The 72,089-nt window shown below is 34.5% G+C and overlaps 3 protein-coding genes across 6 annotated transcripts; 1 reads left to right on the top strand and 2 right to left on the bottom strand.

Annotated features, from left to right (window-relative positions):
* Positions 1-23,844: 23,844 nt before the first annotated feature.
* On the bottom strand, positions 23,845-37,792 carry LOC107918230 (mannosyl-oligosaccharide glucosidase GCS1). Of its 4 annotated transcripts, none has more exons than XM_016847769.2 (22): positions 37,313-37,792; positions 37,077-37,150; positions 36,659-36,910; positions 35,920-36,088; positions 35,316-35,402; positions 35,132-35,200; positions 34,840-35,016; positions 34,071-34,178; positions 33,235-33,356; positions 32,977-33,084; positions 32,831-32,904; positions 31,879-32,004; positions 31,291-31,358; positions 30,622-30,771; positions 30,486-30,536; positions 30,168-30,224; positions 29,526-29,675; positions 29,270-29,361; positions 29,047-29,156; positions 28,808-28,871; positions 28,527-28,682; positions 23,845-28,042 (listed from the first exon to the last, which is right to left on the bottom strand). In XM_016847769.2, exons 1-21 carry the CDS (start codon positions 37,613-37,615, stop codon positions 28,538-28,540), a joined length of 2,556 nt encoding a protein of 851 aa, XP_016703258.1. In that variant the 5' UTR covers positions 37,616-37,792; the 3' UTR covers positions 23,845-28,042; positions 28,527-28,537. The 4 variants fall into 4 exon arrangements, with proteins under 4 accessions (XP_016703258.1, XP_016703257.1, XP_040965049.1 ...); XM_016847768.2 differs by lacking the exon at positions 23,845-28,042 and adding an exon at positions 28,066-28,331; XM_041109115.1 differs by lacking the exon at positions 23,845-28,042 and adding an exon at positions 28,299-28,343.
* On the top strand, positions 24,643-26,309 carry LOC107918232 (F-box/kelch-repeat protein At1g67480). Its single transcript, XM_016847770.2, has 2 exons — positions 24,643-25,429; positions 25,517-26,309. The coding sequence occupies exons 1-2, from the start codon at positions 24,909-24,911 to the stop codon at positions 26,142-26,144; spliced, it is 1,149 nt and encodes a 382-aa protein (XP_016703259.1). The 5' UTR covers positions 24,643-24,908; the 3' UTR covers positions 26,145-26,309.
* A 9,374-nt stretch (positions 37,793-47,166) lies between the features above and the next one.
* On the bottom strand, positions 47,167-49,267 carry LOC107916890 (uncharacterized protein At3g27210). The gene is made up of 3 exons (XM_016846260.2): positions 48,776-49,267; positions 47,888-47,965; positions 47,167-47,682 (listed from the first exon to the last, which is right to left on the bottom strand). Exons 1-3 carry the CDS (start codon positions 48,948-48,950, stop codon positions 47,366-47,368), a joined length of 570 nt encoding a protein of 189 aa, XP_016701749.1. The 5' UTR covers positions 48,951-49,267; the 3' UTR covers positions 47,167-47,365.
* Positions 49,268-72,089: the final 22,822 nt, after the last annotated feature.

Genomic DNA, 72,089 nt, shown 5'->3' with positions numbered 1-72,089 from the left:
GCTTCGTGTTCTGGAAAGGGTTGACGGGGCAAGTACGGGCAATGGAGTTTGGGGATCTATTTTTAAACGACTTCGGGCTAACGGAGCGGAGATCTTTAGGGGCGTGTCTGGTATAGCCCCGAATGTGGCGGAATATTAGTTAGAGGCTACAGAATGGATTATGGACAACTTAGACTGCTCTGAGGAGATTGTGAGTGGGGTATCTATACTAAGTCCTTTGGGTCACTCGGTTAGGGTAGACAAACTGTATAGGGATGTACCCTTAGAAACTCAAGGTAGGATTTTCCCTGGAGATCTGATGGAGTTACCGTTCGGAGAGTTTGATCTCATTTTGGGAATAGACTGGCTTGTTAAGCATAAGGCGACCCTGGATTGTGCTGCTAAACGAATGGTGTTAAGGACCACAAAGGATGATGAGGTTATGGTGATAGGTGAGCGAAGGGATTATTTGTCCAATGTGGTGTCGGCATTAAGAGCCGAGAAATGGATTCGGAAAGGTTGTGAGGCCTATTTGGCATTTGTAAGTCAGTCGGAAGGGGAGGGATTGTCAGTGGATAAGGTTAGGACTGTAAAGGAGTTCCAAGATGTTTTTTCGGAGGAGCTTCCAGGATTGCCTCCGAACCGAGAAGTGGAGTTTGGAATCGACTTATTGCCTGGAACGGCACCAGTGTCTATCGCACCGTATAGAATGGCACCAAAGGAGTTGGTGGAGCTAAAGGCACAAATTCAAGAGTTGTTGGATAGGGGCTTCATTAGGCCAAGCGTGTCTCCATGGGGAGCACCGGTGCTATTCGTGAAGAAGAAGGATGGTACGATGCGGATGTGCATTGATTATCGCCAACAATTAAGAATAAGTATCCACTGCCAATGATTGACGATCTGTTTGACCAGTTTAGAGGGGCTTCTGTATTTTCTAAGATCGACCTCCGATCTGGATATCATCAGTTAAGGGTCAAGGAGGCGGATATCCATAAGATGGCATTCAGGACTCGGTATGGTCATTACGAGTTTTTGGTTATGCCATTTGGACTGAAGAATGCTCCTGCGGTATTTATGGATCTGATGAATCGGGTGTTCCAACCATTCTTGGATCGATTCGTAGTCGTCTTCATTGATGATATCCTGGTATATTCTGAAACTGGAGCGAAACATGATGAGCATCTCCATATAGTGCTGCAAGTGTTAAGGGAGAAGGAACTCTTTGCGAAATTCAGCAAGTGTGAATTTTGGTTGAGGGAGGTAACCTTCTTAGGACATGTGGTCTCTGCCGAAGGGATTAAGGTGGACCCTCGAAAGATTGAAGCAATTTTGGAGTGGAAGCCACCTAGGACGGTGTCGAAAATTCAAAGTTTCCTAGGGTTGGTAGGATACTACAGAAGGTTTGTGGAAGGTTTTTCTGTTATGGCAGCACCCCTGACAAAACTCATAAGGAAAGGAGAACCGTTTGTATGAACTGAGAAGTAGCAGGGAGCTTTTGAGAAGTTGAAGAAAGTTCTGATTGAAGCACCTGTGTTAATTCAGCCGGAGTCTGGGAAGGATTTTACTGTGTACAGTGACGCATCACACGTGGGTTTGGGCTACGTGTTAATGCAGGAGGGTAAGGTGGTTGCATATGCATCACGACAGCTTAAACCTCACGAAAGGAACTATCCTACTCATGATTTGGAGTTGGCGACAGTGATATTTGCAGTAAAGATTTGGAGACATTACTTGTACGGGGAGAGGTGTATTATATACACAGACCACAAGAGTCTTAAGTATTTGTTGACTCAGAAGGAGCTGAACCTTAGGCAAAGGAGATGGATTGAGTTGCTTAAGGATTATGACTGTTCAATCGAGTATCACCCAGGCAAGGCTAATGTGGTAGTCGATGCTTTAAGTCGTAGAACCGTATCTGATCTGAGAGCAATGTTTACTCGTTTGAGTCTGTATGATGATGGCAGTTTGTTGGCTGAATTGCAAGTAAGGCCAACCTGGGTGGACCAGATTAAGGAAAAGTAGTTGGAAGATGAGTCTTTGGTTGCTCGCTTTCAACAAGTTAAGGAATGGGAACTTCTGAGTTCGGTTTAAATGGTGATGGAGTTCTGTGTTTCCGAGGAAGAATTTGTGTTCCGAGGGACTCTGATTTAAGGCAGACAATATTGAAGGAAGTTCATGGGGGACTATGTGCCATGCATCCTGAAGGGAATAAGTTGTATCACGACTTGCGAGAATTGTACTGATGGCCTGGACTTAAGCGAGAAGTAACAGAGTTTGTAGAAAAATGTCTGACATGCCAACAAGTGAAAGCTGAGCATCAATTACCTTCTGGACTGTTACAGCCGGTGAAGATACCACTTTGGAAGTGGGAGAGGGTAACCATGGACTTTGTGAGTGGGTTGCCTTTGACACCATCAAAGAAAGACTCGGTGTGGGTGATTGTGGATAGGTTGACCAAATCAACCCATTTCATACCTGTACGTACTGACTTTTCGCTTCAAAAGTTAGCCAAGTTGTATGTGGCGGAGATTGTACGACTTCATGGAGTCCCAGTTTCGATTGTCTCTGACCGGGATCCCAGATTTACATTTCGGTTTTGGCAAAAGTTGCATGAGGCGTTGGGGACGCGATTGAACTTTAGTACGGCTTTCTATCCCCAAACTGATGGTCAGTCAGAGAGGGTTATTCAGATTCTGGAGGACATGTTGAGGGGATGCGTAATTGACTTTCGAGGTAGTTGGGAGGATTACTTGCCGTTGGCAAAATTTGCTTACAATAACAGTTACCAGGCGAGTATTCAAATGGCACCGTATGAAGCACTGTATGGACGAAGGTGTTGTACACCTAGTTGATGGACTGAACTAGGAGAGCGACAAATTCTTGGACCAGAATTGGTAGCTGATACTGAGGATAAGGTCAGAATAATTAGGGACCGGTTAACAGAAGCATCTGATAGGCAAAAGTCGTATGCAGATGTGAAGCGTAAGGAGATTGAGTACTCAGTAGGTGATATGGTCTTCTTAAAGGTTTCTCCTTGGAAGAAGATATTAAGGTTCGGTAAGAAGGGCAAGTTGAGTCCGCGGTTCATTGGGCCTTATCGGGTTTTGAAGCGAGTAGGCCCAGTGGCTTATCAGTTATAATTGCCTCTAGAGTTAGACAAGATTCACGATGTTTTTCACGTCTCCATGTTAAGGCGTTATCGTTCTGACCCTGCTCATGTCCTGCTAGTTGCAGAAATTGAAGTTCAGACTGATTTGACCTTTGAGGAGGAGCCTGTGCAAATATTGGCTCGAGATGTTAAGGTTCTCAAAAGGAAATCTGTCCCGTTAGTGAAAGTGCTTTGGCGTAATCATGGAAGGGAAGAAGCTACTTGGGAATCAGAAGAGACTATGCGTCAACAATACCCTCAACTATTTGGATCAGGTAAATTTCGAGGCCGAAATTTCTTTAAGGGGGTAGAGTTGTAATGCCCCAATTTTCAGGAATTCTGTGAATGTTGGCAAAATTTCATGCTTTGATTTTGTCATTTGTGAGTGAAATTATGAAATAGGACCTATATGAAAATGTTTAAAAATGTTATAGGCTAATTTGTAGTGGCCAAATAAATAGTAGTGCAAAATAGGAGGATTTGCATGTCAAACCTCCCATTTTACAAGAAGTGGCCGGCCATCATGTTATTGAAGACAATATGTGCACTTGATATCCATAATTTATGGTACAAATTGATAAAAAATTGATAACGGGTTAGGTAAATGTTCCATGATGGGCATGATAAGCATTATGGGCATTTTTTTTTATTGACATTATGGCATAGGTATGGCACAAATAATATAGGTTATTTTGTGTCATAAAATGTTGGGTAATAAAATAACAAAAGGATGAAAAGAACAAAGTTTTGTCCATCTTTGTTCATCATAGCCAAAAGTTAGAGAAGAGAAAGGAGAGGAGAAAGCTCTTGAGTATTCGGTCACTAGGAGGAGGAAAACTGAAGGTAAGTTCTTGGTACCTTGCTTCTATTTTGAGGTTCATGAGTTCTTCTTGATTCTACCTTAACTCTTGAAGCATATTTTGGTTTTTAGTTGTGTTGTGAGTATTTAGTCATGAATTAAAATGAAGGAAATGGTTGTTGTTTCATGTTCTTTTGATGAAAAATGGAAGATAGGTGAAGTTGAGCCAAACAAATAAGCATGCATGTGCCTTAGATGCTAAAGGGAAAAATCGGCTAACATGTTGTACTTTAAAATGATGAAATGGAGATTATACTTAAGTAAAATCATAGATATGTGATGATTGATTGGTGATATACATGTTTAAATAACATGCATGCAAGGTATGTGTGAAAGAGTGATTTGGTAATAAATCTGCTTGGGACAGCAGCAGTAATGTGACTTTGGAAAATCACCATAAATTGTGGGAGATGAATTAGAAGCTAAATAAATTATGTAATTAAAGCTTATTGAGTCTAGTTTCAAATGAAATAAACAAGAACATATTTTGAATTCTGTACAATGAGAAATTTGATTCGTAATGAAGAGTGGTCAGATTAGTCAAACAGTAAAACATGGGAAACTTTGAGAAACATATGGTATTGATTGGCTAAACCAAAAATTCTGAAAATTTTATGGATAGAAGATATATGAGTCTATTTTCATGGAAAATTAACGGCACTTGATTTGGAGTTTCTTAGCTCTAGTTATAAATGATTTAGTGACTATTGCTCAGGAAGACAGCTTGCAGTGAAATTATGATTATGTGGTAAACACTGACAAAAATTTGTTAATGAGTTGCTTATTGATTTCTTATAAGCTTACTCTGATCTGTAGGTGCGGTTGGCCGAATGTTGTGAGGGGTTAATACGTATTTCGTATTTGAATAGTTAGATTAACGTGTTAGTAATCCAATTGTAGGCGGTTCTTGTGTGGATCTCGTCAGCATATCGTCGCAAACAGGTGTGTAACTAACACCCTCTTATAGACTAGATCGGCACAAGCCGAAAAGCCGATATTTTGAGATCTTGCGAGTGTGTGAATGCTCATGAGATTAATAGTTTGATGTATATGGTAAATTAAAGTGATAAGACTGCAGAGTGCGCGATTCCGTGCATTTCGATATTTTTAGGCTTAATGGGCCAAAAACGGGATAATGGGCCAACGGGCCCAAGTTGGTAAGAAAACGCAGTAAGTGTTTCTGATCGTACGTAAATGACTATGTTATGTATGAAAACTTTAAGAATAGTGAAATTACTTGAATACCCCTATGTATGCAAAATTACCGTTATACCCCTAGGGTTATTTTTTTCTGAAAAGCATGATGTTCTGTTTCTGTATACGTATGCCATGACATATTATTTCTGTTGCATGGGGACATGGGTTATATTATGGAGGAAGCGTCCTGGTGGCTATGCCACAAATATCTGATCTGGTGGCTCTGTCACATATATCTGTTCTGGTGGCTCTGCCACGATGATCTGTATCTGGTGACTCTGTCACATTATCTGTTCTGGCAGCCATGCTGCAAATTCTGTGGTGTGTAGCGGTTGGGTGGGTCGAGTTGTCTCCTTACACGGTGTAAGGTTGGTACGGGGGTGTATACGGTTGGATATGGTTGGGTTTCTGCATAAACATGTAATATCTGTTCTGTTCTATTATGTGCCTATGGGCTTTATTCTGAATTATGTTCTGGGCTAAGGCCAACTTATTCTATTTCTGTGGTTTGAGCTAATATAGGCTATGGTTGGGTTAATTTACACACTAATTTTCCCCAAACTCACCCCTTTTATTTTCATCCACGCAGGTAATCCCCAACCATAGTGGGCTTGGAGCTGTGAGGGAATTCGGAGTGGCCACCCGTTCTGAAAGTTTGATTTTCTTCTAGTGAACTGGACATCCTTTTATTTACGTTTGAAGTTTTGGGTTTTTAAATGTAATAAGGCCGCTTAATTATTTTTGATGGTTTTAATATGTATTACTAATATAGGTATTACTTATTTTAACTGTTGAAATTGGATAGCTTTAGGGTGCGTTTTCAAAAACAACAATTGATTTCAAAATAACACGACAACAAGCAAAGCTTCCGCAATGAAAGTATTTTCCAAAATTAATCACTTTTCCTAAAAATGACTTAATCAAATCGGTTTCCTAGAAATATCCATGACGTTAAGGTGTGGCAATGGCGGTATGCATGTCTAGGATTGAATCCGAAGGGAGCTTGATACTTAAGCAGTCCGATGGACTCACCACCTCTTTTCCGGTTTCCTACCTGGTGCACAGCTTCCATTCACTTTAACCTATAATGAAATTATCTTTTAAAACACTAAGTAAGTTTTTCTGGATCAACAATATAAAATGTTTTGAACGCTTCGATGTGGCATGTCGGATCCGGTCACAACGTCTGGGCCGGGTTTGGGGTGTTACAGTGATGGTGGTTGATGTTCTGGGGACCTCCCAATGTAGTGTGTAGCGATGGTGTAGGATAAATCTTGTTTAAAACCGAAATTGTATGGCATCTTTGATATTATGTGCATATATGTCTAAAAGTTATATTATGTGATTTATGTGCATATGAATGGATAGATATATATAAATGTGAGTATATCCTATATGGTTATAGTGGGAAATTCTGAAAAATTGATTATTTTGAAGTCTATGATTGTGAGTTCTAATGCTTAAGTAATAATTACATTGAAAAATCATACTTTGACATGAATTGATATCTATGATAATTATGTGCAATGCTACTTAATGTATCCTAACAATTGTTTGTGTTGGTTTTATTGTAAATGAACTCACACTAAGCGTCATAGCTCAACCCCCTTTAATTTCCATTTTTCAGATAACCCTCAAGGTTAGGACACTGGCATGACATCCAAAGAGACTCGGCTTAGTTTTATTTTTCTTAAATATTTTAAGTTTCATTATTATCCTTTATTTCCTTAAAAAGATTGTATTAGTTATTTATGAACCATGGCAGGGGACCTAGGATTTAGTTTTGAATTTTTATTTTGCATGACATTAATTTATAAATTTAAATTAGGTTATTAGGTAATTACTATATGATAAACCCGATTTTACTAAGAAGATAAGTAATGATCATATTTTTTGCTGCTAGGTAATAAATAAAACTTAAGGCATGATAAATCAAGTTCTTAACTAAGTTTTCTAAACAAAATAAAAAAAATGTTTTAAAAATGACCGTTTTCAAAAACTCTTATAGCTTACTGGGCTGCTTTGGTGGCTAATGTAATTTTTTGAACTCGGATCTAATGTCTAGATCGGGTTGGGGAGGTTACACTTGCACTAAAAGATTTTTGTTAAGAAAATTTATTGAGTTGATAAATAAAAGTGAGCTTAATTTTGCATTAATTTTGTTAATTACATCAATTGACTTTTAATTTTTCTAAAAAAATTATGCTAATGTGATATACTATGCATATAAAACAAAATTATTTTCTTGAAAGATCAAGTAGCATTCATTAATTTCAATTATTCATACAAATTAAAATTATATATTGGATACATAATTATTATTTGAAGTTTTTCCCCTAAAGTTTTAATTTACACTTTAAAATTTAGTCTCGTTCATACAAATTTGGAAAAAAGGTTCACACAAGACTTGCATGAAGAGAGCTTAAACAGTGTTTTTAGTTTTCCTGTCTTATACATATGTGTTGAGGTAGACACAATCTTCATCTTTGAGTCCAACATCATTGTGAAATTAATAGAGATATGATGTTTGTGGATGGATTTTATGGAAGGTTGTTGCTCTACAATTCCTTGTCCATCAAATTGATTCAATATATAAGCTCTAAAAGCATTCAAACATGTGCAAGAATCAATTTTGTTATAACGGACCTTATCTACCCACTTGACCCTTTGAGATGTGTTTGCACAATTATTTTTCTTTCATGAATTGGGAGATTTAAAGGAAACAATGCTCCCCCAAGTGAGCACCTAAATTAGGGCCTCACTTTGCATGATCCCTATTAGAAGGTCTACCATGTCTTGGGTGGTAAAATATGTCTTAGGTTGAATCATGAAGTGGGTGGGGCATGCTTGTGTTGGAAAATTTTGGTTTGAAAACGATATTCAAATAACAGTAGAAAATTAAAATTTTGAAAATTGAGTCGATTTGTGATATTTATAGTAATATTTTTTCCCCGAAAAATACTTGTGCTTTGAGCAAGACGAATCCTAGACGTTCTCGACTTTAATCTGAACAACCGTCCCCGTTATTTTCGTACCACGAATTGCTTTGAGTGTGGGCTCGAAGAATCACAAATCAAACACAGAACTAGAAACGATTTATTACTTTCATTAGGAAAGTAATTCTCTCAATAAAAATTGACATAATTGTTATTCCCCAAAAATATAATTTATACTTAGAAAATAAATCCTTTCTACTTTCTAGCAGAATAACAATATTTCAAAGTTATGTAAAACTTATGAAAAACTTGTATTAATAACTCTACTAGTGTCATCTATTTATAAGTAAAGATAAGAAAATTCTGGTTGAATTAGTAAAATAAAAATAATATTTATTTAATAGAAAAACTAGTCTTTTAGTTGAACTAGAAGAAGGGGGGCGGCACACCCTAGTTAAATGCAGTAGGTTGTCACCCCTCATGTGTAATATGAGGGAATTTTGGGTCTCTCCTATATTGGGTCTAATTATATGTGCGTTTTAGACTTTGAACCCAACACTTTATCATTTAATCCAACCCAATATATGTTTTTCTATTTCTCGAAATAAACATTATTTATTAATTAATTCAATTAGATAAATTAATTTTTTCAATTAAATAATTTTCTTACCGTAATTCTAATTTTATTAACTCATGACAACTTTAGCATAAAAGAATCTATGATAAAACATATTTAATTTATATATTCAACGGATTCACAATGACTAATTAATTTAGTTTCATTTTCAAACTTCAATTATTTAATTAAATAATAATTTGAAAAACTTAAATTAATCAAGTCATTTCTATACTCAGTGAGAAAAAACATTCATTTGCGAAAGTGATCCATTTCTCTAATTTTATCATTTTTGTTCATTTGATTCTACATGCAATTTATTTATGATTTTAACAAGATAGTGGAGGGACCGATTGGACATATGTAATTAAGGCTTAAATAACTTACAATTAAGTTCTAGCTTTTTGCCTATTAATTATAAACTTATTTAGTCACAAAGTCATTCCATTATAATAGTATGGTTGAGCTCTCTTTAATTACATATCATTACGAAAGCTACTCAATCAGTGCTCGTCCAATGACCTTGTCATAAGTTTGTTACCTTCATAAGATATCCTTAATCTCTTTGAGATAAATCCATTCTCCCAAGATGGTCCTATTTTATCTCGTGGTAACAATTACACCTTCTTTCATGAAAAGTCAATTACTATCAAATAGTAATTAAGCCATTTAGCACAAAGAAAAACGACTCGTAGTCACGTTTACTTTTCATCTATCATGTAATGCTAATGAGAGGATATCATTTATCCATTAATTGGGCTATGAATTTCACTATTGTGAATAATGCTACATATTATAGAAGTTGCATACCCAACGCAGTGACTTTTGGTTCTTTATCTATCTGAACTCAAGCTTTTACTTACATCAAAGTATATGAGTCACGCATACGTAGCCTAAATGTAATACCCCTTACCTGGCCCGATCGTTAGGTCGTAACAGGATGTCACATTTATTGCTAGAGCAACTACAATCAATTATACAATAAAATGATTATTCAAGCATACAAACATGTCATAAACACATTTACAAAATGACACATAATTAGATTCCATCCTTAATCAAGTTTACAAAAGCTCATTTTTTGACTTGAGCACAAAATAGGGCCAAATTGTAAAGATTATAAAATTGAGTTAACGTCGTGACGTGAAGGAGTTCTTCGTAGTGACATGACATACTTACTTGGTCTCGTTGTGACGACGAGTTTTCTCATTACGCCGTGACCTAAAGTCTAGAGCTCGTCGCGATGACCATCATCCAACGTCAAGACGTGGACTCTGTTTTGGTACAAATTAGGCCATTTAATACCTATTTCATGTTTACCTATCAAACCTTAAGTTTGGTGCAATATTGTATAATAAACCTGCATAAAATCTAAACAACTACATGCCAAAACTTTGTTTTTATTCATTTCCAATATTCATTCCAATATAACTTCTAATTGACACCAAAAACATACCAATCCAATTTGTTCAGTTTCAATTCTATTCAATCATTCTTTTTTCCATTTAATACCATGATTTTACCTATACCATTTCATTCTCAAACATACCATTTCAAAGCCATTCACAATGTCACAGCAAGTCACCAAAACATAAATATACATGTTGGCATTAACCTTTCTAAATATCAATCAGTAGATAAGGTTCAACCATATCAATTTCTAAGTAAACAAAAGCATAATGTAACACACCTTACCCGACTTGATGATTGGATCCAAGTATGATATACTACAACTTAAACTTAAAAGTTTTTAACAAAGGCATTTGAAACTCCTTTAAATTCATGATATTGGCATAGTACTTGATATAACAATGAAAAAACATTCAAAATCATTATACACCAATAATGTACACTTTAAGATAAAACATTTAGTGAAAGTCTTATGAAACATAATAATGTATTTCCCTTTCAATGTACACCGTTGGCAGTTAAAAACTATGTTTAAACAATTTGGCATACACACCTAAAATATAATATCATAACCATCTCTTGAATCAAATCACTTATACATAATACTGAAGAAATATTTCAAATATCAGAGCATAGTAAAATTGTAAGTCTTTACATAAGATTGTTACAAAACATTTCTATACGCCATTTTGCCCATAATATGCATGATACAAAACTTAGCAAAAGCCTCATAATCAATAATGATCTAGCGTAGTCCCTTAACAGATTCCTTCCTTCAATCAGCACTCCTAAGAAAAAATAGATAACAGAGTAAGTTCTAACGAACTTAGTGAGTTCCAAAGACAGAGAAAGCACATATAAATAATCCACCATAATAACCAAGGAACTACCAAACCTGTCAGCAGAATTTGAATAGTAAGATCATAATACGTCAAATGGCATAGACTACATATAGATGAACTTGAGATATAAACTTATTACGATGTAAGGGTTGTCACTATACGCTAACTTCAACATAACATGTACACAACCCATCTTCATGTCAGCCATGTACCCAGAATCAAATGCATATCATAGAATCGTATTCATCATCATATACTCCATTAACTCCTCACATCATTTATGTTTAGCCAAGTATGTTTTATTGTGATCTGCCAATCCGATTTGCAATATAGTTACCTTACTGGAGGCATCACAAACATAATCTCTTCCTTTATCATACATTTCTCATATCATACATTACATAAAACATATTGTGGTACTGGCTTGAGCATGAAGGATTTACTAACTTCACAACACAGACAAACTAGTCTCAACTAATAATACTGGATTTTCACCACCAACACAGACACCATTCATCTGACATTGATAGGGATTATTTACCTCATACAGTTTATACAAAAAAGGAATTTACAACACATAGAAGTAAAAAGAAACTCACTTGAAACTCTACTACAGTGATCTACACAACATGTCATTTGCCTTTATTGTTGGGACCCTCATTAACTTCTTGAGCTAAAAGAAAGATAATTATTCTTATCATGTCATTAAACTAATAGAACTTAACATGCATGCAATAATAATAATCAAACAATTTAGAATCAAGAAGTTTCCTTCCTCACAAACAACTCTAAGGTCTATGCATGCAATACTATAAACACAAAACTTCTTCCATAATAACGTAAGGGTTTATAAGGAATTACCAATAGGCTGGTACAAGATTAGATGTTAACTAAATACTGCAGACCCTCTCGGAGATGCTTTCTATGCTTAAGTTTTTAGAAACTTATAGAGAAAATCAAGAAAGAAGAATATGTAAAAGTGATTCGTAAAGGCCACCGATATCCTTATATGCTTAAACAATGGAGACAATAATTAGTGGAAAAATTAAATAATTCCACTAACATCTTTGATTCCCATGATTAAGTGCACTTTAAAAATTTTTGGTATTTTCATCTACAGAACTCCAATTTGGTTCTAACTAAGTCTCAACTAAATCCTAATTTGATTAACTTAATCATCATACTTAAATATAAAACAAGTTTAAATAAACTGTGAACTTAACGAGTTCACCCAATACATCTAAAGTGGGCAGATACTTAATAGAAGAGCCCACCAAGCTCTAGAGCTCGCCAAAACTAGGAGTTCACCAAATGGCGAATCTTAAAAAGTTCTCTACTGAGCTAAAATAATTACTTAACTTACTCAATTCTACCCTTAACTTTGCCAACTATACGTCAAATAGTAATCTAATATGGAGTCTTCACCGAGCAAGCTATTACACATAACACTTATATATATGCCACAAAACCAAGCTTCAAAATAATTAATAGACTACTGAATCGATATCAAGATAGTGTGAGCTTTTCGACGATCTGCTTGACACGTTTCATAAGTAGGTAATTTATAAGGAAAGGGAAAAACAATGAGTTAAGCATATCAAATGCTTAGTAAGTTCATAGGCATTAAACAACAACTTACCTCAATTTACAATTTAATACGATAAACTACTAGCTTCCCAATTTTTCTTAACATGGCAACCACATATCAACAAAGTGAGTTCAACATTTATCATATAATATAGTAATTCAAACAGATAACATTTCAATTCACTTATTCAATCAACATTTAATCAATTCACTATCATATTCATATCATTCCACCTATTTATCAACAATACATTCAATTTCAATTAAATTTTAATCACTATTTCATTTCATTTTTCAAATTCTGAGTCAAATTCATTGATTTGTCGCATTTTCACATCAGCCCTCTGGGCTTGTATAATAAGCTCGCATGAACTTTCACATGCTACCGATATTTGTATATTTCAATATGTATTTGTATCATAAAATTATAATATCAACTCAATTTGAATATAATTTATCCAATTTACATTTTATATTCCTATTAATCTAACTCAGACTCGAATAGATACACGAATCAAACCAAAACACCAATTTGACACCTAGTGCCTCAGTGTACAATGCTGAAGTAAATACTTTGTGCCCCATGTTCATTGGTATAACCGAAGTAAAAGTTGTGCCCAACACTCATCTACATGTAGTCAAACTAACCTGTACTCTATCTATCCTATGACTTGCCAACGATATCTGACTCTAGCCAAATAGTTAATAAAGAAACCAATTGTTCGATTCATTATATACTTCAAATTATAACTTATCTGTAACAACCCTTTTCAGTGGTGTTGGAAATAGTGGTTTCGGGACCACGATTTCTTTGAGCAAGTTAGTAAATATTATTTCTTTAATATTTACATGTATTTATTAAATTCATATTAAAATTTGGTTAAGAAATTTTAACGTTTAATTAGTTAATTAAGTAAAAATACTAAATCACAAAAGCTGCAAAAGTTAGTTTCTAGTAGATATATGTGTTAAATGGTTATGGAAAAGTAGATAGGTGGATTCAAATGGTAAATACACCATTTTGAATTTTAATGGACAGTTTTGATGTTAGGAAGCATGAAATTTAATTAAGTTTCTAAAGGGTAAAAATGTAAATTGATAAATTAATAAGATATTAAACAAAACAAAGCTTAGAATAATCATCATCTTCCTCATTTGTATAACACCAAAACCGAAACACCATTGTAGGCATTAGGAAGATTTCAGCCATTGTAAAATTCACATGCATGATATGTTTCTTTCACCGTTTTTCTTGATTTTTATGTTTTTAAGCTTAATTCTCAAAATTTTTAAATGTTTTAAATTGTACCATTGATGAAATTTAAGAGATTTTGAATTTAGTTGATAGATTATTAAGGTTGGTAGCTAAAAATGAGTATTTTGTTAAGTGATTTTTGGTCATTTTAATGTTTAGGGATTAAACTGTTTAAATAGTAAAATTTAAATAAAATATTATGAAATAATGAGAAATATAGGTTGTAATGGACCCTAGGAAAAATCAGCTAGCATAGTTTTTCTTTAAAGGTGATTAATTTGTAAGTTTTAGGTTAGGGACTAGTTTGCATAAAGGTTAAAAAATTAGGGGATAAATTTATAATTTCATATTAAAATGTGCTATAAGCTTGAATTAATTATTTTACATGCTTTAATTGGATTAATTGAATAAAAAAATTTATCTAGATCAATAAACAACTCAAACAGACACAAACCACAGAAAGACCAAAGTAGCGGAGTAATCATCAGTTTGTGTTAGGAATCGTTTTTGGTATAGGTAAGTTTGTATAATGATTAAATTAGTTATTTTCTATTTTGGATTAAATGTAAATGAATATTTATGCTATTTATAATTTAGGTGGATAATTGTATGATAATTTGATATTATGGATCTATTTGTGAAGCTAGTCAAATTAAAGTTTATGTATGAGAAATGTGTATTTCATGAAAGTTTATTGAATGGTATAATGGAATGAAATGAAAGAGTTTGGATGTATAATAAATCCCATTTTTAACCTTTTGAATATTTAAGATACCAATGACATGTCATTAGGGATTATACAGTTTCAGATGTTGGTATTGATGTCTTATTAATGGTTGAGGTCTTCAATTTATTGCAGATTCTCAGCAGTATCGTGTAGCTCAACATCCCGACCCACAGCTTATGTGAGTAGCCCTATTTCACAACTCGTGTGAACATTACAGATATGGCTACAATTAAAGTTATAGGCACACTGTGTGTGAGCATGATTCCCATTTATCCGACGTTTCATTTGGTTCAACGGGTATTAAAGGTTTAAACTAAGTGAACATGATTTCATGGTAATTATATGATAGATGGAAAAAATGGAAATTATTTGTGTAAAAGCTTTGGGTTGTATAAATGTTACATTTGAAAAGTGTTGAATGGCTTATAAGTAGATATGTTTCAAATATGTGTTCCCTAAAATGGTTGAATTGAAAGCCTATGTACAAGTTCACTAACTTTTGAGTTTGGTGATTGGAAATAGAAATCAATTAAATATATGAGCATGATTATGGAACTTTTCATGAATTATATGAATTGAGTTAAATGGGTAAGTTTACGTTTGAGTTTTATATTAACTTACTAAGAACTAGTTGTAACATCCCAAAATAGTCAGAATAGTAGTTTCGGGACCACAAATTCGACATCAAAATATATATTTTATGATTATTACGAGGCTTGAAATATGAGAATATGCATGTGTTAAAATTTTATAAAGGAATTCTTTGAGTAAGTGCCCAATTGGAAAATTAGGGACTAAATTGAATAAATTGCAAAACTTGGATTCTAAAAGCAATTTGCATGAAATTGCTTTAGAATATAAAATAGAAGGCTGGGGAGAAATTTTCCCAATTTCTAAGTTTTTGGACAAAAATGAGCTTACATTGATGAAATTTCAAAGAAAAGGCTTATGGGCATTTTGGTCATTTGGCATATTAATGAAATAAAATGAGAAAAAGAAGGCAAAAATCAGTCATTCTTCTTCCTCGTCCAGCCGAAATTCCTAAGCCACCATAGCTAGGGTTTCTAAGCTTTTCAAGCTCATTAGTAAGTGCTCCCAAACCCCATTTTTAATATTCTTTGTAATTTTGAGATCCCGGTAGCTTACTCTCTCCATTTCTACCCATATTTCATGCTAGGATTCATGTTTAAAAATTTACCCATGCATGATTTACTTTTATTTTGATGTTTTATGGAGGAATATGAAAGTTTAAGGTGTGTTAAACAACTTTTCCTAGGTGATTTCCATGAAAAACCCCTAAAGGGATCTATTTGCAAAAGTTGTAAAATGTGTGGTGGAAATGTGAAAATAAAGGAAAATGTGGGCTATCATAAGAGGGAAAAGTGTTCGGCTAGGCTTGAGTAAGGTAGAAATTGCATGCGTTTCATTATACGAGCCTAGGGACTAAATCGTAAAAATGTGAAAGGTTAGGGGCAAAATGGTCATTTGGACCGGGGTGGAATTTAGACTTGAAATGTATAATGTGGAGTGTTAATGATCTATTTTTATTGTTATAGACCCCGAGGAACAAATTTCGAAGGTCAATCGAGGAAAACGAAAGGTTTCGGAATAACCGAAACACGACACCGAAACGAATACCAGGTAAGTTTGGATAACTTAAAGTAAACACTCAATGTGCCTAATTATATGACTTATGAATGCATTATGATTGCATTTATTAATAACATGAAATTCTATGAAATGCATATTTAAGTATGAATTGTGATAAATGTCTCGGTCGAGGTTAAAAAGGGAATTCGATGGATAAACCATGATTGACATGTGTAATGAGGTCCTGCAGGTGTTGCAGAAAGGATTTAGCCCCTGACGGGTAATCTATTGATCTAATTTGTAAAAGGATCTAGCCCGGACAGGTGTTCATTTGAATGGTCGAGCCCCCCGAAGAATATGTGTGCATTATGGATTTAGCCCGGACGGGTAATCCGATTAGGATCTGAATTTAGCCTGGAATGGTAATTCAGATCTGAGCTCAATAACAGTGTTTGTCGTTATAAGGGATTTAGCCTAGACTAGTAATCCTTCCATAAGATTGGGGGTTTCAACGGAATGCATATCTGAAATGATTATTGTACGAATTAACGGTAAATGGATATTCCATCGAGATTTCCTAGAAACTCAACGAGATTAATGTGACATATGTATACAAATGAGATGTTGAATGATGAGCTCATCTAAGATAACTTTCATGGTGCATTATTATGTATCTAACTCATTGATTGAGTGTAAGTGATAGGGAAGCCAACCTATGCTCATTGAATTTATTACCCAATTTCATTGCATGCTAAATACTTGGTAAGTTTACTTTTCGGTTATTCAAGCTTACTAAGCATGAAAATGCTTACCCCTCTCTTTTCGTTGTCTCTCACAGAGCTCAAGGACTCGTAAAGATTGGAAGACGGTTGGAGAGTCAGCATACTATCAGATAGACTAGTTTTGGTATAAAGACATTTCTAAATTGTTCAATGGCATGTATAGGTCTTTTGAGTATTTTTTTTATATGTGTCATTTGATTTTCCAAATGAAGGCTTGTAAAGATAAATCTATCTTTTTGTTTATGGCCATAGAGATTGGCTTACTTTGAAGTAAGCTACGATCTACAAAATTGCCATGCAAGTTTATAATCATGTGCGATGGTTAAATTCCAATTAGCCATGAGTCATAAGAACGAGCCAATCTTGAATGTATTAAAGTGGTATGACAACACATAAAAACAAGATGGGAAATAACCTAGCATGCACAAAACCAATGATATGAGGTTTCCATGCAATGAGTTTTTGCAAAGATTATTTATGAGAGCATAATTATGTTTTACTTTGTTTTTAATATTCATTAAGTATAAGTGTGAGTTTTTGCAAAAATCATTTATGAGAACATAATTATGTTTTACTTTGTTTTTAATATTCATTAAGTATAAGTGTTAAAAAGGGGTGACCATAGGCTTGGAAAATAGCCTAATAGGGTCTACACTGTTGAGTACACGGGCGTGTTCCTAGGCCGTGTGTGACACACGGGCCACATTCGTGGGCGTGTGGCATGGTCGTGTGTCCCCTGCATCTAAAATGGTAAGTCTGTTAAATGAACACGGGCTAGACACATGGGCGTGTGTCTTAGCCATGTGAATTTAATAGAATGCTCAAGTCTTGGACACGGGCGTGTCCCAAGTCACACGGGCGTGTGACACTTCAAGTTAAAAGAAATTTTCCAAGGTGTCTAAAGTTTATCAAACATTCTCGATTTTATCCCGTACCGCCTCTAGGCATGTTTTAGGTCTCGAAGGCCTGTTTAAGGGAAATGATATACATATTTGAAAATTTTTAAATTAGAGCGCAACTTAGTGACTTGATTTAATATGTTTATGAACATGAAATCCCAGTAACACCTCGAGCCCTATCCCAGTGTCGGATACGGGTGAAGGGTGTTACACTAGTAGCTTATTTAGTTGTTTTTTCTTTTCTACAGATCATTGGAAACCTCGATCAATTGAAATCTCTGTAACACCCCTAACCCGTCTCTATCGCTGGATTAGGAGCATTACCAAATAATCAAAAACATTTAACATCATAATATTTAAATACATTAAACAAATCATAAATCCAAACAAACATAAGCATTCTATTCCTAAATCGGGCCCTCAAGCCACTAAAAATAGCTTTTAGGCAATATGGGACTAATTTGAAACAAAACAGAAAGATTAGGAAATGTTTGTAAAAATTGGATACAGGGGTCACATGGTCGTGTGACATCACCCCAGGTCCTGTAACATTAGAACAAGGGACACATGATCGTGTCCTAACCCATGTCCTCACCGGTGTAACTCACTGAGTAGGGTCACACGACCATGTCACACGCCTGTGTGTCAGACCGTGTAACTCTCTAAGTAGCCCCACACACCCGTGTGCCATGCCGTGTGTTAGGCAGTGTAACTCACTAACTTGAACCCTAAGAAATCCTCAGATGATAGACGACCGTGTCACACGCCCGTGTCCCAAGCTGTGTGAACAAAATTTACCTAAAACCAAACTATTTCATACATAAATCATGCATAACCATTCAACCTATTTAAGCACACAATCAAGGGTTTCAAACACCATTTAAACATGCATAAACATGCCATTTCAAACATCCTAAATCACCTAACCAATATGCCATTCAAAGACACCACAATTATACCATACATTACATTCCAAAACTAGTCAACAATTCATTATTTCAAGTATTATAACTTAATTCAATTACTTACCAAAACATATCATAAATGAACATTACATGACCATAAAAGACCAAATCCAAACCATCATTTATATACCAAAAGAGCTATATATACAAGTATTTAAGGATGGCCAAAATGACCTAACTTTAAACAAGCATTAAAAGTTCATCAAGTTCAAACTTAAAATTTCACAACTATGAACATACCAATTCACCATTTTCACATTCACAAAACATCATAATACTAAAGACTTCTCCTAGTACATGCCACTTTAACCAACTCACAACAAGTACAAAATGACTACCAAGGTATAGATGATAGTGTGTGAGCTTTCAAGCCAATCCAATCGATGCCACAATTCCAAGAGTCCTACAAAATCAAATTAAATGAATAAGCACGAAGAAGCTTAGTAAGTTCGATAAGTCAACTCATTTACTACAAATTTCTTAATTTCCAAGGGACGTTAACATTCATTTACACTAGAAATAAGCTTGAATAACATCGGCACTAAGCCTGGTAGGCACTAAGCCTGAAAAACACCAGTACTAAGCCTGCTAGGCACTAAGCCTAAATAACACCAGCACTAAACCTGCTAGGCACTAAGCCTGAATAATAGTACGGTTCAACATTTAAATATCAATACATAATAGAATTTAAAGATTAAATCACTAACAAGGAATTGAATTCAACTATACATAAACATAAAACAAACTTACAGGAGTAGTTTGCAGTAATCGCAAAAGCACATGAACTACTCCAAAATCTTTTCTTTTCCCCGATTGTCAACACGCTTTTAATCTAAAACAATAGTTTCATTCAATTAAGTACTTCTAAACTTTATTTAATCCATAATTCATTTTTATGAAAAATTACAAAATTACTCCTAAAATTATAATTTTTCACAATTTAGTCATTAAGCTCATAACTTTAAATTTAACTATTTCAACAAAAATCCAATTTAACCAATGTTACAAAGAACCTTGAAATAATCCATATTTACTATCATTTCACAATAAAACCTATAGATTTACACCTTTAACAATTTAATCCCTAATTCCACAATTCATCAAAAATCACTTAACAAAACTTATTTATTTTTCAACAAGGATTCATAATCTATCAACTAACATAAAAAATCATTCAAAAACATTCATGGAAAGTCCCTCAACCTTTAATAATTTTGCAAATTAATCCCCGGGCTAGCTATATTAAGCTAAAACAGACTCAAAAACATAAAAATCATTAAAAATGGGACACAAAATCATGCCATGCAAGGTAGAAGAAGAAACTGAATGCTTCCCCTTTTCAAAAATGGTGATTTCAGCCAATAAAAGAGAAATGGGGAAAATGATAGATTTTTCATAGTTTAATTTAGTTTCATTTATCAATTTACCATTTTACCCTTAATGATAATCAAAATTTTCACTAAAACCTTATCCATAACTATCCACTAACTCATTAAATGGTCTATTTACCATTCAAGTCCTTTATTTTAAGATTTTCCATTAGACCTTTTAGCAAATAGAACTCAACTTTCACACTTTTTACGATTTAATCCTTTTTACTTAATTAATCATGCAAACATCAAAATTTATTAATGAAATTTGAATACGACCTTAATATAATCTCGTAAACATTAAATAAATATTAAAATAATAATTTACTCATCGTAATTGTGGTTCCAAAATCACTGTTTCTGACATAACGAAAAACGGGCTGTTACAATCTCGTCGAAGCATAATTACACTATCCATCCATCATTTTGGTAGTTTTTGGTTACTTTGGTTAATGGTTATAAATGGCATGTAATTGGGCTTGAATGTTATCTTGGCTACTTGGTTTTTTTTGAGTTCGTGCTAAGCTTATTTGTGTGTTAATATCCTTAGTTGATGGTTTGTAAATGAAGGTGTAAATATGTAGTGTTAGACACTTATACATACCCTTTTGAAAGTCGGTAATTTATGGTTGAATGGTATGCTTTTGAAATGGTTATTTGGTATGTTTGATATATGCTTAATGAGTGAACTTGAAATGTTGAATTGAATCAAATTTGATGTGTGAATTTTGGTGCCTATTGATGGCATAGTGGTTAGACATAGGATGGATGATTCTTGGCATATTTTTGGTGTCCTTGAATGTGTTTTAATCATGTGAAAGTATCTTGAAATGGTTTGGCTTGGTGTGTAAGAAATGGTGTTTGAAATAGCTTGCATTAGGGGTTCTTTAGGGAGCACACGGGCTGTCACGCAGCCATGTGTCCATTAAATTTTGTATAGGATGAAACACACGGTCACAGAGAGTTACACGACCCGGCGACACGGTCATGTGTCCTTATTTCGAATAGGCACACGGGTGGACACACGAGTTGGATACGACCATGTGTTCCATACTTCAAATTGTACACGGTTGGCCACACGACCATGTTTTCAAGCCACATGGCTTGGCCACACAATCGTGTGACTCCTGTTTTCAAAATTTTACAATTTTTTAAAATTTTTTTGATTTGTTTCAAACTGGTCCTCGAATATTCTCAAACTATTTTTAGGGCCCCTAGGCTCGATTTAAGACCCTTAAGTGTATTTTTTACTATAAATAAAATGTTAAGTGAATGTTAGAATTTAAATGGAATAAATGTTTCGAATTGTAATGTGTCATTAGGGGTGTTACATCATCATTTTCGATTCATTGCCCAATTCATCAATTAATATATAACATAAAATAAGTCAACACAATTCAAAGCCACTTTTGCAATTTCATTGAGTTACACTATTTTTAGTTCAATTCAATTCAATCATTTATCTCAATAATCAATCAATTTCACTCCAATATAAATCGATCAATCATTATCAACTATTAATTCCTCAAATTTCTTAAATTACAATTCATCATATTCAATTTATCATTTCTTTACGATTTAGTACATATATCACCTATATCACCTTTTGTACCAAATTGCAAATAATTTAAATTACTATCAAACATATAAAAATACATAATTCAAGTATATAATAAATCAAATAAAATCATACCATATAAACTTACCTAGTCAAAACAGCAAACAACCAAATCTTCAAGGACTAATCAACAATTTTGCCTTTTTTTCTCGATTATCCCTGGTTTGGTTCAATTTTCGATGTATACAATAATTTAGTTGAATTTATAAATTCCAACCCTCTTATTTCATCCTATTATAAGCATATATCGGCTCAATTTCACTATATGAATGCCCCCTAAAGTTTTTCATTATTCAATTTAGTCTCTAAAATCAAAATTGCAATATCTCTCAAATTTGAGCTTTGATTTCGAAATCGATCTCAATTACATCTTTTTAAGACCCTCTACTGTCCATAATTACAAAGATTTCATAACGGTTATGAAATATTTATACTTTAGCCATTATGTTTTTTTCACTTTACAAATTTATCTGCTTTTTCATAACAGTTATGAAATATTTATACTTTAGCTGTTCAGAAATATGGGCGAACTCATTGTCATTGGTGAGTTGAAGTTTGAGTGGGATGGACATGTAGCACAGTTCCATTAAAGGCATGTAACATGTTTTTTTTAACTAACATAAACTTTACATGTTAATTCAGTTTATGGCTTCCTAACATATTAATTTTGTTTATTTATACTGTATTTTTAATATGAGTATTATCTTAAAATAGAGAATATCTATTTTTCTATATAAATAATAGTTACGAATTAAGAAAAAGAGAAAGGAAAATTCTTACTAAAGTGGGATCCACCAAGAAGGAAAATTAAAACCACAAAGAAATTGCATAGAAGAATCACAAACTCCCATTAATGGGAACCTAAAAATCTCCAATTACTGACCAAACTGTTAAAAGTAGAATACTTTAAGGAGAAATACAATAATGATTTCATGTTTTTCTTTCTATTACTTTTCTATATATATATATATATTTATCCAATTCTTTCGTCCTTGATATTTTTATTATGTTAATCAACAATTATTTTATCAGTTTAAATACAAATTATGTTTGTTATTTATCTAAAGCTCAAACCAGTTGGATTTTTTTTATTCTTGAATAAATATATGTAACCTTTATATATATATATATATCATCCTGAAAAATATTTTAATATACTCATCCACCATTTAAAAATAACACGTAATAATTTAATAATAAAATCAACAACAAAAGTAAAACCAATATAAAAAAAATTATGCAGTAAAACTAAACCAAATTATTATTATTTTTTAGTTTTTCAAAAATAAGAGCACTACACAAAAATAAACTCTCAAATACAAACCTTTGATGAAACCAAATGGATATGTTTGGTCAAATTCTATTATTAGACCCTATATTTTGTGTAAATTATAAATTTAATATTTATATTTTAATTTTTAAATTAAAAATATATATTAATATTTAGTATATTAAAAGTGTATTTTTTTAATTTTAAAAAATTAGAGTGAAAATATAAAAAAGTAAAGCCAAATCATTCTCCTATATTAGACTTGACTTCTTTTTTTTCTTTTTACCAGGAAAAGAATTATTTGTCTGATGTCACGAAATAAACGGAGGCTTAAAATGAAAGAAATAAATGAATAAATAATGATGATGATAATAATGATAATGAGATGATTAGTGAGTGGTGGAACCCTCTCGCCCTTTTCTGCCTTGCTTTTTCTATGCTTATAAATTCTTTCCCTTATTCATGGCTGCTTTGCCTCAAAACACTCTCATCCCCTTTTACGCCTTTCTTTTCAACACCAACCCTTTTTCATTCTCCTCTTTTCCAGGATCTTCAAAGGTAAATCCCCCTTTCCTCACACCTCTATATACATTGCCTCCTTTCTCCTTTCTTTTAAAATTTATGTTCATTTAGGTTTTTTTTTTCCTTTAAAAATTTTAAACCAAAAAAAAAAATATTTCTTACCAGGTTAGAGAACCTGTTGAGACGTGAACTTGGGGATCTTTTTAGTGTTTATCTTCAGATCTAACGTGTTTCAATAGTATTATTGCCAGACTGTTAGGATTTTGGATAAGAACATTCGGCTGTCTTCCTACCCCCCCCCCAACTTTACTTTCCAGGAATCTGGGTTTTCTGGTTGTTGATAGATGATTTGTTGGTCTGCTGCCTTTTACTTTAATCCTTTTGATTCTATGATATCATACATTTCATCTTAAGAACTCATCTGTTAATTTTAGTTGTAGTTATTTTAATTTAAGTTAGGGTGGTTGGGTAGGTCAAGTCAAGATCTGGGTTTTACAAGTTCAGAGATATATAATAAGCCCCTTGAGTTGTTCGCCCCTTTTGTGTATCTACCACCGCAAATAAATTAATACCTTCTTTTTGCAACATGTTAGAGTTTTAGGTTTAGAATAATAGAAAGGAACACTTACTTCACCACTACCACCACCACCACCATTATTATTATTATTTTGTATTTCTGTTTGGCTTTGGGTGTTTCCCAGCAGTACATAAGTCACTGCTGCCGGCCTGGAGAATCATGATCAAAACAAGTTGTCTATTTGAAGACAGAATCGCTGTTATATGAACTGGATATGTATTGGTTGAATTGACCTTTCTTCATTTTAATTTATATATTCAGGTGATTACTGGTTTCATCATAATGGAAGTTATTGGGGGCTAAAACTTCTGAATTTTATGGCCTTAAAAGGTATTGATTTGACAATGACCGTAGAGATAAGCTATTGTTTCTTTGGTTTCCTGTCGGTAAGCTATTGTTTCTTTGGTTTCCTGTCTTCATACTAATTGGTTATGGTTTTACAATCTTGCATTTAGTTATTTGGGCAATGTGTGGGCAACGGAACGGATACAGAGGTGTGGGAAAAGCTTTGCAGAGTTCAACAGGAAAGAGGGCTTTTGGCATGGAATATGAATCAGATTGGACTAAGAATAGAGTTTCATCGGCATTTACAGCTCAAGTCATCCGTTCTGCTACATCACTTATGCCTTGGAGTTGTAAAATCCCTATAGGTGATGGATTTCATGAGTTTCTTTAATTAGTTGACTAGCATTTATAAATATTGACGCATTCTTTTGGGAAAATATATTTGTACCGCATACGAGAACCATCTAGAAAAAAATGCCTGGTTTTGTGAGAGAAAAGAAGAGAATCACAGAACCCAATATGTGTCTCAGCTCCCCGCTTATGCCAGATCATTCAAAAGGCAATCACCGTTCACCCTCTCAGGCTACTGATGAAATAGAAAGCCCGTTGCTTCCAGGGCTACCGGATGATGTGGCCAAGTATTGCCTTGCTCTAGTTCCTCGTTCTAGCTTCCCTTCCATGGGTGGTGTATGTAAGAGGTGGAGATCATTCATTCAAAGCAAAGAATTCTTAATGGAACGAAAGATAGCTGGAATGCTTGAAGAGTGGCTTTATGTTCTAACTATGGATTCTGAAGGAAAGGAAAGCCACTGGGAGGTTTTGGATTGTTTGGGCCAGAAACATAGGCTTCTTCCACCAATGCCTGGTCCAGAAAAAGTTGGATTTGGGACAACTGTCCTCAATGGAAAGCTTCTTGTACTTGCTGGCTATTCAGTCATCAACGGAACTGCTTCTGCCTCTGCAGACGTTTATCAATATGATTCTTGCCTCAACTGGTTTGTTTTCCATTTTCACTTTTTATATGACGCTTAATATTTTGTCTTGGACTTCTTATTGGTTTTAACACATCATCATAATTGCAGCTGGAGCAAACTAGCAAACTTAAATGTTGCTCGCTATGATTTTGCTTGTGCGGAGGTAAATGGTGTGGTTTACGTCGTTGGAGGCTATGCGGTTGAAGGCGAGAGCCTCTCCACTGCAGAGGTGTATGACCCTGACACAGATAAGTGGACACTCATTGAAAGTCTACGTCGACCTCGCTGGGGTTGTTTTGCCTGTGGATTGAACGGAAAGCTTTATGTCTTAGGTGGTAGGTCAAGCTTCACTATTGGAAACTCGAGGTTTGTTGATGTGTACAACCCTGAGAAGCAGACTTGGTGTGAGATGAAAAATGGGTGTGTGATGGTCACTGCCCATGCTGTGCTGGAGAAGCAGCTTTTCTGCATGGAGTGGAAGAACCAGCGGAAGCTGGCAATATTCAACCCAGATGACAATAGCTGGAAGATGGTTTCGGTGCCATTGACAGGGAGCACAAGTATAGGGTTCCGTTTTGGGATATTGGATGGAAAACTGCTACTATTGTCAGTGGAAGGGGACCCTGGTTACCACACACTTTTGTATGATCCAAATGCAGCCCCGGGTTCAGAATGGCAAACTTCTGAAATAAAGCTTTCTGGTCTGTGCCTATGCAGTGTGACTATTAAAGCTTGAAAGAAGCATGCCCTGATAATTTAAGGATCTTCAGTGACGAATGACCTATGTATTCTCATTTAAGTTAAATTTGATTGTGTTAAGCTGATTTGGACTGGGAACATGTCAGAACCCAAAACCTATGTTGTTGAGGTTGAACTTGTTAATTGGATTTCTGTTTTATCATTTCTTTTTTCAAAATATCCTGGGTGATAATGCTTTATATCTTTCGTCTTGTTTTTTTGGTGGTTGGGAAGTGGCACAAAACTAAAGCTGGCTGGCTTGTTTACATGGATTAGCGATATAAGCAGGATTGAATATGCAAATATAGAGCAGAGAGGAAGGGTGGGAAATGAGTTTAATATCAGGGATGTGGGGAGGAGATAATAATGGCTCAAGAAACAGATGTAGAGTGGCTGATGCACGCAATTGAAGGCAGCATCAATCAGCAGGATCAAGTTTTAGCCAATAAATTCCATATTGTCCTTGATCAAGGCTTCTTCAGAGCTCCTTACTTCGTTCATTCATTGATCATTGGTCTTCGAGGCCAATGATATTGCCCTTTTCAGGTCCTTGCTTAATAAGTTACCAAACCCTCAACTCATATTTCTCAATTCTCACTTCCGCCTATAAGCTGGGTTACCCCCAGCCTACAAAGCCTCAGTGTAAAAAAGGATGGGCCCACCCCTCACCATCTATTTTCTTTTAGAAACATACTTCATGTCCCAAGTTCAAATCATGTCTTAACTTAATCTTACCTGCGAATTATCTCCAAAGCTATTTTGATTTAACTTTTCAATTTATTTATCTAATTATACCTTCTAATGCTTCATCTGTTTATAATTTATACAAATACTGCTTGTAACTAAAACTAAGAGTTGTTTTGCCATAACCCCGCGCTTATTTTGCAAGAAAAAGTTTGGCAAACAATAATTGACTAATGAAAATCTATTTTTATTTTAAAAACACAAGTTTTTTTGAAAATTATTGAAATAAAACAAAAGGTATATATCTTAATTTAAGGATCAAGAATAGAGACATCCCTTTCTTGATCAATACATTTAAAGCTAAAAAGGATCAACACTTTTAAATGTAATATAATTTTTTTTTATATCAATTCACAAAATAACAAAAAGATTTTGCACAACCATTCAAACAATAAAGAAATTACTTCTTTTGTAAAGTAATTTAGTTTTTAGAAAATCATTTTTTGTATAACAATCAGACCTTAATTCCATCTTAAAACTTTGAAAAAAAAATTTCAAAAAATTTCATCTTAAAACAGGAATACTATAAGTTGTTTGAAAAAAAAGTAACGCAAAATATGTTAAATTATACATGAAAAAGGAAAAATAAAATAAAATATGATCTAAATCCAAGTAAATTTAGTACTTAATTCATCAATTTTTATTTAAAAGAATTTAATCTCTCTAATTTTAATTTAAAAAACATAAATTTAATTGACACCGTCAAAAATTTTCTATTAAATTAGATTCATTACAATGTTTTTTTTTCCAAATAAATATTATTTTAATTTTAAAATGTATCGCCAGTAAATTTTATAGAAATTTTTTAAGATAATGCTAACAATTAGAATTAAATTTTAAAATTTAAAAAGTATAAAGATTAAATTCTTAAAATAAAAATACATTTTAGAAATTAAATCTTTCTAATAACATGGTAACTTAGCAATATTCAAAGGAAATTTGAAAAACAGAAATAACCTATAAACCTTTTAATATTTTCTGTGGCAATTTAATAATTCCAATGAACATTGTTACCTTTTTCATCATGCGCATAGATATTTAAATTAATAAATTCTTGTGCATACGAATACGACTGAGACCGCAAGGACTCAAGCTTCAGTCTCTACAGTAAGGTGCAGGGGCTAAATCAGGGGGTTCGGAAGCGCCCAACCCCTAAAATGATAAAAAATTCATTTAAGTATTTGAAATTTTTAAAATTTTAAATTAATAAAAATAAAATTACACTTTAACCCCTTAAAAATGATAGAATTTTAATTTAATTCTTTAAAAATTATAAAGATAAACAACTATTAAAATAGTAAAATTGTATTTTTACTATCGTAAAAATTACAATTTAATTTCGACCTAAAAAATTTTTTTAACTTCCCCCTTGGAAAGGAGCACGCATGGTAAGAATTAGCCCAAGCTGACCAAGCTCGATCCGTTAGACATTTCCATAGAGCTAAAAATGCAACTGCGTTATACGTATATATTTGAAGAACTCGTATAAAAGTTGGATTCAGTAATTTTCTAAGAAACTAAACTGAACTAAAGACAAGAAAACGCATATCTAAAACTAAAATAAAACTATTTTTTTGTGTTTTAGTTGGGCTCCCATAAGTATTCATATTCTCTTACCTAAGATAAGAAAACTTACATCAAAATCTGCTATATTTCATTGTATGCTTCTGCCATGATTAATAGCACAAGCGATGTCCAACCAGTAAATACGCGTGCACCTTTTCCCTTACCCTGCTTTTGATCATATTGTTCCCACAAGAACCCTGTCTGGTGATAGTTTTGAACTACGTTTCTGCCACATACCAAACAAAATTTGAATTGAACTTCAGAAACGGCCAAGGATAGTAAATAGACCTAACCTATAATGTTTAACCTAACCTATAATGTTTAACCTAACCTATAATGTTTACTGTGTACCTTATCAAATTGTCTCTCAACTCCTCATAAATGGCTCTAGCTTTGTCTCTGTACGGTCCATTTTCTGTACACAATTGCTCAGTAGATCAGCAGGAACAGAGACATTGAAGCTAAAATGAAAACTATCAGCTTTCTTCCCCCATTTTTTCCTTATTTTATTTTATTTTAATTTTCCTGTTTTTAATTTTGTGGTAGTAATGGGAAGAAAAGGGAAGAAAGGTAAGGCAAAAACTGTTTACCTAACGAGTAATGCCGGAGTGAAGAAAGAATCATGTAGTTCATATTCATCCAAATTGGACCTCTCCAATAAGGTGCGTCATGCTCTGTGTTGCGTTTCATGTACATGGAGCTAGGGCATGCAAGCACATGTTTAATAATATATTCAGATTGATTAAAGAAAATTAAAGGAGCAAACCTAGCATTATACCTAACAGAAAAAACTAGTATATTGTTCAGGATTACCTAGTTTTGGCAAGCGAACGAAGTCCATAATTAGTCCACAAGATGCTCCGGTTTGAAATGAGATCTAACTGCTTTTCCAGAATCCACGATTCCTGTGCAGAAAAGTATAAAATCAGAATTCTATCCAGAAAAGAAAGAGAAACATGACAAATCTAAATGATGGATGAAAAGTTAAAAAATAAAAGCTTCCAACCGTTTAAAAGACAACACGGTAAAAGCATCTGTTAACTGATAACATATTAATTTGGAAACTTACAGATGGAATAATTCTCGTCATAAATGGGAAAAGGCTGACATAACCAACATGAGGAACCAATTTCAGCTCTGGCCCTTCCAATACTTCCCGCACAAGCTCTCGGTTCACATAATTATTGCCTATCATATTTTCTTTCCAACTTAAACGGACCTGTCATACATATCAGCAGAGAGCTTTAAAAAAAGGTAACTCAAGTCCACAACCTGAGATCTTAAGCAAATGGCACGACAACCTATTTAACAGAAGAAAATCCAGCTTCATATTACAATGTAGTGGTATTTTAACATGTTGAATGTAAAAGCCTGACACACTCCATTAAAAAGAATGAACAGCACAAGAATGTCAATGCCCAAAAGAGTATTGTTTGCTTAAAGTTTTGAATGTGCATTAAGTGAACCTTGTCCAAAACACCAACTAAAGAGCAGCACAAGGGACAGAAACTCTCTCTCTCTCTATATATACATACATACATATATATATATCACTGACAACAGTTGAAAAAGCATGTGCAATTAATCTATGTCTCATTAGCATATAGTGCAGTATAAAATGGACAACATGTAGCACTTATGATTCATTCATGAATAATATTACCAGATTAGTATACTTTATCTAAAAAATAGCAAGATGCAGGCAGCATACCTTTTCCGTATGATTCCCGAAGTCAAAATAAGCTCCTGAGGCATGGTCAAAGTGCATCTGGTAAAACATCAAGACAAATGAGACATGAAAAGGCTGAATTCTAAGAACAGTTAGTAGGACAATCTCATGTAAATTGAAAAAACATTGTAACACTTTCAAATGAGTATAACTAGTTAGAGGGTTTGGAGAGGTTTAAAGGGGTAGCTTAGGAAATGAATTAAAGGGGTAGCTTAGGAAATGAACATAGTATATTATAATTTTAAAGAATCAGAAAGTAATAAGAAAGCAATTTGAACAACATCATGATGAAAGACAAACCTGATTCAGAGTATCGAAGTCCGAAAGCAGATTGGATGTAGAAGAATAGTCCTGCACCAATTCATTTTCAAGATCTATTGTTAATAGTTAAGTGATACATTTGAGGATCTAGTTTTCTCATTGCTGCATTTCTAACCTTTTCAGGTTTGTTTTCCTTCCAAATCAATTCTGCAACGGAATTCATGCAATCTGCTGCAAGAAGCATCCAACATCTAAGATCCAAGTGACGCTCATCTTCAGTTGGGTGTGATGCACGAGGATAATCATCCAGTCCAGAGGAAAGTGTCTGGAAATAGCCGAAACCACTCCATTTACTACAGATGTCTTCCAAAACAAGCTTTATTCCTTTCTTTTTGAAAAATCCAACTTATATGATATTAAATGAAAAGATAAATTATCTGTTCTAACCAAAGCTCCACAAAGAAAAGCTTAATTAAGTCGACTTGTTTCAAAAACCAGGATATAAAAAGCCTTTTAGGCCTTAGACAAGGTCAGAATCCAACGGCACCTAAAAGGCTAAAACATGAAAACAGTAGCCCGAAATTCCAATTTTTTTGGTAAACAGTTCACTTTTGCAAACCAAGTTTCTCACGCTTATGGTCAGCAATATATCCTGACAAAATTATACTGCTTTGACCTCAGGCCCAAGCTCAATGAGAAAAATAAGTATTTTTCAAGAAGCACAGCTACCGTGGCATTTTCAGTATAAACATATATATCATTTACTATTGAAAAGCTTGAAAAGAAAGCAGAAGTTATGTTTTCATAGGACTATCAATCTCTTAGAAGTGCTGAAACATAGAACCTTCGGGTTTAGTTCACGAATTGTCAAATTGTCTCTCCCATGCCAGTAATAGCTACCAACATCCTTCCCTGATGTCATAACATTAAAGCAGAATTGAAGAGGGAATGTTAGAAACAGCCAAAACCATTATTTCAAGTTCTAAACAATTCAAAATGCCTTCTCCAAGTATCCCTGCTGAAGGTTTCAGAAAATTAGAAAAGAATGATAACTATCTAGTAATAATTTCTATAAAATATCAGTTCAGAAAATGTGCTTCCAAAAAGTTGAGCGTATATCTGAAACAAATGCAAGAATTATAGTTGCTTATATCTGTTTGATTTTGAGCTACATGCTCAATAGCATTGCTCAAAAGGCCACCATATTGTCATTTACCCTGAACTTGTTGCTTTAGGAAAGTTGTGACCAGAAACAGGACACAACATACAAGGGAGCAATCCGTGAGTATGTGTTAGAATCTATGAAAGTTTCATCTGGCTCTACCTGCTTTACATTATGTCATAATGCCATTGCAGAAGAAAATAAGTAAATTGATATGACATCAATTCTTTCTGTGAACACCCTCCTAAAGATAAACTATTAGTAACATACCTAACTGGGTAGTATTGAACCACTGGAACCATGCTTCAAGCCGAACAAAAGCCTGTTGTAGGAAGGAAATGATGTCATTGCTTTCAGAGGCTGTAAACTTGTTCTTCTTTATACCATTAACAAGATCTGGAAGAGACAAGTTCATATTTCACATCATGTGTATAGAATCTTAATCCAGGAAAAACAATGAAATCAGATAAAAGAAAAGAAAATATCTGGCAATCATAATTGTATAAAAAAGAAAGACTCCTGAAAAATAAGAAACACAAGCAACATAATAGTCTAATTTCATGTCCATCAGTTTACTTGCTTTTTCTAGTTGCCTGCACATTTATTGATCATAAGGGACTATAACATTTCTGCTTGTTTGGCAGGATATCTCCAACACTTCAGACATACATTCTTCATAATCAAATTGTTTATATTCACGTTCATCTGCAAGCACTTTATCCAAATGATTTCCAGTTGTGGAGCTTAATCTAAATTAATAACCTCACCCAAGCATGATAGTCAAATTCGCAAAGAAAATCATACACTAGTAGACTGGCTTTTTAATCCACAGATCTAATCCAATCTTTTATCATATTCATGAGTGAAGTGTGCAGTCTTTCTACCAGGAATATTTAACAGTCAAAATAGTTCCTCTATCAGAAAATAATCAGTTGAATTTAGATGAAAACGTCTCCCATTTACTTAAGAACAATCATTTATAGTCATTGAACCAGTTCTGGTACATTACCCTCCAGCTATACACTGGGCTGAACAGCATAACATTACAAGAGAACCTAGGACCAAATACTACTACATTAATGAATTAGTCAAATCAGTAGCATCATTGCAGCAACCCTTTCCATGATACTGAAATAATCTCTTCCCTTTCATACAAGTTGTTTGACTTAAAATCACCCTCCCAACAGCATTAGAACGCAAATTAAATTTGAAAACAACATACCTCGTAAAACCAAAAATAGTGTTGGTGGATTTCCATTACTTGAATGCTGTAGAACAAATTCTGCAGGAACCTTACTGCTTAAATCATAGAAAAAATAGAGTTTATCACCAGATATAACTTGGAACTTTGAATTTACTGCAAGTTACCTTAGTGCTTCAGCACCCAAAATTTGCTCACGAGGAATCCAGCCATCAATATTTATTAGATCTAACCAGTGTCCTACAATATCCAAGCTTATATGAAGATCCCAACGCCTGCTCAACATTTGTGGACATATGTGCAGGCACATGCCCCAAGTATGATAAGCATGATACATCCTAACCAACTATAGATTGTGTGGCACACTGAAGAAATGAACTTACAACTATCAAGAAATTTATCTCTTAGACAAATGCACAACTAACCAGATTAGTAGCTGATGAAAACCTTCATCCCAGAGAAATCCCCTTGGAAAGAATGGCCGACTTGGAACAGCAGTGTATAGCTCAGCTGGCCAATATAGAAGAAAATCATCATGACTTTTAACCTGCAAGAGGTGTTAGCGCACTGTCAGACAGAGAAGTCTGTTTATGATGAGTACAAGTTCTAGTAAATTTTTCTTTTTCTTAATAGAGTTAGAATAAAGGAATAGAAGGCGGGAAACAACATACAAATAGACTCTTACAAGCAAACAACATGGACCATGTTAACAAGCAGCAAGAATCTAGATTCCGATCGCTAAATTTTCATGGTCTAGGTTATTCCTTTATCTAGGACAATAAATCTGCTATAGTTACTCAAATAAGAACAGGGGATATTCTAAAGGAAGATTAGCCAAATGATATATGTCCATATAGGACTGAATTTAAATTTATTGTTAAAGGACATAACAGAGAAAGACATTATATGAGTGCTGCTGCTTCAGGAAGCGTTCAGAAAAAGAAACTGCTGCCAAAAGGTTGTACTTGGAGCCAAGCAAACATACATTTTCTGAGCTCTCAGAATCCCTACTCTCAGATGCTTATTGGAACAGCTGGCTCTTACAAAATTATTAAAGAACTGAAAAGTCAACTGAATAATATCCAATAATCTAAAATATATTCTTAGGGCATGAATTAGAGAGTTAGGGACAAAGCAAAACGTGAATCATGCCAAAATGAAATATAATGGTTGGAGTGATTGGCAAAAAGTAATATGTACCTAGAAAAAACCTTAGATTAATTTAACAAAAGAACAACAAAACAAATTGCAAGTCACTCACATTAGAATTTTTGGGAATCGAGATTTTTGATTGGCCATAAAAGTAGCCAATGCCACCCAACATATTTGCAATAGCAGCCTTGCCCACATGAATGGAATTAGAATCAAGCTGCAAGTGCAATGCTACAGCATCAGAGTTCCTAGTAGAGTAAATTTAACACCACAACGTAGACAAAACAGAAAAAAGGAGGAAAAGAAAATAAGTCCTAATGGCTACTAATATCATCTTAAATGCCAAGGAAAGAGTATCTCATCAAGCAGTTTTGAACCCTTAATAGCCATCATGACACCATGCAAAATCAACTTGTCTTCAAAAAGAGAGGATATAATAGTTTGCTTAGTTGAGTTCCAAAATGATTGCCAAAGAAAGCTATCAACTACTTAGACTTTCCTTCCCAAGTAAACCAACAAGCTTATGTATAAGGCAAAACAATTGTCGTTTCTAGAAAGCATAAATGATTGAGACCGGAAAATTGAGTCTCCTTATTCAACAACATACATAAAAAACAATTTAGTACATGATTTAGTAACTTAGATTGAAAGCAACTTTGATCAAGGCCAAAGATTCTAAACAACTTCATTCATAACCCAATACATGGGGAAAGAACAACTATATTTCTTCCCATAAATTATCAAAAGTGATTAGAAGGGATACTGAACTGGCAGCAAGAAAAATTAGAAAAGAACATGATGCAGAGCTAAGAATAAGAATAAAATGTGAAGAACCAAAGCACACGCGGAAGAATAAATTACTTCACAAAAATGTATACCTTGTCAGCAAGCTGAAAGCAACTCTCAAATTTAACATCAAATTCTCTTTGTTTCTTGTTTAGTTGATTGGTCAATGAGACACCGGCAAGATTGCTTATGCGTTCTTCTACTCTTGAATTCTCACCAGCTCCAGATACAAAAACGATATCTGCTTCCAGTGGAATCCTCCCAGAAATCTGCATCAAAATTGAAAACCAAGGAGGAGGTAGGCAAGAAAGGCGAACCAAAGTTAACTTCAAGAATGCAAATATTTCAAGAGTAGTATTATCCATTGTGTGTACATAAAATTACCTGAAAAACTAAAATGTTAGAAGAACTCTGGTAGATATCAGGTAGCTGAAGCCGATTAAATCTTATTAACTGTTAAAAGGCAAAAGAAACAAGAGTAAAGAGAAGTTATAAGGGGGAAAAGAAAAACTCATCTAAGTCTCTAACAACTGAAAAAATATATGATGCATATGAAAATCCAACAAACTTGGGATGCAAGGTTTTCTTGGACAAGATCAGACAAATTGTGGATATGAGGTGTCCTTAAACCAGAATAATGAACTTCCAGATCAGCCTACAAATTAAGAACAAAAAAAGTTAGCTCCAAATTAGTATCAATTACCAAATAAAACTATAGAAAAACAAAAACACATTTAAGTCCTGTTATTTTATTGAACAAAATCCAAATATTGAACCCTTAAAAGCAATTAGTGAGAGGTTTAGGCCGAAATTTGCAAGAAATAGTATGGGAGCATATAAGCTATTTGATGCTAAGATTTAGCAAGAGGTTAGCCTAGTTGACTATTATAATTTAGATACTTTCCTGTTTGAATCTAGGATGCTCAAATTGTAACATAACTAAGAAGTGCACATGTGATTCTGTAAATATTAGTGGCAAATTTCAGTCTCTTTCCTAAATGCTAACCAGCAATAAATAGATAAATGAACCTTATTTGAGTTACTTTGGTAGTGTGAATGGCAAGTAGGCCAAGAGAGCTTTCTACTATATGAACTAATTTTCCTCATCAGTATCAAATTTTCATTCAAATATAAGTATTGTAATTTCTAATTCTCATTCAATTTCCCTTTACCTTCGATTTTAGATGTAGCTGCCACTCTCCAATGCCTGTTCGTAACCCTGATGCCAGGAGAGAATTCTCGTGAATGTCTAAGGTATCTCCACCTAAACTTAGAGCATTTCCATCTTCCTCAGCCAAATAGAAAAAAAGGTGCACATTTTTCTGCATCTCGTCATTCCACCTAGAGGAGTAAAATGGAACATGATAAACTTGATTCCATAGGGAAATTGAATAGTGAGCCAAGTACACACTCAGAATTGAACATTCTGCTCCACATGCAAGTAAATGCATTCTATAGATATTTTCAGACACACCTTGTTATTCTAGCTTGAAAATAAACATGCAATTATGAGTGTATGCAGGAATGTAGAGAGCAAGCAATATTTCTAATAGCTATAGTTCATCAGGCTTTCCATTCACACTACTGCATTATGAATTTAAAAATCATTCCCCAAGGGGCAGGCTAGCTATATAGGAAAATATAATACCTCAATACATTAATTGACTCAAAGAATTCTACACCTAAAATTGAAACATGCATGGCACTAAAAATGTTAAGCCACAGACAGTCATAAAATTGAAATATGCATTAATTGTACATTTACAAATGTATTCTTCAGTTATTCAATCTTTTTTCTCGGACGGTCATAAAATCAACTTCAATATTTTCCTCTGACCTATCTTCAAGAAAGCACCAGGTTAAACATATCCAATCAACAACACAAGTAAAATAACAGATCAAGCAACATACCCTTGATTTTGTACGTTAATTCGAACTGCCCAGTCTCCTCCATAGCCACTGTCATCCTCCTTATATTTCAAGAAACTTGTTGCTAAAGTCATATCCTGGTCAACCAGAACTTGATGTCCAAAATCCCGTCCATTATGACTTGTCCAACCATATGTGCTCAGATCATCGGAATCTTGGCAAATGTGACGAATAAAATACCTCCCATCCTTTACACCGAGCCACATTAATCCAGCAACTAGTGACAGAGGAGTCCTGCCAGATACAGTTTGCTAATTAACAACCTCCAATTACAATGACTTTTTAGCCAAAAAGGAATTACCATGCAATTATTCACATGAACTTTATCTCCTCTGTTCAAAATTATAAACCTAAAGGGAAAAACATATCAAGCTCTACGAATGTAAAAATATGATATTACCTTGCACGAATCCCAAAATAAACATGAGGACGATAAGTTCCCCAGTATAAGCTCTCCTTATGCTCGCCTTGAAACTGTCACAAATCGAGTGCTCCATTACCAAATACGTACATATACGTATAAAAAAATCTATACTCCAATATACTTACATTTATATTCGCGATTTAAAAACTTGTCTTAAAAAAACAATTGAAGGAAAAAAGTGAGAAAGGGATAGAAATTCACATTTGGAGTACCTGAGGTAAGTCCATGATTCTGGGAGCTGGAAATGGAGTGACGACTCTAGGTCTACGAGCTTCTTCAGCTGTGCTAATGAGATGATGGACTAAAAAGAATATAATTAAGGCGGCGATTATGCCGAAACCTAAAATGATTTTAAGATCAGCGTTGAGGATTCGAAGTGCGGTGCCGTGATCTTTGGTTTTAACTCTGCGGAGTTTGGAGATTGGTTTAGCTTTATTGAAAGCATCATCGTCTTCGTTGACATCGGTGGAGGGTTTGGTTCTGCTTCGGGCGCTCCGTCGACCACCTCCGGTCATTCTCAGATTAGGGTCGGAGAGTTTTTGAGATTAGGGAAATAGGCGTTTCTTGCACTGATAGATGGAGGAATGGAGCAACGCAGCCAAAAATGGCGGGCAGCTTAGGATTCGGCCCAGCCCATCACGGCTCCCGTCGCCTGTGACGACTAACGAGTAATGATTCCGTATCATAGATTACATGTTGGCACGTCACACGATCCAATTAAATACGATTTTATTTTTTGAGTAAATTATCCCGGTTTCCCCTCAACTTTGGTTGAAATTGCGTTTTTGTTACTGAATTTTCAAAACTTTTAAAATTGCTACTAACATTTCGAGTTTGAACAAAACGATCATCCAACCGTTATCATCTATTAGTGGGTAACTGTTGTCTTCTGTGGCACGTTAGTTTTTCATATAGGTTCCACGTGAATTGCCACATAAATTTAGGGAAATAAAAAATAATATTTTTAATAAAAAGAAGTTAAATATTTATTTTGGAAAAAGAAAAGGAATAGTTTTCTATATAAACCCTAAGCTAATTTGTGTTATACTCGGCTATTTTTTTTTTTTACATTCACCAACCATGAAGAGAAGAAGATAAGAGGAAGAATAAATGAATCTTAAAATTATTTATGGATTTGATTTAAGTGTAATTGTATACATAAATTTTAATTTGGTGTAATTATATACGTGAAACTTTAATTGTGGTTTAAATGTATACTTAAAACTTTAATTTTGATTTAATCATACATACTTAAAGAAATAAATACATCAATTTATTTTTATATTAGATAAATATAATCATTTATGTATGTAATAGATAAATATAAAATGATGTTATATCAATAGTTGTGTTAATAATTTACAAGAATTGGATCAAATTAAAATTTTATGTATAAAATTACACAAAATCAAAATTCATGTATACTATTGCATATTAAATTATAATTCATACATAGTTTTGGTATTTATCCCAATAAAAAAAGAAAGAATGGAGTAGCCTACTTTGAATCCAATGCGCTATTATGGAAACCTAGCAAAATTAACAACTCCCCAATAAAATGACAACTCATGTAGGAATTTTTTTGTTGTATGAACTATGGTAATGGAAACTAAATTTGTTGTTGTTTTTTTTCTTAGTATGATCCACCATTGACAGTTCATTCAAGAATTGTTTTATTAGGGATGTTGAAAAAAGTGAAAACAATGGAGAAGGAATGAGACAATCATATGGTTAATAGTTGTGATTATTTGTATTATAATGTGGACTATGAAATGAAGAAAATAATTATTGTTGAATTATGATTAGGGTTAAATGTAGGGTTTTCTATTGTTCAAGTATGAAAATGGGGTTGAAATTTAGAGAGTTTTTTTTTATTGAAGGGAAAATGTTAAAAGCTTTAGTTGAGTGTAACACCCATAAAATTCTTATGTTATAAAAGTAGCATAAAGTAAAAATCGTGCATAATGGATTCCTCGATAAAATGAAATAAGAAATATAATTGACAAAAGATAAGGTTGAAGGATGCCAAAGAAAGTTTAATTAATAAGTATGTAACACCTCACGCCCGACCCATTTGTCGGATCCGAGTATGGTACGTCACAAATGGACCGGGTTCACCTATTCATAATTATGCTAACTTAATTGCTATAAAACAGCTTAAGAATAAAAGTTTCTAATAATGAAATTAAAAACAATAATTCTTACAACTAAGGCCTTGAGCCATTTAGTGTTGGGTCCCTCAAAGTTGGTTTCAAATCCATCTATCTGGGTACAAAGAAACTCTTAACAATTAACTACTGTTTGCTATCTAAAATCCAAAATTGGAGGATGTTATCTGGCTATTACATAATTGATTCTAAGATGAAGCCTCTAATGGTACCCTCTTCCTATGTGCATGACTCTAATTGCCTGCGATCATCGATCTCATCTCTATCTGGCTTGGCCTCTCCTAGAAGTCCTCGATCATCCTTCCAAGTCCTACGAATATTAGATAAAATCTTGTAAGTTCAATTGAATTTAGTGAGTTCCTTCACTAGGTTGCACATAAATAAATCCTATTACACAAGGGTAAACAATGTAAGATAAATTTAAACTTAAATTAACTCCCAAGTAGCTCTAGGTGGATGTTTTTTATCAGGGTGGTAGACTCCACTAGTTCCTTTGAGCTACTCAGCTCACTATAATACTTTCCTCTGGTCAAACTCTCCACTCGATTGTACACCAGATACCTCGCATTTCAGCTAAACCTATCCATACTTCTCGTTTTTCCTTCCTTTCATACACCCCACATATAAGGTGTTTGATGGCCTTTATGGTAACTATCTTGAATTCCCTCCTAAAGATCCTTAGGTCATCCCTTTCCTTGGCGCACTTCCTTTCGTCGAATTTAGATATCACAGTTCATGCTCAGTACCGAAATCAGACAGTCAGAATACTCATTTAGGGGTCTAAGTAACGCTTACCGAACCTATAGTAGGTCTACAATCGACTTAGGCGACTCGTGAAACCTTACAAATCATTTTAGAAAAATGGGCTCACACGGCCATGTGGCCTGCCCACACCCCACACAGCCCAATTTGCCCAGAATCCCACACGTCCGCGTGGTTCACTCATATGGCCCACACGGCCCAGTTAGTCGAGCCCGTGTGTCGCATACGGCCTTACCTAACCACCACACGTTCGTGTCCTTCGTGCACGGTCTGGCCTCGTTATTGACACGGGCGACCACACGCCCGTGTGGCGTCGACAGAACCATTTTTTGGCTTTCATCGTTTCTCATTTTCTGTGTTTTCAAGTACACATCTAAAACCAATTCATTGAAGAAACACACACCCGAGACTTCTGTAGCCTAAAACCACAGTTTCCATTACCGATTTAGCAGATTAACAACTGAACTCAAAAATGATAACTTAACAGAAACGTGACTTACCACCCACGAAAACCTACACTACCACCGCTAAAACAACCGGAGCGAAACTTACTGCCAAAGTCTTCTCTTACACCATCAATTGCAAAAAAATTAGGTTCATGCTCAATTGATGGTGTAAGAGAAGACTTTGGCATAGAAAGACAAGAGAAGGATAGAAAGACAAGAGAAGGGAAAATAGGGAAAAATGCAATTGAAATTTTGGCAGGATGCTGGGGAGTACAAAACGTCAGAAAAGAAAGAAATTTTCAAGAAAAAGAAAAAGAAAATTAAAATAAAAGCTTGATGTGCAGATAACCCCTAAATCCCTTAGATTACTCCTCTATCCCACAAAACACTCCCACTACCCCTCAATCTCCCAAAACTGCCCATTACTTCCACCATCATCAGAATTTCAACTCCACTCAAACACTCCCAATCAACCGAGGTAAAAATAAATTCCCTTGCTTACACGGTAATTTGAACTCTAGACCTCCCACACTCCATCACACACCTTAACCAGCAGACCAGCAAGCACATTCTGATATGAAATTACAAATAATTTAATATAAGCCTGCTGACTAGAAGTTAAGGCTTATTTCAAGAAAAAAGCCAAATTTTGCCAAAAACAAGGCTTGAACTTGGGACCTCACACACACACCCAGAACACTTAACCACTGAAGCAGACATAGATTTGTGTCACTCAAGCACTAAAACACATTTTCAAAACTTGAGGCGTTGCAACTTCTATCCTCAGTGACCATCTAGAATTCCCCATATTTGTCTTGATCCAGTCTAAGAGACTACTAGAGAAGAATTGAGATTGGCAATTTCCTGGTACAAGATACCTTCAGACATCCCTAGCTATTGAGCAATCTCTAAGGACATGTATGATATCTTCAATTTTGTAATGACATGATGGGCAAGACATGCTTTGGCCTACACCTCGTCGAACACATTCAAGATTATTAAATAAACATTGCTTATAAACAAGCCATAGGATGATGCGAACACGATGCGATCCTTGATATTTTCAAATAGCTTTTCACTTTGTATCTTTCACATTTCATCTGTTTTCTTTTATCATTTGATAGGCACTCTTAACCAAAAAGTCTCCATTTGATGTGCGTACCCAAAATATGTTGTCGATGGAAGCTAGAAGATTTTAAGGTGAGATGTTTGCAATATTTTTAACAACTTCTTCACACAACCGTTCTCTAAGTGTCTCCAGATTCCATATACCTTCTTTTGTTACCATATTTCTCACTAAACAATCTGGTCTTGGATTCTCCATTGAGAACATATGTTTTTTTAGTAGTCCTATTCTTGGAATCCAAGGGCCTTCCTAACAGCTGACCAAAGTTCCTTTATCAATAAACCAACATACGTTCTCTTTTTAATAAAGGCCACACTTTCGCAATTCATCTCCAAATAACTGAGCAATTCCCTTTCAGGAGTTACTTTCATTCCATATTTTGACCGCAATACATGAACCCATAAGGCACTCTTTTTGGAAACTAGGTTAAATCCTAATTTTAATAGGAAAGAAGCGGTTTGATCCTCCAAATGTAGGAGGCCCAAGCCTCCACAAGTACAATGTTGACATATAGAGCCTCAATCAACTAATGTCATTTTTTGTTTCCCTGTATTGGACCCCTAGATGAATTGCCTTGCCAGCCTTTCAATCTCGTCACAAACCCCTTTTGACATTTTCATGGACTGCATAAAATAGTTCGGGATAGAGATAAGAAATGACTGTGCCAGGGTGAATCTGCCTGCCATAGAGAGTTGTTTTGCATCCCAATTACATAACTTTTCTCTAACCTTTTCAACCACAAATCGTAAGGTAGAATTGGTAATTCTTTTGTGAAATAGTGGGACTACTAAATATGAACCCAAATATATTTCTTGATTTCTGTTTCTAAAGCATTTCTTCATGAATAAGTACCTCTTCAAGCTCCCCCCTCGTTTTCATTTCTCTCTTATAAAGCGATTTTGAGTTTGACCTTTCCATCTCTTGTTGAGTCCTAACAAGAGATTGTAATAATTTTCGCTTGTGCACATCAATATTCCATTCTTTGAGACCAACAGTGAGATTTTTTAATGTATCTTACATGTCCCAACTGTACCTCCATAAATCATTAATAGTGCTTAAGAAACTTTAATGTTGAGTTCATCCGGCCAAAAACCAAAAAGGGCGCCCTCCTTGAAGATTAAGTTCTAGGAAAATATTGAGAAGTAGAGGTCGATGGTCTGGTTTAATTCTAACAAGGTGTGTTACTAAGCACTTTGGGAAGGTTTGGATCCAAGCAATATTACCCAACGCTCGATCCAGTCTTTCCAAGATCCCTCCTTTTTGTCATGTAAATGATGGCCCTCAAAACCCAAAATCATGTTGGTTGTTTGACTCAACAAATTCATCAAAGTGAGGACATTGTCTCCCAACACCGCCTCTTCCTTTTTTATTGTTCTAAAAAAGAATAACATTAAAATCACCAATTGCCATCTAAGGGACAATGGTAGTAAGTATGGTCCTTTTTACTGTTTCCCATAGCACTCTTCTTCTTGCTCTATTTAAACTGCAATACATAAAAGCAATTAGAATGACCTACTTGGGAATCCCAAAAGAAACTTGAGTTAGGAAAAATTGAAAGTGATTTTGGATAATTTCAAGGTTGACTAAATTCTTCCATCTAATCCAGATTACCCCTAGAAATCCCATTGCTTCTACTTGGTGGGAGTATTGAAACCCAAGTTTCACAATTATTTCGTTAGCTTTACTTCCACTGACTCTTGGCTCCAACAAGCTTACAATCTCATGCTTGTGTTACAGGTTATATTCTTTGAAAATTCGAGAAAACTTTACATTTGCACATCCTTAACAGTTCCAAGTAAATACAGATAATTTAGAATTCATTATTAATGGAAAATAAAATAAAGATAAAATAAAAACTTCTCTCAATTACCCTCATACATCTTGCGGGCCTTATGGACTCTTACCCACTTCTTTGGAAACCTCATTTGCTAACCCTTGTTGAAATTGAGTCTGAAAGAGCTCAAATATGTGATTAATTGAATCAACTAATGGGACTTGGGGAAAAGGCCTTAGAAAGGGCTACCCTTTTCCTTATTTATTTATTTTCTTGCCTTTTCGGTTACCCCCAAGTTTTCCCCCACCAACACGCAGGGAAGCATTTTTTATTCTGTGTCATTTCGTCCCTAATTTTCCATTTGCGAAAACCCCATATTTCCTGGGTGTATGTTCTCTTTAAACACCACCATGAAATGCTTCTTCGAGTCCAATATTCCTTCCGTCGGGAGCACCGACTCTTCCTACATGCCCTCTAAATCTGAACGGTGGCTATGGTGGACAAGAGAACCTAAGGCAGTCTCCGCGGAACCCTCTTTACCTGAACCATCTCCCTATTGCTCCCCAACAAAATCCATACTCATCGCGCGATCTTCAATATTCCAGCCCCTCTGCTCATCAATTCCAAGTTCCATCGGTCCGGGTGAACATTGTGGCCCTCTAAGATTTCCACTGTCATCTGCTAGGTTCAAGTCCTCCTCCTCGTAAACCCTAGGTGTTGTCTTGTTTGGGCCTTTCAATGCCCAGCTAGCCCTCTCTACTCTGGATCCACCACACCCTTCCGTCTTTTCTTTGTTAGGACCATTTCCCTCAATAGGCTGACTTGGCCTAATCCTCTTGTTGTCGGCCTTGCTGCAGTGGTCCCATGCTAAATCTGGCCTTTATGTGGTATAACCACTTCCTTTCCTTTGTCCAGAATCAAAGGACCAGTTCCTTTTTGACCTGCTTCCTTTTCCAGCCCAAATCTAGCAGTTACCCTGTTTCGGCCTATTCCATTATGAGACAGGCTGACCCCAGCAGTAGGATGCTGATGCAGGCCCATTTGTGACATAGCTCCTTCTTTACCTGCGCCCAAGAGCGAAGGGCCTGGGCGTCTTTGGCCCACATCAGCCTTGAAGTCAACCCTTTGTTCTGGAGTGTTTCTTTCTTCACCTAGGGTTTCCAAGGCCTGATATCATGAACTGCTCACCGTCCCACCCTGAACTTTACCGTCGTTATCCTTTCTAGTCTTTGTCGCGCGTCTTCCTTTCCTTTCAACTAACATCCAAGGACCCAAATTTCCATATTTTTTTAATGAATCATATGTATTCGAAGCCGCACCTTGCATCTATTCTCCTTCCCTCAAAGGGCTTCCCTCTGATTCTTTCTGCCAATTGCACCTTAGGGCAAATTTCTTTCATATGCCCATAATGGCAGCACGAAAAGCAAACGGTGGGCAGGTACTCGTATTCTATCTTCTGAAGTACTCCATTAACTAACACCTAAGAAATCAGTGCCCTATCAAGGTTCACATACACCACCATTCTGGCGAATCTTCCCCTGACCCCAGTGTCGGTGTTAAAATCTAGTTTCGCGACTTTCCCTATCAACCCTCCGATTTCCCATATGATTTTTTGATTATACATGTGTCCTAGCAACCCAGGAAGCTGAATCCGCGCCGTGACCATGCTCGGGTAAGGTTGAGCAGGGTTGAAATTCATGGTTCATGGCTGAAGTGTTAGGTACTGCCCGCAGACAATCCAGGGGCCTTGACACAAGGCCTTCTCGAAGTCCTCCGAATTCTTGAATTTAGCCAAAAATAACCATTCTCAACGTCCATTAGGCGAAACGATTGAGACGGTTTCCAAAGAGAATAAACTTTGTTCTGGAGCGCGGAATACCCAATATTTCTCCCTAGGAGCTTAATTACCACTGTGTGTGCCATGCCCTTGATAAGGATCTGAATCACACGCTTAGAGAAATTGATCGACGGATTTCCCTCTATCATAGATCGTACAACGTCATCCTCCGAAAGCTCGAAATCTCCTCCCTCATGAAGATCATCCAATGTTGCTGTTTGCCTATTAGCTCGAATACCAGTTCCCACGAATCGATCCTTCCAAGAAAGAGGCTTTTCTGTAGTCAGTGTCGATTCCATAACAACATTCGACTCTTCCTCCGTCTCTCTTAAGCGTACTTTTTTTGTGAATCGATTTGCAACTTCTCTCCACCATCACTACATTCATGCTCCGTGGAATCCATCCACCGTTTGAAGTTCTCCAAATATTTTCAATCTGTTGCCGATAGAGAGAATTTCCTCCGCTCTAAGATTTCAATGATGTGTATCATTGTTTTAATTCTATCGGTACTCTAACAAGATATATAAAATATAATCTTTTTATAAAATAAATAACTATAAATAATTTTAAATTTATTAACCATATGTGTACAGTTTTTTTTAATGTATGAATAAATCCAATTATTTAAACATTTTAGGCTGATACACTTTTTAGGCTACACATGTAATAAAATAACTGGTACACTTTTGCAATTGAATATATTCATACATTAAAAAAATTTATACCTGCAATTAATAATATTAAAATTATTTATATTTATTTTATAAATATTTTTATTTTTTATACATCCTAAAAGGTAATAATAGAATTAAAATATTGATACACATATAATTTTTTTAAAGAAAATTAATTTTTAATATTTTTTAAACTTTATATAATTTAGAAAAAATTGTGTTGAATGAATTTGAACATATGTTTGTCTTGATTCAAAGTGACTCTGGACAACCATTTGTCCAGAATTATTCTGGACTTAACTTTTAAATGATTTTTTTAATTATTTTTTTTTGAAATTTATTTAGTATTTTTTATAAATTTTAATATTGTTTTAAAAATTTATAAAAATAAAAAATTATATATTTTTAATTAAAAAAACCTAAGCTTTGAAACAAATTAACCTGAACAACCATTAACCATATGTCCAGGTCATTCCAGTAAAAAAATGAAATTTTTTAAAAAAAGTTTTGAATATGTCAGCACCGTTAACGGCCACGTTAGTGCTGTAACGGCCAACGTTAGTCACAGGGCCTATTTGGCCAATTTTGTTAGTTCAAGAGCTCAATTGGGTGCAAAAAGGTCGCAAGGGCTTAATTGATTTTTCAAAAAAGTTTGAGGGCTTTTTAAACCATTAAGCCTAAAATAAAAATGTATAAATAACATAAAAAATGTTTGATTGGTAATTTTAAGATTTTAATAACTTAGTTGGCATGGGCTCAAATCTCACTTTATGCGTAATTTTATTGGATTTTTTAAAATAAAAAGATTAACATACCATCAAATAATATAATTCATTTTAATTACAAAAGGATATTAACATACCATCAAATAATATAATTCATTTTAATTACGAAAGGATATTTCTATAATTTTTCTAACTAAGTTGGTGCTCGATTGACTAGTAATACCAACCCAATTAGGTGCTTAAATAATAGTATATATAAGTATTTTTAATAAATATAATTTTAATATAAATATATATATTCTTACTTATAATTTAATAAAAATAAATTTAATTTAAATTTACATATAGTTTAATAATTTATTATATAATTTAATTTAATGTCCTTAATAATCATCTATAAATGTTAGGTGCAATGGTAAAACACATTGCAATATTGTATCCTGAGGCATTGGTTCAATTCTTAAAATGATATTGTTGGGAGAAGAAAAAGAAATACAAACAATCGAAGTATATATATATATATATATCCCTATCAATGCCCCCACGGGTAAATATTAGTTCAACTTTTCACTTTTCATTATAGAATTCATTTACACCCGAGTTTGGGTAACAAAAGCATAGGATTGTGGTGGTTGTAAATAACAAGTGTTTGTTTAAGATTGTACCTTTTTCAAACATGCTAATCTTGATAACTTGTGAAGAGATTTATACAAAGTAAATATGTAGCTTACCTTACCAAATCCAACCCATCCATTAATATTGGGCAGCAGGGCTTGGTAGCCGTTTCTTTCTTTCACCAAAGCTCATGTTCCGCACCAAACTTGGAAGGCAGCACTGCGCAGACTCCGCTGCTTTCACGTCTTTCCTTGGGAGGTGTCTCCTGTATGGTGTCGCTTTACTACTTCCAGCAGCTGAGTTTCCATCATCATCACTATCCAAGCTCTCACGAAATAACTCGATTAGTTGCTTCTTTGTATCAGTTGGAGACTCCCCATGTGCATCCACCGCACCCTCCATCGAATGGTTGCTTTTCTGGTGGTTTGGACTGTTCCCCGAAGAAGAGGCGGAATCTGTATGAAAACAAGCATTACTCCAACTCAAAACCACTTACAAAAACCCTGCCGCCACTATGTTACTCGGACTGTGAGAGTCCAATGTGAGTGTCTGACACGAGCGTGTGTAGTTTTTTCATATATTTTGAGGATCATACTTCATATCCATATGCAATGTTTGATTCAACTATAGAGGGGAAACATAGTTAGGGGAGACTCTCACCACCATTGGCACTGAAGAAATCTTCAAAGTCAGATTCTAACGAAGGTTGTGAATCAAAAAAGCTCTCCTCTGTGTTACCTGGAGAGAAATTATAGGCACACTTAATTACACATGCTAAACATGACCCAATTTTACATAATGCATTTATGGAGCAAAATATCCACACCATCTTGAATCCTGCAAAGAAATTGCCATTGCATGCATGATTAATCATGCAGCACTGAATTAGTTTTTTGATTAATCATGCCATTACACTTTGCTTCATACATCAGCATATCTTGTAAAATGAGTAAACCTCAAATAGTTCATTATTCTAGGAACATGTGCCTGCAGGAGAATATTTGATATTCCAGTGATAACATATACAATAAGAAATAAAAGGGCCATTTGACTGAAAGATCACAGAACATACTATAGTTGCTGACAAAATTAGAGATGATTTACATAAGATAATCTTGTTTGAGTATTTACTTAAGAGCAATGGGACAAGTAGGTGAGGACTTGGGATTCTCAACTTCATATCACTCCTCTATTTCTTGGTTAGCTGTTAGGACAGTAACTTTCAACTCTGAAAAAAGACACAAAAATAGGAAGATGCCATGAATAAACACTGTTTCCCTTGTTTGTAATGAGAAAAAACAGCAAAATATCTAATTTGGCTAATGTGAGTGGTCCAAAGCCAAAGGGTTCTGAGCGAAATAGCAAAGGACTGTCCCGATCAATCAAGCAGATTGCAGTCAGTCCAATGACCAAAGAACAAATAGAGTTTCCAACTTTTATTTTATATATATCTGATAAATGAGATCAAACAAATGCAGTAATTTAAAACCTGAAGTGAGGGTAACCCATGATGATAAAGGAATGAAGAAAGGCAAGTTAGAAACATACCCATCTCTTGTAAACTAGTTTCTTGTTCCATAGATGAAGGCTGAAGCCTGGAATCGTATCCAACAATTGAGGGCTCCCTTCTAACATTGTTCTCCTTAATGGGTGATTGAATTCGGGCACTAAGATCAATGTCTGCAGGATCTTTATTCTTGTAAACTGTAACACAATTCCCCATGTCTTTTTTTTTTCTCTTCCTCTACTCAATCATGAGACAAAAGAGAGCACTTTAACTAAGCTGTTTCCTTCGATGCAAGGAAACAAGGAAATGGGTTTTAATATTAAGCTTTAAGCTTGAATTCATTCACTCAACCAAATTGTAAGGGGGGGGGGACTTGGGAGTTGATTGGTCTTGAGAGCAAAGTAATGGCACTTGCAGGCATGGGTCCATATTCAATGACCCCTTTATTTACTACTTTGCATACTGTTTATCTTTGTTTGATTGGTATCTTCTCTTTCTTGCTATACTTCTGGAAAAGCATTAAAAGTCTGCTCGGCTCCATTATATTCCTCTTTTCCATTTATTAAAATTTTCCTTTTCCCCATTCAAAATTTTCTCACCGTTCTCTTATTATTATTATTATTATTTTATTTTAACTTTGTATTCAACATTCAGTATATATACTGTATGTCAAAATAGAAGCGTATAACACAAAAGCTAAAAAATTCGACACTTAATTGCTTCATTTAAGTTTTAAACTCCACACTCGAAAGTTTTAGTGTTTTGAATTATTTAACATTGTTCTTTTTCTCTATCAAAGAAAAAAAAATTTCAAACCTAGTAGACTGGTTACAATTAATAATACAAATTCTAATACTATACAAACTTAGTGGTTTGTGGCATTAACAAAAAGAAAAGAGAAGAGAAGAGAAAAGCAAAAGCAAGTGTTAGCGTAATTAACTATTTGTGAGCTGACCTAATATTGGGCTACAATGATGAAGGCTGAGGTCCACCAGAAATTAATTGTTTGCGACTTTAGTTATGATGAAGAATCCGATAGTTTTCTTGCATGTCTTGTCTCTTTCGGGCGGTTGCATTTGTCCGTGCAAACATTAAATCCTTTCGTTTGACAAAATTCAACTGAAATGAAACATGCAACAAACTGCCAAATTCACAGACTAAGTATCCTACATGATATTCTTCACCATATTTTGTTTTTTTTCATGAGTTCCATTGGATAAAGATGTACTTATGGAACAGTTGTATTCATCCCGTTTATATTTCAGTTTATAAAAGAAATAATGGTAAATGAATTTCGATGATACAATAAAATCTAATGATTGTTAATATTTTGTATTGATGAAAATAATTCATCGAACATTGAGTGGGGGAATAACAAAAGTATCAAGTTCTATAAGGAATTTTTGCAGTAATTCTTTATAGAATAAACTTTGAAAATTAAAAGATGGAAGGGAATAAAAACTTTTTGTTTATGAGTTTGTGTTGTGTCTTGATTAGGGGCAAATTCAGGGGGTTGGTAGGGGCCCCGATCCCCCCTAAAATAGAAAATTTCTATTTAGGGCCTTTAAAATTTTTAAAATTTTAAATTAGTAAAGGTAAAATTACACTTTGCCCCCTAAAAATGATAAAATTTTAATTTAATCATTTAAAAATTATAAAAATATAAATTATTCAAATGGTGAAATTGTATTTTTACTATCATAAAAATTACAATTTAATTTCGCCCCCTAAAAAAATTTTCTAGCTTCGCCCCTGTTCTTAATGTATCTTTGCATTTTTAGTATGTAATGTAAATGAAATTCCTTTCATTTAGAAGTTGAAACAAAATAACCAATGAGTATGGAAGTCCCATCGATTGTTTCGATATATGTATTTCTTGCGGGAAATGAATGAAGAGAGGCTTCTTGGGTTGTTTGATTGCCTCTCGAACAACTTCTCCCTAGATAGAGAGCTTGTTTTATGGCAAAGAGGTAACAATGAATGTGGACTACAACAAGTACATCTTCATAGAGTTGAAGTTTGAGAGGACAATTGATTTTCCTATTGAGTGGACACGCCATTCTACTAGGAAATGCTATTACCACCCGCATTTACAAGATGTCCTTGGGGGTTCATGCGAGCATAAAATGATAAACTGGAAGGGGATATTGGTGATCCCTCTTGAGATCACTTTCAAAAGTGTCTTCAAGATGGTTTTCAAAACAATAGGAATATGCCCTTATCGTCCTATGCTTCTCCTTTTTACATCAAGTATGGGATAGCCAAGTGTCTTCAGGGGGTGACCTCAGAGACTATCTACTATATTATTAAGTTTTGCCACCTACTGTATTAGCCCACTCGACGAAGTCTCTGTATCTGGTTACTATTTGGCGTATAGTTGGAAAAATAAGGATATATATGAGCAAGTAAAATGTTTGTCTTGGCTAAGTATGTAATTATGTGTAATGCACCATTTGGAGAACTCTTAGTTTGGCGAGCTCTGTGATTTGGCGAACTCTTCTGTTAAGTATTCACCCAACCCAAATGTTTAGTATTTAAGTATGGTAATTTGGTTAGCTAAGTTGAGATTTAGTTAGAAAGGAACTAGACTACTGTTGATGATAATACTTAAATTATGTTAAGTGCACTTAATCACGGGAACCAAGAAACCTGAATTATCTAATTTTATGATAATACTTAAATTATTGTTAGTGGAATTATCTAATTTTCCATTAATCTTTGTCTTCAAGCTTAAGTATATAAGGATAGCAGTGGTCTTTCTAAATACTCTTATGTTTTCTTCTTGTTCCTTGATTTCCTCTAAAAAATATTTAAAAACCTAAGTTTAGAAAACCAGTTTGAAGTAAGGTTCACAGTATTCAGCTAACTTCTACGTTAGTACCAGCTCACTGGTAATTACTGATGCCCTAGGTTATCCTCTAAGTTATTTACATGTTTCTCGTTCTGCATGCATAGATGTTAGAATAACGTGTGAGGAAAGAAACTTCTTAATTCTGGATTGAGCGTTGTTGATTTTTGCATGCATCATCAGATTTGATCAATTAATGATCTGATATGATTAATTATCTTTATTTTAGCTTAAGAAGTTAATGAAGGTCCAAGTGATAAAGACAAAAAACCTACTTTATGGATTTGTGCTACAATTTCTGGTAAGTTCCTTTTTATTTCCATGTGTTGTACTTTTCTTTATTTTATAATTCATGTAAGGTAAGTATTCCTCATTTGTAATGGATGACAGATGTTGTATGGTGTAGTGTGGATAATGGTTATCCAAAGTCTTTAGTTTAAGTTCAATTTGTTTGTGATATAAAGTAAGCATCATTCTTCATACTTAAGCCACTACCATCTGCTTCTGATATGTATGATATGATATGAATTGATATGAGGTGATGGAGATGAGGAGATCTATTTGTGTAGCCTTTGGTAGGCTGACCGCCTTCGGATGTACTAATGTTCAGAGTGTTAATATTACAACTAGAAGATATGAATTAAGATTGTGTTTGCAAGTTTATGGGTCAGATTGTAATATAGTTTGTTTACAACAAAACACTTGGTAAGTATTCCAATGATTGTACCTTAGGAATTTTAGTTTGGGAAAAACTGCTATTAAGTTAATTACTGAAAGTAACAACTAATCTAATCAATCTATGAATTAGTAGTGTTAATTTGGAAGTGAAATGATAATAATAATAACCAAATAAATTGAATTAAATCTAAATCTACTCCTAAGTTCATGTACTAGTTTCTCCTATCCCTTGTTCCGACTATGCGAGTTCGTTTAGCCTAGATCTAATTGTTTTACTTGATTAACTATTGATGTAGAGTTCTAAATAGTTTGTTACTAATTAAGCTAGCAGGGCTTCTCAGTCTTCTACTAACCTCACTAGTCGGCAAGAACTACTCACTTCTCGATGACACAGTTAAGATCGGGGTAGAGTAAGGTTTTCACAGATAGAAAATACCGATTTCGGGTTAATTAATTCCTATATGACTTCCTATGGTCGTCATGCCTAGGGTTTAAGTTCTTCCTTCCCTAATCACTGATCTGTTAATTGATGCTTGGTAGGCAATACCGATTTCGGGTTAATTCCTACACAGATAACTTTTTAGGGTCGTCAATCCTAGGGTCTAATTGCACTCAACTAGATCCAACCAATCCAAATCAAACTCTACTTTCAATCAATTGATTAAATTAAAATAGTCAAAACATGCGAAATATGTATAAAGCATAAAATGATTCTAATCTTTAGATAAACATTCAATTAATAATGTTAAAGAGAGAAATATAAAGAATAGAATAAAGAAAAGAGATGCTCGTGGATTTATCAATGAAAGCGTGGCTCCTAAACAATCTTCGCTTGCGAAAGTTTCACTTTGGAATAGGATCTTTCAATTACAGGAACATAAAATAAACTAAGTAAAAAATAAGAACGAAATAAAAACTTAAGAATCAATCCTTTCAAATTATGTGTTTAAACTGATTATAATAACCTTTATATAGGCTAAAATTGGAATATGTGCCTAAACTATCATTGAAGTACTTAAATTTCAACTAGGAAAAAGACTCCTAATTGGCCTACAAAACATAGCTTTCATGTACAGGGACATTTGGATCACGTAGAAGCCGTCTGGAAACACATCTGTAAACTCACGTACTATAGGCACTGTCTCAATTTTCACTTCAGACTCTTTGGTGTTCAACACAAATGCTAGGTAGGACTCATACCCTTTTTTCAAATATTTCTCGGTAGTCAAAGCCGAGATCAGTACTGATGAGTTATCCGGTTCACCTGATTCAACTTGAATAATATCCCTATTCTCACATTTCATTTCAATGAACTTACTACCACAATTCACTATCATATCATGAGCAGTTAACCAATCCATGCCAAGAATTAGGTCAAATTTATCAAACGGTAATACTATGAGGTTAGCCGGAAAACAATAACCTCTAACCATCAAAAGGCAATTTCTACACACTTTATCAATTATCACATGCCTGCCTAACGGGTTTGACACTTTTATCACAAATTCGGTGGACTCAATAGACATATTCATACTGGGTACTAATTTCATGCATACATAGGAATGAGTAGACCCTGGATCAATTAATACATAGGAATGAGTAGACCCTGGATCAATTAAGGCAATAACAGAGATACCGTGAAAAAAAAAGTACCCGTAATCACATTTGGTGAAGATGCCTTTTTGCGAGCGCGAATGGCATAAGTCCTTGCAGGCACACGACCTTCGAACCTCACAGCTGAATCTCTAGGGGCACCTCTACTGCTAGCCCCACTACTCGGGTTCTTCTGTGGTCTACCCCTATTATGAGCACTATTCGTCCTCACGTCTTGCTTTTTCTTTTTCTCATCTAATTATCCTACAAGGTCATAAAACACTCCAAAAATTATTATTTTATTACTTTTAACAAAAACATACTAAAATGGAAAATACACTAAAACAATACATAACAACTAGAAAATAAGGTCACGAAATGTTAAAAAGGATTTAATTTGCCACAACAAATTGTAATTTTAAACCAACTGACGACTGCACCTTTTATTACTCCATAGCATGTGACGATTGCACCTCTGACTTGTAATCTGGGCATGGATTATGAAACCAACATTGACATTACAAAGAGTGGTCAACTCATTGGCTTTCTTCAAGATGGCTAACTTCTTTTTTTGAGACTAGATCTTCTAGCACTTCATTACCAATTGAAGAAAGAAGGTAAAGCTTGCTTCCATTGCAAATGACCATGGTGGAAGACCTAGTATCAAGAAAATGAGGTTTGGACTATAGAAGAAAGTTACTGAGCTTACCAATCTTCGGAGAATCAAGGTCGATTTTATCATCTATAGCAACTTCATAATGGGTTGGCGATGTGCTCATCACACGCAATGGTGCAACGACTACTCTAATACTTGTGTGAAACCATGAATGAAAAAGGTGAAACTTGCATGATTATCAATATAAGTTTTAGAAGAATCGGTTTAAAAAAAAAGAAGTTCGAGTTATTGAAGAAAATCTTCAAGATGGTGTTATCGTTTATAGCCTGGAAAATAATGAGCCAATGGTGTGGCCATCGCCCGACGAGGTACAATGACTACATGAATTTTCACTGAAAATCCATGCTTTTGACTTTCATGGTTTTTGTTTGGGGACATATCCTTCTTCCCTTTACACTCTCTATATATTTGATAAGGGTTAAAGAAGTGAGTTTAGGTTGCTTTAATGAATTTTCCAATGAATCGTTTATATATTGAGGGAGATAAGACAAGGGATTTAATGTCTAAGCTGGAAAACTAAGTATTTCACGGCTAGCTTGAAGATTTTTTAAATTAATTCAGCAATTATAGGTTAAAAATTCCATTTGTCCAGATTCTGTAGATTATGGTAGGATTTGTCACTATTATTCAATGTTTTTTATGATAACATTTCTTTATATGTACTAGTTTACAAGGCTATATTTTGCTTCGAATAATTTGAATTTTGTGGTTGATGGTAAAAAATTATAGTAGACTCAAGAGTAATGCATAATGTTTTCATTCAAATAGGATGAATTTTAGAATTCAAGATTTAATTTGATTAGTTCAAGCAACTAAGGTTAAAAATTTTAAAAAAAAATCAAAATGATTCTGAATAAACATGTTATTTGGTTTTAGTTCAATTTTTGTAGAATTTAACTTGCTTTCATTTTGGTATTAATGAAAGAAATTATTTTGATTTTTGATGCATAAAATCATAATAACTTTTAAAGGACAACATGTAACACCCCGAACTCATGGCCGTTACCGGAAATCGAACACGAGGTGTTACCGGCTTACTTCATTTATTTCCCCCTATTTTTTTTTGTTCCAGGCAAGCTGGCTACTGTATCGTGGTCGCTTTAAAAATCATATTTTGAGTTATGAAACTCGAAATCCAATTCCGTAAATTTTCCCCGAAACTAGACTCATATATCTTTATGGGGGAATTTTTTTAGAATTTTTGGTTAGGCCAATTAGTACAGTTTATTTGTTAAAGTCTCCCCTATTTCAAGGTTCGACTACACTGACCTCTGTACATTACGATTTAAATATCTCCCTGTACAGGGCTTCAATGCCTATTCCGTTTGTCTCTAATGAAACTAGACTCGATAATGAATTTGTACATATAAGGCACAACCTCTAATTATCTCGATAAAATTTACGGTGAATTTTCTAAGTCAAAACAGGGGATCCAGAAATCGCTCTGGCCCTGTTTCACAAGAATTTAATTAACTCCTAACATGCAGCTCATATGGTCATTTCGTTTCTTCCATATGAAAATAGACTCATCAAGCTTCGATTTCATAATTTATTCATTATTTAATTCCATTTATACTATTTTTAGTGATTTTTCAATCTCACATCACTGCTGCTGTCAGCATCTGTTACTAAAACAAACTATGCCTATTTCATGATTTTTCCTTGATCTAACTAATAATTCATCAAACATGTCACAATTTGACTAGCCATGCCAAAGGCTAATCATCACCGAGCATCTCCCTACTACACTATTACCAAATCATGAATTTAACACCGAAAATAATCAGCCATGACCTATGGCATAATAACCGAGTAGGCCTCAACCAATACTCAACCAAAACCGAATTACCAAGACTTGTGTCCAAACATCATAGAACCAAATCCAACCGAGCATTTATGCCATTTTCGCATGGCTAAAAGTTTACATACCAAATTTCAACAAAACATAATAGCCTATACATGTCGAAATGTTCTCCTAGACCAACTAAGAAGAAAATACCAAAGTTGCTAGCCGGTGTGATGACTTCGATGACAGTCCCGAGTACGCAAAAAGTCGAGTCCAAGAAACCTAAAATAGGTGACAAGCAAACACCGAATGAGTATATAACTCAGTAAGTCATAAGCATTACACTACCATCCATTAATAAAATTTTCACAAGAGGAAACAACGAAATGAGGCTAAGTACTCCATCCATACCGAACTATGCCATAGTTTCTTAGACCTTACGATTCAATCTCATTCCAAGTCCTACATTGACATTTCATACGCTATTCAATAGAATAATTGAGGCATTTCCATACATCATTTTATTTTCGTTACAATCATATAACTAAACGAACTTTCACCTATTCCACGATGAACCTTATGTACGTGACTTCAATTATAATCATCACATAGGTTCAAAACTTACCACGCTCAACTCCAAATATAAACATAGCACCTATTAGCCATGAACTCAAGGTACTTACCCTTTCCGCTGTCCGAAATCGACTCGGTAAGGTCGCACCCTTAATATAAATAATTGATAGAAAATATATATATATAGTGGGTTCGCACACATAGTGCTTAATAATCAACCACGCACACTTAGTGCCATGTACTTTAAACTCGCACACTTAGTGCCATGCATTTCAAGCCCGCACACTTAGTGCCAATCTCACAACTGTGAACACTTATTGCCCGCACACTTAGTGCCGAAAACCAGCCACTCTATACGCTTCACTTCCTTTTTACATTCGACAATTTCATCTCTACATACATATACATTTGTATACATTTCATCTCATTAAACACAATTGCATAGGTATTACGATCATTTAAATCAATACCAACTATATGCTTAATGACTTACCTTGTGTTGGGTAAAATAATTCCAAGTCGGCTACTCGATGACCTTCGATTTCCCCTTGTTGGACGCCTCTCCTTTAGGATCTTGAGCTTAAACAAATAAATTAACTCATTCAACCGCTTTGCTACATATATTGGTATTCACATTTTAATGATTTTATGACATACGGAACGACATGGTAAAATTTTTATCTTGCTACCTTATGTTCTTAGCTATTCGGCTAATAACCTTATGCAATTACCATACTTTCAATAATCCAATCACACATGCATATGCATACTTGGACATTCGACAATCACCTTTGCTAGTTTTTCCCATTTTTTTGTCGGTTATATATATACATAGTCCTAAGGTAATATCACGAATGGGCTTACATATATATGTATATATAGCCGAATATGCAAAGCTTAAACTCAACATCACATAAGCTCCTAAGTGATGGCCGAATATGTATATCTATATATATATATCAACTATACTATTACTTTTAATTCATCTAATCACAAAATTTCATCTCATGAACACTTGACCCATTTCTCACAAAAATTAAACAACAACTAAAATGAACATCCCATTTTTACCCCATATGGCCGATTGCTTCATTTGTTACCCAACTAACAATTCAACAATTTCAACCTCATTACAACCTCTACCTATCCAATATAACATGAACACAATCCTCCACCCCTAAATTAGATTCGGCAATCACTTAACCCATTTTAACCTCAACTTTCAAGTTAAAAGCAATTAACCACTCACCGTATCCTACATTACTATCCATTTTAATGACATTAACACATCTACTAAGAGTTTCAAGCTTCTTGGCCGAATTTCAACCTCAAAATCCTAAGTCTAATCTATAGGATGAGTAGAATTTGAACTAACCATCTCAAACATGCATAGATTTTCAAGAATCATTCAATACATACCTCATTCTAGCCATCTTCCAAGCCAAAATCAAATAACCAAATCTCCCTTCCTTTTCCTCATTCACGGTAATAGCCAAAGAAAAAAAAGATGAACACTCCCTCTTCCCTCCTTATTTTATTCATCTTTTCCTTTTTAATTCCTTTCTTTAATTTATTTTAATTTACTTACCAATATTAAATAATAAACAACATAAACTTGGAGGAATGGAACCATGCTTGGCCGGCCACTTAACATGAATTGGGCACTTTGACATGCAAACCCAAACTTTCCTATTTTAATACTATTTGGTCCTTACTTATTTACCTATCATAATTTTCTAAGTCTCTCAACTAGATCCTTTCAAGCAAAATTCACATTCCTAAGATAAAATTAAAACATCAAATTTTTATACAAGTACTATCACACATATAAGATATGCAAATAAAATTTTAACTAAATTTTATGACTCGGTTTTGTGGTCCCGAAACCACATTCCGACTAGGGTCAAATTAGGGCTGTCACACAACATTTATATTAAAGGACAACATTTAACAAGTATAAAATTCAAATCTCACCACTTTTTCCTTTGCTAGTTTATGGCATTGTTGTACCAAAAAAAAAAAGGCCGAGCATTGCAGAAATCCACTTTCTTAAGAAAGTTGGTGAGCCATTTGAGTTAAGGCGTATATTCATTAAATTACAATTTGCAAACATGGTAGTTGTCACATCCCAAAAATTGGGTTAGTAGAATTGAGTTGGTGAACTGAGAGTTGTCACGCCCTCGACTTTTAGGGTTATCTTTGTACTATTAAAAAAATAAGTTTCTGATCTGATGGTTCAGTGATAGTGAAATTGCCCATGAAACCCAAGTTCAAATCCCCTTCATCACATCATTTTTATTATTTTGAAAAGTTTGCTTCAAACCTTAAAAAGTGTCATGCCTTGTCGTAAAAACAAATGTTGTAAAATTATTTCAAGGATAAGCTATTGGTTTAATGGTTAAGAATGAATAAGGATATAATGTAATTGACTTATAGACTGGAGTTCAAATGCTTTCCCTAGAAATCCATCAAAAAACACAAACAATTGGATAAGCAAACTAAAACTGAAACTAAAGTTGAAAGTTTACTAATAATGAAAAACCTAATCTAAAAAGTAAACTAAAATGAAGAGAAATAGTCTCTTTTAATGTCCAGAGCATTTCTATTTATAGAGTTCTTGTTTAAATGACCATATTAGGCTTAATACAAATGACTAAACATGTTCAATTTAATTTGTGCAGACAGAAACACCCTTAGTGAATTAATTGGCCTCGTCGGAGCGGTGTTGTGACATCTTCAAGTTCATGTCACTACATTGTGGGAAAGATACTCATTTCCTCGTCTAGGTTGGGTGTCGTGACATCCCATGGCTAGTGTCGAGACATCACATGACTGGTGTCATGACATTGATGGTAGACTGCTTCATTGGAGGGTTTGGAGTAGGTGTTGCAGCAACAAATCTTGGTGTCACGAAATCGGAGGCGTTCCATCGACTCGTTGGCCTAGATTAATGTCCTACACACTTATTCAATACGATAGTCTTCCCTTATACCCGAATTATCCTACAAGGTCATAAAACACTCCAAAAATTCTTATTTTATTAGTTTTAACAAAAACCATGCTAAAATGGAAAATACACTAAAACAATACATAATGGCTAGAAAATAAGGTCATGAAATGTTAAAAAGGATTTAATTTGCCACAAAAAATTGTAATTTTAAACCAACTGATGACTGCACCTTTTATTACTCCATAGCATGTGACGGTTGCACCTCTGACTTGTAATCTGGGCATGGATTATGAAACCAACATTGACACTGTAAAGAGTGGTCAACTCATTGGCTTTCTTCAAGATGCCTAACTTCTTTTTTTGAGACTAGATCTTCTAGCACTTCATTACCAATCGAAGAAAGAAGGTAAAGCTTACTTCCATTGCAAATGATAGTGGTGGAAGAGCTAGTCTCAAGAAAATGAGGTTTGGACTATGGAAGAAAGTTAGTGAGCTTACCAATCTTCGTAGAATCAAGGTCGATTTTATCATCTATAGTAGCTTCACAATGAGTTGGCGATGTGCTCATCACACGCAATGGTGCAACGAATACTCTAATACTTGTGTGACACCATGAATGAATAAGGTGAAACTTGCATCGATTATTAATGGAAGTTTTACAAGAATCGAGCTAAAAAAGAGGTTTGAGTTATTGAAAAAAATCAGAGAGTTGAGCATTCAATGAAGTTTTAAAGATGGTGTTATCATGTATAGCCTGGAAAAAAATGAGCCTGTAACGCCCCGTACCCGAGACCGTTGCCGGAGTCGAACACGAGGTATTTACGGACTTATTTCATTTACTTACACAGTTCATTTTTAAATTTCCAGACATGCTGGTTAACTGCATCACAGTCACTTTAAAAATCATATCTCGAGCTCCGAAGCTCGAAAACCGATTCTGTAAATTTTTCCTGGAACTAGACTCATAAATCTATCTACAAATGTTTTTCTAGGATTTTTTGTTGGGCCAATTAGTACATTTTATTAGTTAAGGTTCGACTACTCTGACCTTCATGCATTACCACTTAGATATCTCCCTGTACAGGGCTTCAATACTTATTTCGTTTGTTTCTAATGAAACTATACTCGAAGAGGAATCTGTACATATAGGGAATGACTTCTAATTATCTCTGGTTAATTTATAGTGAATTTCCAAAGTCGGATCAGGGGATCCAGAAATCGTTCTGGCCCTGTTTCACGAAAACTTAAACATCTCTTAAATTACGACTCATATGATCGTTTCGTTTCATCCATATGAAAATAGACTCATCAAGGTTCGATTAAATAATTTATTCACTATTTAATTCTATTCCTACTATTTTTAGTTATTTTTCAAATTCACATCACTGCTGCTGTCGGCATCTGTTTTTAAGGTAGACTTTACCTATTTCATAATTTCCATGATTCAACTAGCCCTTTAACATACATAGCACAAAAATATGATCGTGATTAACCATTCCAATGGCTAATCATTGCCAAGCATTTCCACACCTCTCAATAACCATATATATACAAAATGATTATAACACTATGCTCAAAATATATAAGCCATTTTCGCATGGCTATCCAAATATATACAATACCAAAGTACTTGACTAACAACAAAATGGCAGCCCTATACATGCCATTATCAGAGTTCAACTAAAAGAGTACCAAAAGGGCTTTGATAGTGTGGGCGACTTCGACTTTGACACTCTCGAGTCCGATAGCTGACGAACTAAAATCTATAAAACAGAGAATCAAAGAAACGGAATAAGCATTTAATGCTTAGTAAGTTTTGAGCAATGAAATTAGGCACAACTGAAGTATAGCATTCATATGACTAAACGAATAATTTCATATACACATATTCTCAAAATCATACCTACTTCACATTTCCAACCCTTATATTCATACATAAGGGATCAACTTAACCAAAGGCCGGAAGCTTATTAATCGACTGAGCGAATACTATTTAAAAGGAATCAACTATTCCAATGCATATACGAAACATACCTCATCGTTGGGATTTTACGAGCGTATTAATTGAAATTATTACAGCAAGATCACTCACTTCCAAACCCAAGTATCTTCGAGATTTAGCTGGATATAAGAACTCGCACAAATGCCTTCGGGTCTTAGCCCAGATATAGTCACTAGCATAAATGCCTTCGGTACTTAGCCCGGATATCATTCGAATAACCATGCACATATATCAATAAATCATGACACATCCATATTTCATTTTCATTACTAAAGCTCAAACACAAGACACTTATCACACTTACCAATTTCGGCTCAATAGCCACATACAAAGAGCATGATTTTGATTGGCTTTATAACATGATTTCTATACACATTCGGCTACCCGTCATAGGCATAAACTAATCACCTCAATATATAATTCAAGTAGAATCATTATATCACCGTTTATTTGTTATGCTTGTATGTCATGACTTAATCAAATCATAAACTAAGTTTCATTACTCGACGACTTACCTCGGATGTTGTCGAATGATTTCAACGGCTATTCGATCACTTTTTCCTTTCCCTTATCCAACTTTGATCCTCCAAGCTCTTGAGCTTAAGTTCAACAAATTTTAACTAGTCATTAATCGACTATTCAAGCATTACTTTCAGAATATAATACATATGGATTCGAATTTCACACATATAGTTTATAGTAAGCTTTATAAAAATCAATAATTAATTCATTAGCAAATTTTCATTAATGTTTACAATATAATTACAATTTCCTTATAAGCTGACTTCCTGAACAACAGTCACTAAAGTTTTTATAACTGGAGCTACGAAACTCCAAATCAATTGCCGTAAATTTTTCTTGATAGAAGACTCATTTATCTATTATCCAGAAAATTTTCAAAATTTTTAGTTTAGCCCAACAATACCAGATTTATCTTAAAGCTCACGTTGTTTCACTGTTTGACTAAACTGACTACTCTTCACTACGAATCAAATTTCTCATTGTACAGAATTCAAAATATGTTCTCGTTTATTTCATTTGAAACTAGACTCATTAAGGAGTCTAAGCATATAAATTTTATCTTAGGGCCATTTTTGTACAATTTATACTGATTTTATAAAAACAGAACAGGGAATCTAGTAGTCATTTTGACTCAGCCCCACAATACTTCAAATATCTCAAGATCGGTAACTCTTTTGTTTTTATGGTTTCTTTTCTAAGAAACTAGACTCTTCAATATTTAATGACATAATTCATTCAGCCTCTAACTCAACTCCTACAATTTATGGCGATTTTCCAAAATCACCTTAATAGCTAGCTTAGCAAACCTTAATTTAACATTTTATTTTTAATAACACAATTAAAGCATCCTCTCCATTCCTTCAATTCAAAGCACATACATTGCCCAATAATATCCAAAATCATATCCTCTCCATCTAACTACCAATTTTTTTTCATCCAAATAACATGAACAACAACCATATTTCCGAATGCTCAAGACACCCTACCATTTCAAGTTTGGTCATGAGTTAAGCAAAGAGCTTAATGACTAACTCAAAAAAAAATGCTAGAAATCCAAGAATCATCCTTGAACTTACCTTGATTTAGCTAACCACCATAGCTGAATTTTTTCCAAGCTTTTTCTCTTCTAGTCACGGCAATGAGGAGCAAAGATGACAACTTTGGTTTCTCCTCCCATTACCACATGTTTTATTATTCTTAATTCCTTATTTTATTTTGTAAACTAATAATGCTAATAGAAAATACATATTATCATTCATGACCCATACCATGGCCGGCCACTAGCTATTATAAATGGAAATTTGACATGCAAACCCCTCATTTATATAACATGCATTAATAGGTCCTTATAGATTAACCTATCACCTTTTAAAAGTGCCACACATAAGTCCTATTAATTAAATTCACATGCAATCGACTAAATCGAAGCTTAAAACTTTCACACATTCATATTCACATATTTTAGACAATAAATATCATATTCAAATACTTTGGTGACTTGGTTTAGCGGTCCCGAAACCACTTTCCGACTAGGGTCAATTTAGGGCTGTCACAGAGCCAATGGTGTGGCCATCCCCTGACGAGGTACAATGACTACATGAATTTTCACTGGAAATCCATGCATGTCTAAGTCTTTTTTACTTCAATGGTTTTTGTTTGGCGACCTATCCTTCTTCCTTTTACACTCTCTATATATTTAATAGGGGTTGAAGAAGAGTTTAGGTTGCTTTAATGAATTTGCTAATGAATCGCTTATATATTGAGGGAGATAAGACAATTTAATGGCTAAGCTGGAATACTACGTATTTCATGGCTAGCTTGAAGATTTTTTTAAATTAATTCAACAATTGTTAAAAAACCCATTTGTCCAGATTTTGTATATTATGGTAGGATTTGTCACTATTATTCAATGTTTGTTATGATAACATTTCTTTATATGGACTAGTTTACAAGTAGACTTGTTCATGGGTCGGGCCACCCGGCCTAGCTCGAAGGCTCGCTCGAAATGTAGGAGGGTTTGGGCAATAATATAGTCCCAAAAAATGGGCTTGGATAAAAAAATAAGGCCCGTTTAAAAAATAGGCCGGGCTTCAGGTAAGGCATTTTTGGCCCGGGGCCAAATTCACTAAAGGACACTTTTTTTTTGTTTTTTAATATTATTTTCTTATTATTTTCTCCCTATTTTGCTACCATTTTACTATTATGTTGCTACTATTTGTTGTTATTGTTTGGATATTGTATAAAACTTATTTTATTGTAAATTTTGTTATTATTTTAAAGACACTTGTTAATTATGTTATTATTTTAGAGGCATTTGCTTGTTAAGTTGCATCTATCTTAGTGTTATCTAAGTATACATATTTATTAAAATTTATTTTCAATTTGTTGAGAAATATTTATTTTGATGTTTTTAGTATTTTTGATGTATTATATATATTTTAAAATTATATAAAAATAATATAAAATTAATATGGGCGAGCCGGGTCGGGCCTGTGTTTTAACATTCTTATCCGAGTTGGGCTTGGGAAAACTTTTAGGCCCATTTTTTGGGTCGGGCTGGGCCCGGGTCTAGCAAATGGGCCTAAATTTTTAGTTGAGCCTGGCCCGAACCTGGCTTGGCCTGGCCTATGCACACCTCTATTTATAAAGCTATATTTTATTTCTAATAATTTGAATTTTGTAGTTGGTGGTAAGAAATTACAGTGGGCTTAAGAAGAATGCTTTATCTTTTTATTCAAATGTATGAATTTTAGAATTCAATTGTGATTGGGCGGAGTCTCAGAGTTACCCCCAGAGAGGTCAGTATGTTAGCTACCAACCCTCTAGGCCAAAGTACCGTAGTGAACATAGTGGTAAAGGATTGTTCACTAAGTTATAGTGGATATATGTTTCTGGTAGATTTGATGCTTTTAAGTTTTCATGAGTTCGACGTTATATTGGGACTAGATTGGCAGACTAGGCATAGTGCTGTAGTTGAGTGCAAGTCCCGAGGGGTATGGTTAATAATCATTAATGGTGATAATATGTTTGTCTCTGGAAAAAGCGGGATGTTAGGAACATTTTAGTTTCTGTAATTTCAGCCCAGAAGTTGTTGGTTAAGGGTGAAGAATCTTATTTGGCATATATCTTAGATTCTAATATGGTGAGGGGAGACTCCATACGAGTACCAATTGTGAATGAATTTCCCAATGCCTTTCTAGAAGAATTACCAAGGATTTTACTGAACAGAAATATGAGATTCTCTACTGATGTGACACCAAAAATTGCTCCCATATCAAGTGTGACTTATAGAATGACCCTAGTGGAGTTAAAAGAGTTGAAAACTTAGTTGCAAGAATTGGACAAAGGGTTTACTAGACCAAGTGTTCACCTTGGGGTGTTCCAATACTGTTCATCAAGAAAAACGATAGAACCCTTTGGCTATGTATCAATTATAGGCAACTAAACAAAGTGATCATAAAGAACAAGTACTTGTTGTTTAGGATTGAGGACTTGTTTGAACAACTTAGTGGAGCTAAGGTATTTTAAGATATTATCTACGATCTAGATATTATTAGGTGAAGATAAAATGGGATGATATTCAGAAGACTAAGTTCTGTACTTGCTATAGTCGTCATGAATTTTTGGTAATGCCCTTTGGTTTAATCAACCCGCTAGCCGTATTCATGGATCTAATGAGTAAAGTATTCTAGCCTTATCTAGATCTTTGTGTCATTGTCCTCATAGATGACATTTTGGTCTACTCAAAGAGTGAAGAGGATCATAAGGAACACTTATAGATAGTTCTAAGTATCCTTCGAGAGATTAGGTTGTATGCTAAATTTATCAAGTGTGATTTTGGGCTTCGAGAAGTCCATTTCTTAGGCCACATCAACTTTGGTGAAGAATTCAAAGTAGATCTCGAGAAGATACAGGTTGTACTTGATTAGAATCTACCGAAAAATGTTACTAAGGTGCGTAGTTTCCTTGGATTGGAAATATATTACAAGAGGTTTGTGAAAGGGTTATCTACAATAGTGATGCCATTAACACGATTACTAATGAAAGATTTGAAGTTCCATTGGACTAAGGAATGTCAGCATAGTTTCAATGAGTTGAAGAAAGTGTTGATTGAAGCTTTAGTGTTGAGTCAAGAAAAATCAAAAGTGTAATATGTTGTATTTATGGATGCATCCTTGAATGGGTTAGGGTGTGTACTCATGCAGAAAGGGAAGATGATTACTTACGTGTCACACCAACTCAAATCGCATGAGTGGAACTACCCAACTCATGATTTGGAGTTAGTTGTTATGGTGTTACCTCTGAAGATTTAGAGGCATTATCACTATGGGTAGAAGTGCCTTATATTATTCGATCGTAAGAGCCAAAAGTATTTGCTCTTTCAAATAGAGCTGAATATATGTCAATGAAGATGGATCGAGCTACTAAAGGATTACGACTTGACCATTGAATACCATCCAAGAAAAGTGAATGTGGTTGCTGATGCCTTGAGCAGGAAGATTGTAACAACTTTAGCCTCTTTAAGAGAAAATGTATGTCTGGAGAGTGATGATTCGATTCTCGCTAAGTTAAGGGCATGAATCATGTTCCTATCTCAAATCCTAGAGTCACAGCTAAAAGACAGACGATGTGAATAAATAAAAGAGTGCATTAAGTTTGGGAGTGCTAATAATTTTAGCCTAGGTAAAGAAGGTGAATTACACTTCATGGGAAGGTTGTATGTCCCCAACGAATAAAAGTTGAGGTAAGAAATTTTGGATGAAGCTCATCAAGGACACTATTCCCTTCATCTTTGAAGTGTAAAAATGTATACAGATTTGGAATAGCTATTTTAGTGGTTAGGAATGAAAGTAAAGATATCGGAGTTTGTACTGAAGTGCCTAACTTGCTAGAGGGTCAAGGTAGAACATCAGGTTCCTTTTAGTAATTGTGCTAATTGGTAACTTCAGAATGGAAGTGAGATAGAATCACGATGGATTTTGTCTTGGGTTTGCCTATTAGTGCATCCAAGGAAAATGTTGTTTGGGTGATTGTAGATCGATTGATGAAATCAAATCATTTTGTGGCAATGCGAGCAAACTACAAGTTGGAAAAGTTAGCAAAGTTATACATCCCAAAAATAGTTCACCTGCACAGCATAACCTCTACAATTGTGTCTGAACGAGATCCTAGATTTACATTGAGGTTTTGGAAATAGTAACAGATATCTCTAGGAACCAAGCTCTGGTTTAGTACCGCTTTCCATCCATAAATCGATGGGCAAACGGAGAGAGTGATCCAAGTGTTGAAAGATATGTTTCGAAGTTGTGTGATCGACATTGGGATGAATAGGAGAAGTATCTACCTTTGGCTGAATTTACCTACAAGAATAGTTATCACGCCAGCTTGGGCATGTCACTTTTTAAAGCATTATATGAGAGAAAATATAGGTCACCGATATGTTGGATAGAGCTTAATGAGAGGAAGCTAGTAGGGCCAAACTTAGTTTGTGAGACAGAAGAAAAAGTGATGGCCATTAAAAACCACTTGAAGGCTGCTCAAGATGGCCAAAAGGCATACGCGAACAGAAGGAGGAATGATATATCTTATGAAGTTGGTGACAAAGTATTCTTTAAGTTTCACTTTGGAAAAAGATCGTTTGCTTTGGATTAAAGGGGAAACTTAGCTCACAATTTATTGGTCATTACAAGATACTAGAGTGTATTAGGCTGATGGCATATCATTTAGCCCTTCCACTAGAACTATCCAAAATCCACAACATATCTATGTGTCAATTTTGTAAAGGTATCGCTTAGATCCTATTGATGTGGTTCAAGTGGAAATGTTGGAGGTGGAACCAAATTTGTCATATGAAGAAGAGCCTGTATGTATCCTGGATAGGGAAATTAAGATGCTCCGAAACAAATAGATTCTTTTAGTCAAGGTGTTGTGGTGGAACTATAAGGTAGAAGAAGTTACATTGGAAAGAAAAAGCACCATAAGGGAACAATACCCACATATTTTCTTTGGTACGAAATTTTGGGGATGAAATTTATTTTTATGGTGGGGGAGTTGTCACACCCTGGTTATGCAAATCAGATCGATTTGAGAGACTACGACAGCAGAGACAGCCTAAGTTGCAAAACATAGAATGGGTGAGGGTGGTAACTTCATGGCAGAGAGCTATAAAGAACTTCACTAATTTTTTTAAGTACTAGTCCTAGCAATAAGCATGCTATAGAAGGGCGAATACCTTACTAGGTAGACTTTCCCTCTAAAAAGATCACCAATCGTGTTTTAAGATCGATGGCTTGTAGGACACGTTTAAGTCACCTGACATCCTAGTAGAGGATATGTGTCAATAATTAGGACATTTGTAGAGCCTTATAGGATTGCAATTAATTAGTGGAAGCATGCGAGAACAAGTAATGGCTAGAGATAATCCTGATTTGGGTTTGGATATGCTTTAGCTATAAATAAGATAGTATGGTTGTAGAGAAAAGATTTCTTATTTATCTCCTCTACCAGATTTTGTTATCATTGAAGAAACCAAGAAAGTTCTTCGCTGCTAGCAAGGGTATTAACTATAAAGTTAGGAGAACTTTGGTACTAGTTGCCTACTGGTAAATTCTTAATCCTTCCTTTAAGTTTTACCTGATAGATAGAGACTAACTTAAGAAGAATATTGGTAGGATTTCCTTAACTATTGAGTAGGAAGGAAATTCCTAACTAGAAATCATTTACCTGTATATAGATTCTTATTGTATCTTAAGTTTTTTATTATTATTTTTGATGATTAAAGAATTTTTTCTATTTAGTGATCTACCGCAATTCGTTGTAGCAGATTAAACCATTTTTTGTATGCAAGGAACTTGAATAAAATCAATTCCATCATGTTTTATTTAGTTTTTCACTTTTAGTTCTCAAATAATAAAAAGTGTAATTTGAGAAATTTATATGACTTTGAGGCCAAAGTAGTCCAAAAGGAAGACTAATGTGTTATGTGAGTGTGTAGGACATCATTCAAAGGTATGAGAACATGAGACTGGTTGCCTTGTTACAACACGGAGGTTCGATTTCACAACATAGTGAGTAGGATACCCAAAATAGCAAGACTGCCTTTGATGTTGTGACATAGCCAAATGATGTCGCGACACAGCCCTGAATCTAAGCCTGAGCCAAGCAAACTATCACCAGTTTCGACATAGGGAGGAGGATGTTGCGACATCACCTTGACGTGAAGAATTAATGAGCTGAGGGCATTTTGGTCTACACAATGAACTTTAACATAAAAATGACAGCCGAACTAGGGTTTCTTAGCAAGTAAATGTGGGAGTAATTAATTTCTATGTAGGGTTTCTTAGTGGGTCAGTTGGTTGGGATAGGAAGAACTTAAGCCATAGGCCTGACAGCCCTAGGAAGTCATCTAGGTGGGAATGAACCTAAAATTGGTATTGCCTATCCATGAACCCTTTACCCCAATCTGGATTGTGAGGTTAAGAGATAAGTAGGTCTTGCCGGCTCATTTGTTTAGTAGAAGATCGAGAGATCCTGCTAGGTTAGCGACTAATTGATTGAGTATAACCTGTTATAGGAATTAGTTAAGACCTCTGTATCAAGTTAGTCTTCCATGCTTAGATTTATTTATTTTTATTATAAAATAATTGCTCTTCACTTTATGTTTTATCGTAATATAATTGAATTAAAATCCTAATGAGATCTATTAATGTCAGACTTATTATTAATTTAGTATTCACCTCCATTGGGTACAATCCTCGAAGAACTTCCATACTTTATTATAAAAACAATATTACATCATGACCCGTATACTTCCGAAAACTAACTAACTCTTATTTGGTTGTAGGAATTATACTCTAGATGTTAGTACATCCGGAGGTGGTCATTTAGCTAAAGAAATGAGAGAAGGTCCCAATACTAAAAGAAAAGAATCGATAGAGTAGATAGAGCTCTAAGTAAAGTATTTTGGTGAGTTCCTCTGTAGCCTGTGTCTGGTATCTATGTTATAATCATTTACTCCTAAACTCTATACAACCAGGTGAGTGGTTTAGTCATTTGTTTTAGATGTTCATGTATGATAAGTCTCATTCAAAGGGTCAATGCATACATGGCTAATTATGGTTAAGCGTGGTGATTGAAGGGATATAGTCAGGTCTATGGCTATTTGTGAGCCTTCTAAATTTTTAGGGTTAACATGTAATTTCTAGGGGTGTAGGTTTTTTGTTAAATACCGTCACTTTGGAATTTTTAACTTGTACTGAATGTAAATCTAGTAGCTGAAATAGAGTAACCCAAGTATATTTAAGTAATTAAATATGGCGGACTATTACACTAAAAATTGTACTTCCAAATAAATGTGAACTTAGACTAAAGGAATATCTCCCCGATAGAGAGGATATCTGCCAAAATGGTTAATGTTCTCTTCTAGAAAGGAAAAGTAAATAGATGTGTTTTAGAAGGGGTCAACCTGTAATGCTCCATACCTGGAACTAAGGGTCGGTTTGGCATGGAGTGTCACAATATCTCTCTTTGAAAGGTTTTCAAATACTCTTTTTTTTATGTAGAAGGTTGTAGGTATACTTTGGTAGATCTTGTGGAAGGGTTTGATCTTGAAGGGTGTTGGAAAGCACGAACTGAATCTTATCCCTTCTATTGTAATTCTCACATAGCCCAAATGTAACTAGATCAGTAGTGGTGGACCCTTTGCCTCTATTACCCCTGGGTGGGGGTCCTTATTGAACCATTTGATATAGGACTGAACAATTCCTAAAGAATGTGGGTTATGTTTTTCCTCTCCTTCATCTGAGGAAAAGAAAATGTCGTAAAATATCTTCTCACTTTGTGGTCTCCGTTAGGTTACTAATTTCTTTCTGACTTTCTTTGTTTGTGTAGGATAAATCATGGACGACAAAGTTATTTAGAAGAAAGCCAACACCATATTGAAAGACGAGCTGAAGAAGGTATCTATCGCGAGATTATTGAATGATGTGCAAGTGTACACAGTCGTTAAAAAGTAATAAAGTAGTAAGTATAGAGTATCGTCTCCACAGGGACTGTATATGAAAGGAAAATATTGTGAAACTTTTCAAATGGCAAGTTAGTTATAGAAATAATGAAATATGAATTGAGTTACTTAATTAACCTAAATAAAATTACTAAGTAAGCAAAAAAAAATGTAAGTGTTAACACAAAATAATAAGCAGCAAACCATAAGATTAAATTACTATGACATGAATGAGCTAAAATAATTTCTTTCCTTAACTTAAAATTATTAAAAAACAAAGTAAATTATGTTACAACAGAAGCATGGCAATTTGGCTATTTATTGCCCTAGAATTTATAAGTTATGATGTCACACCCCGAATTGTCAAAGTTAAGTTAGAAAAGTGAATTTGGGGACTAATTTGACAAGCTTTGTAACACCCTTAACCTGTATCTGTCACCGAATTAAGATTTGAGGTATTACCGATCATATCCCAGTTCATACAGATATTCATTACATTTCACAATTCAAAATTTAATCTAACATATATCAGAACAAATTATATATATACAGAACATATAACAAATCATCTATTTCATTAATTGAAATAGTAACCAATCATTATATGGCTTTAGCATAGGTATAAATTATACATCAAACAAAACAAATTTCAAAATTTAACTTATCAATCATTTATGCGGCATTAATATAATAGTCAATATGAATTTACCTGTTCTGTACATTAAT

This window comes from Gossypium hirsutum, chromosome A01 (genome assembly GCF_007990345.1).
Source record: "Gossypium hirsutum isolate 1008001.06 chromosome A01, Gossypium_hirsutum_v2.1, whole genome shotgun sequence".
Lineage (NCBI taxonomy): Eukaryota > Viridiplantae > Streptophyta > Magnoliopsida > Malvales > Malvaceae > Gossypium > Gossypium hirsutum.
The sequence above is the reverse complement of the archived record's forward strand: the minus strand, read 5'-3'. Positions and strand labels throughout refer to the sequence as shown.

Coding starts and splice junctions, on each gene's coding strand:
- LOC107918232 (XM_016847770.2), top strand. CDS start 24,909: ATGCCTGGTTTTGTGAGAGAAAAGAAGAGAATCACAGAACCCAATATG. Junction 25,430..25,516: donor TATGATTCTTGCCTCAACTG/GTTTGTTTTCCA, acceptor TCATAATTGCAG/CTGGAGCAAACTAGCAAACT.
- LOC107918230 (XM_016847769.2), bottom strand. CDS start 37,615: ATGACCGGAGGTGGTCGACGGAGCGCCCGAAGCAGAACCAAACCCTCC. Junction 29,157..29,269: donor CGTTCGCTTGCCAAAACTAG/GTAATCCTGAAC, acceptor TGCATGCCCTAG/CTCCATGTACATGAAACGCA. Junction 28,872..29,046: donor ACTCCGGCATTACTCGTTAG/GTAAACAGTTTT, acceptor AATTGTGTACAG/AAAATGGACCGTACAGAGAC.
- LOC107916890 (XM_016846260.2), bottom strand. CDS start 48,950: ATGGGGAATTGTGTTACAGTTTACAAGAATAAAGATCCTGCAGACATT. Junction 47,966..48,775: donor AACTAGTTTACAAGAGATGG/GTATGTTTCTAA, acceptor ATTTCTCTCCAG/GTAACACAGAGGAGAGCTTT. Junction 47,683..47,887: donor TTTCTTCAGTGCCAATGGTG/GTGAGAGTCTCC, acceptor GTTTTCATACAG/ATTCCGCCTCTTCTTCGGGG.